This window comes from Boleophthalmus pectinirostris, unplaced genomic scaffold, assembly GCF_026225935.1.
Source record: "Boleophthalmus pectinirostris isolate CB_2022bp ecotype Guang Dong unplaced genomic scaffold, ASM2622593v1 HiC_scaffold_1, whole genome shotgun sequence".
Classification (NCBI taxonomy): domain Eukaryota; kingdom Metazoa; phylum Chordata; class Actinopteri; order Gobiiformes; family Gobiidae; genus Boleophthalmus; species Boleophthalmus pectinirostris.
In genome coordinates, this window is record NW_026570970.1 from 6,512,935 (window position 1) to 6,566,019 (window position 53,085).

General features: G+C 41.7%; 6 protein-coding genes and 1 pseudogene across 6 annotated transcripts; all 7 read left to right on the forward strand.

The window, feature by feature from the left end:
* Positions 1-8,804: 8,804 nt before the first annotated feature.
* Positions 8,805-10,647, forward strand: LOC129408112 (trace amine-associated receptor 13c-like). The gene is made up of 2 exons (XM_055150940.1): positions 8,805-9,046; positions 9,849-10,647. The coding sequence occupies exons 1-2, from the start codon at positions 8,805-8,807 to the stop codon at positions 10,645-10,647; spliced, it is 1,041 nt and encodes a 346-aa protein (XP_055006915.1).
* A 2,066-nt stretch (positions 10,648-12,713) lies between these two features.
* Positions 12,714-16,749, forward strand: LOC129408114 (trace amine-associated receptor 13c-like). The gene is made up of 2 exons (XM_055150950.1): positions 12,714-12,817; positions 15,951-16,749. The coding sequence occupies exons 1-2, from the start codon at positions 12,714-12,716 to the stop codon at positions 16,747-16,749; spliced, it is 903 nt and encodes a 300-aa protein (XP_055006925.1).
* A 3,281-nt stretch (positions 16,750-20,030) lies between these two features.
* Positions 20,031-21,622, forward strand: LOC129408115 (trace amine-associated receptor 13c-like). Its single transcript, XM_055150959.1, has 2 exons — positions 20,031-20,200; positions 20,824-21,622. Exons 1-2 carry the CDS (start codon positions 20,031-20,033, stop codon positions 21,620-21,622), a joined length of 969 nt encoding a protein of 322 aa, XP_055006934.1.
* Positions 21,623-23,959: 2,337 nt separating this feature from the next.
* On the forward strand, positions 23,960-28,926 carry LOC110173809 (trace amine-associated receptor 9-like; annotated as a pseudogene).
* A 1,730-nt stretch (positions 28,927-30,656) lies between these two features.
* LOC129408117 (trace amine-associated receptor 9-like) lies at positions 30,657-32,236 on the forward strand. The gene is made up of 2 exons (XM_055150976.1): positions 30,657-30,898; positions 31,438-32,236. Exons 1-2 carry the CDS (start codon positions 30,657-30,659, stop codon positions 32,234-32,236), a joined length of 1,041 nt encoding a protein of 346 aa, XP_055006951.1.
* A 5,449-nt stretch (positions 32,237-37,685) lies between these two features.
* On the forward strand, positions 37,686-39,334 carry LOC129408118 (trace amine-associated receptor 9-like). The gene is made up of 2 exons (XM_055150979.1): positions 37,686-37,927; positions 38,536-39,334. The coding sequence occupies exons 1-2, from the start codon at positions 37,686-37,688 to the stop codon at positions 39,332-39,334; spliced, it is 1,041 nt and encodes a 346-aa protein (XP_055006954.1).
* Positions 39,335-44,425: 5,091 nt separating this feature from the next.
* Positions 44,426-45,711, forward strand: LOC110173810 (trace amine-associated receptor 13c-like). The gene is made up of 2 exons (XM_055152740.1): positions 44,426-44,598; positions 44,913-45,711. The coding sequence occupies exons 1-2, from the start codon at positions 44,426-44,428 to the stop codon at positions 45,709-45,711; spliced, it is 972 nt and encodes a 323-aa protein (XP_055008715.1).
* Positions 45,712-53,085: the final 7,374 nt, after the last annotated feature.

Consider the following 53,085-nt stretch of genomic DNA (forward strand, 5'->3'; position numbering starts at 1 on the left):
CGTAGCGGTTAGTCCCTTTCTGTGGGGTGACATAGCCTCCCGGAGGGCATCTTCACGAAACTGTGAGCGCAGCACATGCTAGGCTGGCCTCAATATGGCTTAGTCCTTTAACACCCGATGTTCCACACAGACGCCAAATCCTCCGTCTGAACACACTGATTTTGCTGCAAATTTTACAATCTGGTTCAGACGTTCTTGTCTTTCACAGATAATCATAAAAACCAACAGATAAAAGAAAAAGTCAGCAAACTTTCAATAAAAGAATGAAAAAATTACTTAAATATTAGACGATACATTAAAGAGCTGAGCTCCGCATCAAGTGAAGCCGCTGCTGTCCTCGTTGACGATGTGCTCAGTGTTCTTATCGAACCTTAAAGAGGAATCAAACACAGTTCCCAAGTACTTATAAGAGTCGACCATTTCTATGGCTTCTCCATGGATGGAACTGGCTATTGGGCTGTGGACTTTTTTCCGGAAGTCTACAACCATTTCTTTGGTTTTGGCTACATTTAGGTCCAGGTAGTTATTATCACACCATTCAGTGAAAAGCAGGTAAAGCTCGGCCATGGGTCAGAGTTTGCTCCCTGCAGGAGAGAGAGGAGGACAGTATCATCTGAAACCTTGATCATGTAGCTGCCCTCATTTGGGACCTACAACTGTCTGTATACAAAATAAAGAGCAGCGGAGACAAAACACAACCCTGGGGGACACCAATATTTGAAATGATGGAATTGGGCATTTCCCCATTTACCAGGACTCTCTGTGTGCGGCGGGTTAAGAAGTTTAAAAGTAGCAATAAAAGCTGATCAGGTAGACTAAAAAGAGAAGCTAATCTCTCAATTAAAATATCTGGCTGCATCTTGTTAAAAGCTGAGAGAAGTCTGCAAAAAGTATCCGTGCATGTGAGTTGGGCTTTTCAAGGTGTTTATAAATAGTGTCCAAAAGAAATATTTGGCATCCTCTACACCTTTCCCTGCTTGATAACAAAACTGCAATGGGTCTAGTTTACATTGATTAGAGAGAGGATATTCTCTTTTAGTATCTTCTCAAAGATTTTCATAACTAATGAGGTCAGAGCAATTGGTCTGAATTCACTTAGTTCCTTTGAATTATTCAATTTAGCAACAGGTATAATAGGGATGTTTTCCACATAGTAGGTATTTGGCCAGAATTTGCACACATCTGAAAAAGTGTAGTAAATACACCACTGAGGCTGATGGGCACAGGACTCTGGGAGTGTGTCCACAGATTGCCATCCGGGCCTGCAGCTTTACTTATGTTTACCTTTTAAGTAATTTGGTAACGCTTTCTTGGGAGATCAACAAATTGTTATTGGGAACAAGGGACATTCGAGTTTTATCAATCACATCTCCAAAAAGTGGCCTCTCAAACCTGCTAAAGAAGGAGTTAAAAACATTTTGGTAATTGGGTATCATCAACACCATTTACAACTAACATTTTGCCTTGTTACACCAAACGATTGGTTCACTGATGCCATTTTCTTAATCCCTCTCCATGCTGCTCTGAGATCTCCTCCTGAATAGAGATTTTCTATTTTATCCTTATAGATCCTTCTACTATGTCTTATTTCATTTTTAACTTCTCTGTGGCTTCTTTCTTTTTCCTGTTTCATCTCCTAAATAATGAATTCTTTTTCTTTTTGTTTATAACAGACTTAAGCTCCTTTGTTACCCATGGCTTGTTGTTAGGGTATATAACCACTTCTTTAGTAGGAATTGTACAGTCGACACAGAAAGTTATATAAGATGAGACAACATCAACAAGTTCACTTGTATTCTCACATGCATCTGTAAAACAATCCCAGTCAGTACATTCTAAAGATGCTTGGAGAGAACTTATGCTCATTTCATTCCACACTTTAACAGTTTTCCGTGTCGGTGACAAGCGTCTAAAAAACAGGTCTATATACTGGCAGCAAGAACACGCTGTTGTGGTAAGAAGCCCAGAAAGGGGGGAGCGACACAGATTTGTAAGCGCCATTCACTGAGCCATAGCAAAGATCCAATCGCGTATTCCTCTGTGTTGTCGGGCACGTCACATATTGCTCATAAGTTTTAAGTGTTTTCTCCAGTTTACAGTGGTTAAAATATCCAGAATGAATTTAGGAGCATCCGGACAAATAGAGTCGATCTTAAAGGTTACATCAGCAAATCAGCTGAGCAGCAGTTGTAGCGTTAGCTTTCGGATGGATGTACACTAACGTAAAAAACAGCTGTTGGAAGTCACGGGGGAGACAGAACGGTCTGAGTGATACTGTCAGTAGCTCCAAGTCTGGGGTACATATTTTCTCCCTGACAATGACTGTATTGCAGTAACTTTGATTCACGTAGAAACAGAGTCCTCCGCCGCGATTCTTCCCTGTAATTTCCGCGGATCTATCCATGCGCAGCGGGCCTCCGAAACCCGTCAAATTCAGATCAGTGTCTATGTCTGATTCTCCAAGCCAAGTCTCCGTAAAAGCGAGCAGGCAAGGGTTTTTCACCTCGTATTTCAGTTTAACGCACGCCTCCAGCTCATCAATCTTGTTTCTGATGGACCTCACGTTAGAAAGAAGGATAGATGGGAGAGGTGGAAGTTTGCGGCGACTGTTTACCTGGAGATTCTTGAGTCTCCTGCGCACGCCTCCCCGTCTTCCTCTTTTGTGGTGTTTGGTGTTCCCGAGTCCCGACTTCCAGAGCTCATCAGGGATACTCTGTATTGGTCGTGAAATCATAGTCGAGGCGCGCATGGACAGAAGAAATTCTCGGCCGTAGATTAGCCTGCCATTGACGCCGTGTCCCTCCACGCCAAAACCGGTGGAGACGCCCATCAGCAACACGAGTATGCAAAATAGTGCAAAAGTCTTTAAACGTAGGTCCATGATCGTTCCCTGGTGCACTCACGGTTCAATTCCACACTTGTTAGTTAACATGGACGAGTGTTTGTTAACAAAGACGGGTTAAAAAAAACATTAAAACGAGTTAAAAACAGTAAAACACGAGACCAGAGACTGCCGGGTCGCACGCTGTAAGTCTGGGGGACTCCACCTCGTCATCCGTCCCTCTTCTTCATGGAGTCCCCCAGGGTTCAATCCTGGGGCCTATGCTTTTTGCACTTTACCTGCTCCCACTTGGAGAAATTTTTAAAAGACATGGCCTCTCTTATCATTTTTATGTGGATGACTGACAGATTTACTTACCCATTGGAAAAAGGATCCCTGCCCCCTGACACCCCTGCTCGACTGTCTATCTGATGTCAAGGCTTGGTTGGCCCAAAACTTTTTAAAACTGAATAAAGATAAGACTGAAGTGATACTGTTTGGGGCCAGCAGTACCCTCATAGCTGTGGGACCCCTCAAAAATTATGTTTGTCCCACAGTCACCAACCTTGGCGTCACCTTAGACAGTGATTTTAAATATAACAGATCAACAATGTTTTAAAATCAAGTTTTTATCATTTGCGGCTTTTATCTAAAGTTTCAGAAACATTTCAGAAAACGCACTTTACGAACTACAGTGAGTCCAAAACTCTGCAGCACGACTTTTAACAGGAACAAAAAGAAGAGAGCACATAACCCCAAACCTTTTGTCTTTGCACTGGCTTCCTGTGAATTTTAGAATTGATTTTAAGATTTTATTGTTTGTTTTTAAAGCTTTGAATGGACTGGCCCACAGCACGTCTCAGACCTCATCCATATTTATACCCCTGCACTCTGTCTGAGGTCTGAGGGCCAGCTCCAACTCAGGGTGCCTAAGACAAGACTTAAAACCAGGGGGGACAGGACCTTCTCTGTGGTCGGCCCTAAGCTTTGGAACATTCTGCCCCTCCATGTTCGAACAGCCCCCACAGTGGAGAGTTTTAAAACCACTTACCATCCACCCGCCGGCGGGCGATTTTCCAATAAAAAATGTTCACTCTGTATATTCACCTTCATTATTGTTTTCACTACTGGCATGCCATACATCATTTGAAAGCTTATTTTATCAATAAAACAACCATATCATTCATTTTATGCCATACAACGAGCCCAAAACGCTATAACTTAAAAATTCACATCATAAACAAAGAATAAGGTACGCATTTCTTACATTTGAGCCGGTTCTGTCGGTCCAAAACGCGTTCAATCCATGAAAAGTTGTACTCAATAAGTCCGTAATAATCCACAGAAAAAGAATATCAAGTTGTTTTTTCCATAAAATAATTCCATGTGGGTAAATAATCCAGAAAATCCTTGTCCGTATGAGTGGATGAATCCGTGAATGAAAATATTATGTTGCCTTTCCGAGCCTTCTCCCTCTCTGAGTTCCCTTCCTCTTGGCGTTTTTGGGTACGCTTGTTTTCCTCACCCTCTTAGCTTCAAAATGAGACCCTCCCCGCTGTTGTCGGTGGCGGGGTTTAGGTGGGGGCAAGCCACTGAAGAAGCTAACGCACCCACGTACTTCCTGGCTTTACGCACGCGTCATCAGATTGTTTACGGGAAATCTCTTCAGTCATTGGATCTTCCAGAAAGTGATTGACATATTGTTTTAGCCTATCACCAGAGCTTTCAAATGGTGGGTGGGACATACAGATACCTTTGAAACGGACCCTGTGTTTATAAGCGTAAGAGAGAGGGAGACAGGGAGCAGTGCGGGAGGGGCCATAGTTGGCAGATCTTCCACTTGGAGGACAATTTTGGCTACTTTTAGTTTTTTTTCTTGAGAAAACATGCCTAAAGCTCAGAAGAATTAGTATTATAATAATAACAATTATTATTATTATTATTATATTATTATTATTATTTTGGCACAAATTTGGCAATCTTGTGCCGAATTGTCATTTTGTATACACAAAGGCTCACAGCATCAAAACCCTTTGTCCTAGAGATCTGAAATTCTACACAGTTGTTGCCAACAACTTGAACAATGAGTGTAGTGAGTCACAAATGCCTAGCATGAAGTATGCCCAAGCTAAGGCCTTTATTGTTTTCAATTTTTTTTTCGAAGCAAAAAAATAAAATTTTTAATTGACTGTACTGTAGGTTAGGCAGCACTCACAGTCTTCATGTACATATCTACAGAAACTAGAAGGCCTAAGCTTTAAAATGGTGCCTCACACAAGCATGTGGGTTCGAAGGTTTTCTTTTAATAAGCTATGGCATTTGGGTATGTAGTGCTATTGTGCACACACCAAAATTAGGTGGATGGTAACAGGATAAGTCTCGTCTTAAGACCCACTTTTATTCTCTGGCTTTTAGCACCGCGTGAGTTGTGTGCTAAGCCCCTATGATGAGTGTACCAGCAAGGCCAGTTACGTCGCCCGGATTGGCGTCACCGGGCCTCTCACCCTGGAGCCAGGCCTGGGGTGGGTGCTCGCCAGCGAGCGCCTGGTGGCCGAGCCTCCCCCCACGGGGCTCGGCCGGGCTCAGCCCGAAGGAGCGACGTGGGGCCGTCCTCACGTGGGCCCACCACCCGCAGGAGGATCCATATGGGGCCGGTGCAGAGAGATCTGGGCAGCAGTCGACGGTGGGGGCCTCGGCGACCAGATCTCCGGACATGGAGACTAGCTCTGGGGACATGGAATGTCACCTCGCTGGGGGGGAAGGAGCCTGAGCTTGTGCGGGAGGTTGAGCATTACCGACTAGATATAGTCGGCCTCACCTCCACGCACAGTTTGGGCTCTGGAACCCAACTCCTTGAGAGGGGCTGGACTCTCCATTTCTCTGGCGTTGGCCGGCTGGTGTGGGCCTGCTCATTGCCCCACAGCTCAGTCGCTGTGTGTTGGAGTTCACCCCGGTGAACGAGAGGGTCGCATCCCTGCGCCTTCAGGTCGGGGACAGGTCTCTCACTGTGGTGTCAGCCTACGGGCCGAACAGCAGTGCTGAGTACCCGGCCTTCTTGGAGTCCTTGGGAGGGGTACTAGACAGTGCACCGACCGGGGACTCCGTTGTTCTCCTGGGGGACTTCAACGCCCACGTGGGCAACGACAGTGACACTTGGAGAGGGGTGATTGGGAGGAACGGCCTCCCCGATCTGAACCCAAGTGGTGTCTTGTTATTGGACTTCTGTGCTAGTCACAGTTTGTCCATAACGAACACCATGTTCGAGCACAAGGGTGTCCATAAGTGCACGTGGCACCAGGACACCCTAGGCCGGAGGTCGATGATCGACTTTGTAGTCGTGTCATCTGATCTCCGGCCGCGTGTCTTGGACACTCGGGTGAAGAGAGGGGCTGAGCTGTCAACTGATCACCACCTGGTTGTGAGTTGGGTTCGCTGGCGGAGGAGGAAGCCGGAAAGACCTGGCAGGCCCAAGCGTGTAGTGAGGGTCTGTTGGGAATGTCTGGCGGAGCCTCTGTCAGAGGGACCTTCAACTCGCACCTCCGGGAGGACTTCTCCCGGATTCCGGGGGAGGCCGGAGATATGGAGTCCGAGTGGGCTTCATTCTCGGCCTCTACTGTCAATGCGGCTGCTCGGAGCTGTGGGCGTAAGGTCTGTGGTGCCTGTCGCAGCGGCAACCCCAGAACCCGGTGGTGGACACCGGAAGTAAGGGATGCTGTCAAGCTGAAGAAGGAGTCCTATCGGGCCTTGCTGGCTCGGGGGACTCCTGAGGCAGCTGACGGGTACCGGCGGGCCAAGCATGCTGCAGCCCGTGTGGTCGCGGAGGCAAAAACTCGGAGCTGGGAGGAGTTCGGGGAGGCCATGGAATAGGACTATCGGACGGCCTCAAAGAGATTCTGGCAAACCGTCCGGCGCCTCAGGAAGGGAAAGCAGTTCTTCACCAACACTGTTTACAGTGCGGGGGGAGAGCTGCTGACCTCGACTGGGGACGTTGTCCGGCGGTGGAAGGAATACTTTGAGGATCTCCTCAATCCCACCGTCACGTCCTCCGAGGAGGAGGCCGAGGCTGGGGACTCGGAGGCGGACTCATCCATCACCCTGGCCGAAGTCACTGAGGTGGTTGGCAAGCTCCTTGGTGGCAAGGCTCCGGGTTTGGATGAGATCCGTCCTGAGTACCTGAAGTCTCTGGATGTTGTGGGGCTGTCTTGGCTGACACGCCTCTTCAACATCGCGTGGCGGTCAAGGACAGTACCTCTGGACTGGCAAACCGGGGTGGTGGTCCCTCTGTATAAGAAGGGGGACCGGAGGGTGTGTTCCAACTATAGGGGGATCACACTTCTCAGCCTTCCCGGTAAGGTCTATGCCAGGGTACTGGAGAGGAGAATCCGGCCGATAGTCGAACCTCGGATTCAGGAGGAGCAGTGTGGTTTTCGTCCTGGCCGTGGAACACTGGACCAGCTCTACACTCTCCATAGGGTGCTCGAGGGTTCATGGGAGTTTGCCCAACCAGTCCACATGTGTTTTGTGGATCTGGAGAAGGCATTCGACCGTGTCCCTCGTGGTGTCCTGTGGGGGGGTGCTCTGGGAGTATGGGGTCCGGGGCCCTTTGCTAAGGGCTGTCCGGTCCCTGTATGACCGGAGCAGGAGCTGTGTTCGCATTGCCGGCAGTAAGTCAGACCTGTTCTCAGTGCATGTTGGACTCCGCCAGGGCTACCCTTTGTCACCGGTTCTGTTCATTGTATTTATGGATAGAATTTCTAGGCGCAGTCAGGGGCCGGAGGGGGTCCGGTTTGGGGACCACAGGATCTCATCTCTGCTGTTTGCGGACGATGTTGTCCTGTTGGCTTCATCGAGCCAGGACTTGCAATGTGCACTGGGGCGGTTTGCAGCCGAGTGTGAAGCGGCTGGGATGAAGATCAGCTCTTCCAAGTCCGAGGCCATGGTTCTCGACCGGAAAAAGGTGGCTTGCCCTCTCCGGGTGGGTGAGGAGTCTTTGCCTCAAGTGGAGGAGTTCAAGTATCTCGGGGTCTTGTTCACGAGTGAGGGAAGGACGGAACGGGAGATTGACAGGCGGATCGGTGCAGCTTCGGCAGTGATGCGGTCGCTGTATCGGACCGTTGTGGTGAAGAGGGAGCTGAGTCGAAAGGCGAAGCTCTCGATTTACCGGTCAGTCTTCGTTCCTACTCTCACCTATGGTCATGAGCTCTGGGTAGTGACCGAAAGGACGAGATCGCGGATACAAGCACTCGAAATGAGTTTCCTCCGCAGGGTGGCTGGGCGCTCCCTTAGAGACAGGGTGAGGAGCTCAGTCACACGGGAGGAGCTCGGAGTAGAGCCGCTGCTCCTCCACTTCGAGAGGAGCCAGTTGAGGTGGCTCGGGCATCTGTTCCGGATGCCTCCTGGGCGCCTCCCTCGGGAGGTGTTCCGGGCATGTCCCGCCGGGAGGAGGCCCCGGGGAAGACCCAGGACACGCTGGAGGGACTATGTCTCTCGGCTGGCCTGGGAACGCCTCGGGGTCCCCCCGGAGGAGCTGGAGGACGTGTCTGGGGTGAAGGAAGTCTGGGAGTCCCTGCTTAGGCTGCTCCCCCCGCGACCCGGCCCCGGATAAGCGGACGAAAATGGATGGATGGATGGATGGATGGAGTTGTGTGCTCCTCTGTGTTTTTTATTTATTTTTATGTGTTTTTATTGGTTTTATTGATTTTATTTATTTATTGGTTTATTATTTTGTTCTTATTTTATTTTACTGGTTTTATTATTTTAAGACTAGTATTATTTTAGTAGTTTATTTTATCATTTTATTATTGTTATTATTATGTATTTGTGCAGCACTTTGGAAACTGTTTGTTTGTGAAATGTGCTATAGAAATAACATAGATTGGATTGGATGGCAGTGAACTGTTCATTTGCTGTTGTGCACAGAGCAAATTGGAGTTGTGGTCTTTACTTGTCATCATGTAATTCTTATGGAGAAGACCTTTGAGATATGCCACGGCTGGTCTATGGAGGACATCAGGAGATATATCAGAGAAGATCCACCCTCTTTCTCTCTCAGAGGATGGACACAGACAAGGCAGAACTGTGCTTTCCCCACCTCCACAACAGCTCGTGTAGGAAGAGTAAGATCGACCCAACTGAAAATCAGATAACCAGTGTGTTGCTTGGTTTTGTGTCAATACTCACTAGTGTACTCAACCTTCTGGTTATCATTGCCATTACACATTTCAGGTAATTATTATTTTTCAGAGATAAAGACAAAGATATGTTGGTTCTGTACATGACTGGATGATTATTGTAATCCGTTATGTTCATTGTTAGAATGCTGTGACTCAAGAAATGTTGAATAATACTGGTTTAGATTATTGATCCAGGTTTCGTTCAGATTTTTTAAAGTCAGCTTATGTTAACTTTGTTACTTATTTATTTGATTTAGTGGTTAATATGAACTGGACTGTGTGTGTTTTTAGAAGATAATGATGAAGTTGAAACTTGATATTTATGGGGATTAATCGTAAAGGATTTTGCCTGTTTAAATGTTTAATGATGAATTGAATAGTGGTTATTTTAAAGAAACATTACTATTGATGAAAAGTCTTCTGTACCTGCATAAGGACGGCAGGTGGAAACCAGTTTGTAATTGAATCCGGAGCAGAGCATCTTTTCTCTTTGAGAGCAACATATTCTGTTCACTGCCCTTTTTAAAAATAAACAAATAAAGTAAAAAGATAAAATAGATTGGATTCCATTTGTAGATATTAGTGTTGACAAGAATAACATTTGATACTGCAAAATAGCATGGATACTCAATACTGATTCTGAAACCAAAATTAAAAACACGTTTTATTTAGACAATAGAATGTCATTAACAATATCAAATTGTAGTACTTTCTTTTATATTACTAAGTGGTGTTATATCTGCAATACTTGTCTGATATATTGCAATTGTTCAGGCCTATTTTATACAGAATTATTTCAGAAAATGTAAAATTCTCAATTATAATTTATTTATATTGTTTCTTTCTCTTTGCAGACAGCTCCACACCTCGACAAACCTCGCGCTCCTTTCTTTGGCAGTGTCCGATTTCCTTGTTGGTCTTGTGATCATACCAGTTGACGGTATTAAATGGAAAATTTGCTGGACTGTGGGCGACCTCGTGTGTTTGGTGTATTACACACTTTCTCTTACACTATTTATCTCTTCTGTTGGAAACATCATCCTTATTTCAGTGGATCGCTATGTGGCCATCTGTCAACCTCTGCTCTACCAAAGCAAAATGACTGGAAAAGTGGTCACCATCAGTATATGTGTGTGCTGGTTGTACGCTTTTGGGTACTCAATTTTATTTCTTCTTGACAATTTTATGTATCTTGGGAAATATAAATCTTGTGAAGGAGAATGTGTGATTTTCTACTCCAAAGAAGTTGATTTAATAATGAGTTGTATCATTCCATTTGGCATTATTATTTTCCTTTACACTAGAGTTGTGATAGTCGCTGTTTCTCAGGCTCGAGCCATGCGTTCTCAAGTTACAGCTGTGACCTCCAAGACGAGTAAAAAATCTGAGATTAAAGCTGTACGAAGCCTGGGGATTGTTGTGGTTGTGTACATTGCTTGTTACTTCCCATTCTTTTTTGTAGTGTATTCTGAAACCCACATCACAATACTAGGTACTCCTTTAGTTGTCATTACACTGTCAATATGTTTACTAAACTCTCTCATGAATCCTCTAATGTACACAGTGCTGTTTCCCTGGTTTAGAAAAGCCATTAAACTCATAGTCACACTTCAGATACTGAAACCCAGTTCTTCAGATGTCAATATATTTTAGCTACAATAAATAAAATCAAGGATTAGTCTACCAGTTAGTTGGACTGTTGTGTTATCATATACAATGTCTATTACATCTCTGTATATTTTATCTGACATGTCATATGTCAAAGTTATTTAACTAATAAAATGAATTTCAAAACAAACTCACTAGATTATATTAGATTATACTATATTATATTATATTATATTATATTATACTAGATTAGTAAAAACACATCACTTTATGAGGGCATCAGAGCCTTGCTTTGTGTTTCAATCAAACCCCTTTGTAAACAAACTGCACAGCATGAGGTCCTCCCCAAACCTGAGGACCAGGATCTGAACATCAAGGCTACACTTAAATGTTAACCAAATCTTCTTGCTACACATGATATGTACCATTTCTTTGGCCAGTGGTACCACAGTGTTTGGCCAACGTGTGGTTTGCATTGTGAAGGCCGGAGCATTGTGAGGCTTCTTGTGCTTTAACTACAAGTCTCATAACAAACTGAACTGTTGTCTTAGACTGTTGTAATCCCTCTCATTTTCTGATCAAATAATCCACTGTTTTAACTTGTAAAGCTGAATGCTTGGTGTCTTCTGAGATGAGATGGTTTCAGTGAGTCGTTACAAAATACCTCTCCCTGTACCACACATTGAGGTCTGGGTTTATCTTTAGTCCATTGCCAAGAAAATCCAAATTTAATGTAACTTGGATCATATGTTCTTGCTACTTGTTGATCTCCGAGATCTACTTGACCTTCTGCTTCGTTGGTTGACATTGTCACCACATTTAAACCAAGAGTCCAAAGACAATGACTCTTGACCTTTACCATTCAGCCAGTTCGCCACAACTGCCTATTCTGATACCATGATAGCCAACTAGCCTGCAAGCTAGAAGAAAATACCTTTAAGGCAATATTTTATACAATTTTTTAATTCTGAAAAAAAAAATACAGATATATGAAAGGGACTATATTATGGTATTTTCAGATTTATGTTATAATGTTGTTTAAGCCCTGTAATTGCCTCTCTCTACATGGAGTTAATATGATTAACTGAGATTCAGGAGCTGGACCACACCTCAACCTCCTCTACAGCCAATCATAGCTTACCTCAACCACACCTTCAATTACCCAGAAGCCCTAGTTATACAGCCGATCCCAGCAACACCATCTGCATCAGCTCTCTCAACCTGGAGCCGCTAACAACCCGTCAGATTCAAAAACAAACCTGTTACACATTTCCTAGCTCCTTCTAGATCGCAAATTCCTCAAGACGCGACGAATCCCACAAGGATCCCACTGAGGGATCTGCAAGCCAGAACCTCTTCCAATGCATGCTCCACCCTGCCAGCTGGTGTTTCAGCCCACGGCTGCCCCAGGCTCACGCTCCACAGTGGACCTCTGCCTCCAAGGCACGCCGCATGTCCTTAGTCAATACCTCTGTAGCTGGCAGTATACATGGGGTATTCATGTTGTCCTCTTAGTCCACCTCCCCCTCCTCATTTACCTGGCAGGTGCTCGGAGCAGCCCCGCCCCGGCAACCACGGCAATCGGCGAAGCCTTCAGCGACTATGGCTTTCAGCACCGCTCAGCACCCGACGTGTCCCTCCAGGCTGACGACACATCAAGACATGATTGATATCAAAGCTGGTCACTCAGAAGAGGAAAGACACCCATGTGCGCTGGTTCATCTACAACCGTTACAAAGTAACACTGGTGCGCTGAAACGAGATGAATGACGTTCCTCCTGCTGGGGGCCTAATAGTATCACAACCAGTGGCTGGTAAGTATCTTCTGTCTACTGAATAGTCTTCTCTGAATCCCTTTGCATCCATCTCAGCTTGCTTCCATAACCCCCCCTAGTGGAGAGCACAGTGTCTCTCTCCCTGTGCCTGCTCCCACTGTGTCAGACCTCGATCAGGTCGCCTCTTTATCCCTGTCTTGCAGGCTGCACACACATCTGTATTCCTCAATCCAACCCTTGTTGCATGATTCAAATATTCGAACTGTGCTTCCTTCACCTGCAGGTTCCCATGCTTGCCACCGGCACCCATGCTGAAGCACACATATCAGCGTGATCATGGTCACCTCCAACAATGATCCATGCCAGCACGTACAATCTCAACATCTCCACTTCAGTGAAGGTCCAGCTCCGCCATCAGGGGAGATGACCCATACATCACGGTCTCTCTACATCACTCCTGACTCATTCTTCTCCATCACATGTTCACAATGCAGCTGCAGCTCCAGTTCTCCAGTGTTTAATCTCTGGCAGTAGTTGGCTTCTGCGTTACTTCAAGAGCCCTCAAGTTGTACAATTAGTCTTCAGCTTCATTGCCCTCTGCCCTACCATTCCACCATTCTTGGGGGTCTGAACAATCCAGAAGGGTCATTACCATTCATTCTTACAATATTAGATCAGCACCTTCTACAATGGAATATTTTCCTCCAGCAGTTGCAATCCTGCAACCTACTTTAATCTACTCCAACAGTCCGTCTCCAACTGGGTCAATGAAATCCTATTGCCTTCTACCACCCACTCTACAAGATTCTTGATATCAAACTAACTTCCATCTCATTCTGCTCCTGCAGTTCAGCTCCAACACTCACTCAGTATAATCAATTATCTAAGTGAATTATTTAATAAACAATTGTTCTGATTATTTGTAAATTCTTGTACATATCAGTGACCCATATATGGAAATAACATCACTATTCACAAAAGCAAACTGTGATTATGAATATTTACTGACCAAGTAAAACAGACTTCAGATATGAAATATGGAAATGAATGTCAGCTACTCTAGACTGGTGTCTCAAGACTGGAGATTGGGTTCAACTGTAAGAGTTATTTCTGTTATGTTAAGTGTTGAGTCTAAATTGATCAGTTAAGCAAAACTGTGATATGTGTGTATACACTCATGAGAGTGGAGATGTTAGTCACGGTGTGGTCCAGAGGGACATTGGTTTGGAGGTCTGAAGTCCTCAGGCTGTCAGGTCTGAACAATCAAATGAGCAGAGATGGACTGAGACCACATGATCTAAACAATAACTCTAGGCTCAGGCAGGGTCAGGCTGAAAGAACACTGTATTCTCTGATTAAAGAAGAGCAGAAGAAACCCTCATAGTGTCCCTGAGGTCTAAAGAGTAGCACTGTTCACCGATTAAGGCCAATTAAATCAAAAGCTATTGATGACATAAATGCAAATATTTAAAAATGTGAAAGCTTCACTTTTGGTCAGATCAGTTACAATAATTTGGATAAAAACATAGAAAAAGATGGGCCCAAATTTAGAAGCGAGAGCTGGACGTTTTAACTTCTCAGATGTTGTCCCTCTGGAATATTCTTTGTCCAGCAGAGAAGATCAAGAGGTGCTCTATGTCTCCCTGTGTCTCTGTCCTCTGGTTGAAGGTCTGAGATGAACTCTTGCTGAGCTGTTGGGGTCTGGTCTAGTGATACTTAAGTTTGAGTAGGGGAAGGCTAAACCGATAAGGTGAAGCCATGAGTGTGACTTGGCGAAAGCTGAGTGGGAGTTTTGGAGGCTGTTCTGTGAAATTCCTCTCACATTAGCATTATGAACCATTAACAGTTTTACACAATTAAAAGATATTCACATGACATTTACAGATCAACATTCAAACAGTACTGACAATATTCACAGCATGAACAGTTTATACCACTCCTCTTCTTTCTGTGGAGAAAGTCAATTAGCTGAGATTGTTTAATCAAACAGTGGTGTCTTTTTTGTGTGGATATGGCCAGTTTATCTGACTTTACTGAAGACAATTGCTTTCTTTGTTTGAGACACATTGTAGCTCTTGTGACTCTTTTGGACAGTCTTTATGGAGAAGTTAAAGATTGTCTCTGCTTGTACACAAGTCTCTATCGATCTCATCTTATCAATCAGCTCCAGAGTCCAGAGAGCTGAAGGGAAGCAGGGGATGGTTATTCATCCACAGTCATAGAAGAAATTACTTGGCCAATTACTTGGTTTGGTGAAAATTTCTTTTTTGAAATTCCGATACTATTTTCATTTCATGGTTGAAAATAGGGACAATAGATGTGATACCTACTCTTGAATTTTAGTGCAGGTCTGTGTGAACCTCATAAAGAAATACTTGAACAGGAAGTAGTGACGCTAACAGTAAACTGTTCATTTGCCGTTGTGCACAGAGCCAATTGGAGTTGTATGTAATCATGTAATCTGTCATCATGTAATTCTTATGGAGAAGACCTTTGAGATATGCCAAGGCTGGTCTATGGGGGACATCAGGAGATATATCAGAGAAGATCCACCCTCTTTCTCTCTCAGAGGATGGACACGGATAAGACAGAACTGTGCTTTCCCCACCTCCACAACAGCTCCTGTAGGAAGAGTAAGATCGACCCAACTGAAAATCTGATAACCAGTGTGTTGCTTGGTTTTGTGTCAATACTCACTAGTGTACTCAACCTTCTGGTTATCATTGCCATTGCACATTTCAGGTAATTATTATTTTGAAGAAAAAAAGACAAAGATCTGTACATGATTGGATGATTATTGTAATGTGTTATGTTCATTGTTAGAATTCTGTAGCTCAAGAAATGTTGAATAACACTGGTTTAGATAATTGATCCAGGTTTCATCCAGATTTTTTAAAGTTAACTTATGTTAAATTTGTTACTTGTTTAATTGATTTAATGTTACCAGAATTAATCAGGTCAATTTTTCATCTGTAGTGCCTGGACAGATGTTTATGAAAGGGACTGTGTGTGGTTTTAGAAAATGATGAAGTTGAGACTTGATATTTATGTGAATTAGTCTTAAAGAATTTTGCCTGTTTAAATGTTTAATGATGAATTGAATAGTGATTATTTTAAAGAAACAGTACTACTGACGAAAAGTCTTCTGTACCTGCACAAAGACGGCAGGTGGAAACCAGTTTGTAACTAAATCTGGAGCAGAGCATCTTTTCTCTTTAAGATCAACATATTCTGTTCACTGCCCTTTTTAAAAATAAATAAATAAATGAAGTAAAAAGATAAAATGAGTTTGATTCCATTTGTAGATATTAGTGTTGACAAGAATAACATTTCATAATGAGGAATAGCCTGGATACTCAATACTGATTCTGAAACCAAATTTAAAAACATGTTTTATGTAGACAATAGACAACATCAAATTGTAGTACTTTCTTTTATATTACTAAGTGGTGTTATATCTGCAATACTTGTCTGATATTTTGTAATTGTTCAGGTCTATTTTATACAGAATTATTTCAGAAAATGTAAAATTCTCAATTATAACTTATTTATATTGTTTCTTTCTCTTTGCAGACAGCTCCACACCTCGACAAACCTCGCGCTCCTTTCTTTGGCAGTGTCCGATTTCCTTGTTGGTCTTGTGATCATACCAGTTGACGGTATTAAATGGAAAATTTGCTGGACTTTGGGCGACCTTGTGTGTTTGGTGTATTACACACTTTCTGTTACACTATTTACCTCTTCTGTTGGAAACATCATCCTTATTTCAGTGGATCGCTATGTGGCCATCTGTCAACCTCTGCTCTACCAAAGCAAAATGACTGGAAAAGTGGTCACCATCAGTATATGTGTGTGCTGGTTGTACGCTTTTGTATACTCCATTTTATTTCTTCTTGACAATTTTATGTATCTTGGGAAATATAAATCTTGTGAAGGAGAATGTTGGATTTACTTTTCCAAAGAAGTTGATTTAATAATGAGTTGTGTCATTCCATTTAGCATTATTATTTTCCTTTACGCTAGAGTTGTGATAGTCGCTGTTTCTCAGGCTCGAGCCATGCGTTCTCAAGTTACAGCTGTGACCTCCAAGACGAGCAAAAGATCAGAGATTAAAGCTGTACGAAGCCTGGGGATTGTTGTGGTTGTGTACATTGCTTGTTACTTCCCATTCTATTTTGTAGTGTATTCTGAAACCCACATCACAATACTAGGTACTCCTATAATTGTCATTTCACTGTCAATATATTTACTAAACTCTCTCATGAATCCTCTAATATACACAATGGTGTTTCCCTGGTTTAGAAAAGCCATTAAACTCATAGTCACACTTCAGATACTGAAACCTGGTTCTTCAGATGTCAATATATTTTAGCTACAATAAATAAAATCAAGGATTAGTCTACCAATTAGTTGGACTGTTGTGTTATCATATACAATGTCTATTACATCTCTGTATATTTTATCTGACATGTCATATGTCAAAGTTATTTAACTAATAAAATGAATTTCAAAACAAACGCACTATATTATATTAAATTATATTATATTATATTATAATATAGTATAGTATAGTAGAGTAGAGTAGAGTAAAAACACATCACTTTACGAGGGCATCAGAGCCTTGCTTTGTGTTTCAATCAAACCCCTTTGTAAACAAACTGCACAGCATGAGGTCCTCCCCAAACCTGAGGACCAGGATCTGAACATCAAGGCTACACTTAAATGTTAAGCAAATCTTCTTGCTACACATTTCTTTGGCCAGTGGTACCACAGTGTTTGGCCAACGTGTGGTTTACCGGCTTTTGCATTGTGAAGGCCGGAGCATTGTGAGGCTTCTTGTGCTTTAACTACAAGTCTCAAAATAAATTGAACTGTTGTCTTAGACTGTTGTAATCCCTCTCATTTTCTGATCAAATAATCCACTGTTTTAACTTGTAAAGCTGAATGCTTGGTGTCTTTCGAGATGAGATGGATTCAATGAGTCATTACAAAATACCTCTCCCTGTACCACACATTGAGGTCTGGGTTTATCTTTAATCCCTTGCCAAGAAAATCCAAATTTAATGTAACTTGGATCATATGTTCTTGCAGCTACTTGTTGGAGATCTCTGAGATCTACTTGACCTTCTGCTTCGTTGGTTGACATTGTCGCCACATTTGAGACAAGAGTCCAAAGACAATGACTCTTGACCTTTACCATTCAGCCAGTTCACCTGAACTGCCTATTCTGATACCATGATAGCCAACTAGCCTGCAAGCTAGAAGAAAATAACTTTCAGGCAATGTTTTATGCATTTTATGCCATTTTTTTATTTCTGAAAAAAACATACAGATATATGAAAGGGACTATATTATGGTATTTTCAGATTTTTCTGATTTCTACATGGAGTTAATATGATTAACTGAGATTCAGGAGCTGGACCACACCTCAACCTCCTCTACAGCCAATCACAGCTTACCTCAACCACGCCTTCAATTACCCAGAAGCCCTAGTTATACAGCCGATCCCAGCAACACCATCTGCATCAGCTCTCTCAACCTGGAGCCGCTAACAACCCGTCAGATTCAAAAACAAACCTGTTACACATTTCCTAGCTCCTTCTAGATCGCAAATTCCTCAAGACGTGACAAATCCCACAAGGATCCCACTGAGGGATCTGCAAGCCAGAACCTCTTCCAATGCATGCTCCACCCTGCCAGCTGGTGTTTCAGCCCACGGCTGCCCCAGGCTCACGCTCCACAGTGGACCTCTGCCTCCAAGGCGTGCTGCGTGTCCTTAGTCAATACCTCTATAGCTGGCAGTATACCATGGGATGTCCACATTGTCCTCCTAGCTCACCTCTCCCTCCTCGTTTACCCGGCAGGTGCTCGGCGCAGCCCCGCCCCAGCAACTACGGGCCTCCAGCGACTACAATGCAGCCCAGTCTTGGCCTTCACAGCATTCAGTGCAGCTCCACCTCCAGTAACTATGGCTTTTAGCATCACTCGGCACCCGACGTGTCCCTCCAGGCCGAAAACACATCAAGACAGGACTGGTATCAAAGCTGGCCACTCAGAAGAGGAAAGATGCCCATGTGCGCTGGTTCGTCTACAACCGTTTGGGTCAAGAAAGTAACACTGGTGCTCTGAAAAGAGATGAACGACGTTCCTCCTGCTGCAGGCCAAATAGTATCACCACCAGTGGCCGGTAAATATCTTCTGTCTACTGAATAGTTTTCTTTGAATCCCTTTGCATCCATCTCAGCTTGCTTCCATAACCCCCCCTAGTGAAGGGCACAGTGTCTCTCTCCCTGTGCCTGCTCCCACTGTGTCAGACCTCGATCAGGTCGCCTCTTTATCCCTGTCTTACAGGCTGCACACACATCTGTTCCCGACCCTCATCCGTCAATCCGACCCTTGTTGCATAATTCAACTGTTCCAGTTGTGCTTCCTTCACCTGCAGGTTCCCATGCTTGCCACCGGCACCCATGCTGAAGCACACATATCAGCGTGATCATGGTCACCTCCAACAATGATCCATGCACTTACAACCCCAACCCCAACTTCCGTGTGCTTCCAGAGCCCTCGAGTTGTACAATTAGTCTTCAGCTTCATAGGAACTCTGCCCTACCCTTCCACTATTCCTTGGGGTCCGAACAATCCAGGAGGGGCTTTACCATTCATTCTTAAGGGCCGTTCACACCAAAGTGTCAAAAAACGCCTTGACGCCTCTTTTTGGACGCCTTTGCATTTGAGTTTAGACGCCCCCGACGTGCATCTTTGACGCCATGGACGAATGGGAGAAAAATACTTGACCCGCGTCCGTTGCCCTGGAAACAAGAGCCCGGTCCCGCTCTTTTCCCGAAACAATGTCAGACCAGACTGATAGAGTGTTTTATGACATAAAACATCAGCGGAGGAGATCGGGTTGACAACTGAGGCGGATATATATTTATAGTCTGCTAATGACACTTGATCAGTCCTGGTTTAGTCTCGGTCTAGTCCCGGACTAGTCCTGGTCTAGTCCCGGCCTAATCACGGTCTAGTCCCGGTCTAGTCCTGGTTTAGTCCCAGTCTATTCCCGGTCTAGTCCTTGTTTAGTCCCGGTCTAGTCTCGATCTAGTCCTTGTTTAGTCCTGGTCTAGTCCTGGTTTAGTCCTGGTCCGGTCCTGGTGTAGTCCTCGCGATCGGCTCAGTGATTGTGGCGTGTATATTCATGCTCCGCTCATGTTTGTGGCTCTTGCTCTGGTTCTTGGGTCGTTCTTCCTGATAATGTCGCTCAGTCACTGGATAAGGGAAGCAGGTTATTCATCCAGAGTCATAGAAGAAATTACTTGACCAATTATTTGGTTTGGTGAAAATTTCTTTTTTGAAATTCTGATACTATTTTCATTTCATGGTTGAAAATAGGGGCACTACATATGATACCTACTCTTGAATTTTAGTGCAGGTCTGCGTGAACCTCATAAAGAAATACTTGAACAGGAAGTAGTGACGTGAGCAGTGAATTGCTCATTTGCCGTTGTGCACAGAGCCAATTGGAGTTGTATGTAATCATGTAATCTGTCATCATGTAATTCTTATGGAGAAGACCTTTGAGATATGCCAAGGCTGGTCTATGGAGGACATCAGGAGATATATCAGAGAAGATCCACCCTCTTTCTTTCTCAGAGGATGGACACGGACAAGACAGAACTGTGTTTTCCCCACCTCCACAACAGCTCCTGTAGGAAGAGTAAGATCGACCCAACTGAAAATCTGATAACCAGTGTGTTGCTTGGTTTGGTGTCAATACTCACTAGTGTACTCAACCTTCTGGTTATCATTGCCATTGCACATTTCAGGTAATTATTATTTTGAAGAAAAAAAGACAAAAAATCTGTACATGGTTGAATGATTATTGCAATGTGAAATGTTCATTGTTAGAATGTATGTGACTCAAGAAATATTGAATAACACTGGTTTAGACGACTGATCCAGGTTTCATCCAGATGTTTTTAAGTTAACTTATGTTAAATTTGTTATTTATTGCTTTGGTTTATTTCAGCCAACATTTCTGTAAATGTTACCAGAATTAGCCAGGTCCATTTTTCATCTGTAGTAGCTGAACAGATGTTTATGAACTGGACTGTGTGTGTTTTTAGAAGATAATGATGAAGTTGAGACTTGATATTTATGGGAATTAGTCTTAAAGGATTTTGACTGTTTTAAATGTTTAATGATGAAATGAATAGTGGTTATTTTAAAGAGACTGAAACCAAAGTCAAAACATGTTTTATTTAGACAGTAGAATGTCATTAAAAACATCAAATTGTAGTACTTTCTTATATATTACCAAGTGGCGTTATATCTGCAATACTTACAGTGAAATATTGCACGTGTTTAAATACTGCATATTTTGTATACAGGATTGTTTTAGAAAGTGTAAAATTCTCAATTTATTTATATTGTTTCTTTCTCTTTGCAGACAGCTCCACACCTCGACAAACCTCGCGCTCCTTTCTTTGGCAGTGTCCGATTTCCTTGTTGGTCTCGTGATCATTCCAGCTGATGGAATTAAATGGAAAATTTGCTGGACTTTGGGCGACCTGATGTGTTTGATGTATTACACACTAACCCTCACAATATTTGTCTCTTCAGTTGGAAACATCATCCTTATTTCAGTGGATCGCTATGTGGCCATCTGTCAACCTCTGCTCTACCAAAGCAAAATGACTGGAAAAGTGGTCACCATCAGTATATGTGTGTGCTGGTTGTACGCTTTTGTGTACTCATTTCTATTTCTTTCTGAGAGTTTTATGTATCCTGGGAAATATAAATCTTGTGAAGGAGAATGTGTGATTTACTACTCCAAAGAAGCAGATTTAATAATGAGTTGTATCATTCCATTTTGTATTATTATTTTCCTTTACACTAGAGTTGTGATAGTCGCTGTTTCTCAGGCTCGAGCCATGCGTTCTCAAGTTACAGCTGTGACCTCCAAGACGAGCAAAAGGTCAGAGATTAAAGCTGTACGAAATCTGGGGATCGTTGTGGTTGTGTACCTTGCTTGTTACTGCCCATACTTTTTTGTAGTGTATTCTGAAACCCACATCACAATACTAGGTACTCCTTTAATTGTTATTACAGTATCAATATATTTACTAAACTCTCTCATGAATCCTCTAATGTACACAATGCTGTTTCCCTGGTTTAGAAAAGCCATTAAACTCATAGTCACACTTCAGATACTGAAACCTGGTTCTTCAGATCTCAATATTTTTTAGCTACAGTAAATGAATTAAATAATTAGTCTATCAATTAGTTGGACTGTTAGGTTATCATATACAATGTGTATTACATCTCTATATTTTTATATGTCAAGGTTAATTAACTAATAAAATGATTTTCAAACAAACTCACTAGATTACATGATAATCAAATTTTCTGCATTTCTGTGCCATGTGTTCTGAGTCTTGATTTGCCATGAACAGTTCATAAGCACCAGGTCTTTAAGTTTGTCTACATAGAACTTGTGCACCCTTACTGAATTGCATTTAACATTACTATGAAATAATGTGTGCATGTGCACTAAAGAAAGCAGTTATCTAAACTTAAGGTACAATATTTAGTAAAAACACATCACTTTACGAGGGCATCAGAGCCTTGCTTTGTGTTTCAATCAAACCCCTTTGTAAACAAACTGCACAGCATGAGGTCCTCTCCAAACCCGAGGACCAGGATCTGAACATCAAGGCCACAATTAGGTGTTGACCAAGTCTTCTTGCTACACATGATAAGTACCATTTCTTTGGCCAGTGGTACCACAGTGTTTGGCCAACGTGTGGTTTACCGGCTTTTGCATTGTGAAGGCCGGAGCATTGTGAGACTTCTTGTGCTTTAACTACAAGTCTCATAACAAATTGAACTGTTGCCTTAGACTGTTGTAATCCCTCTCATTTTCTGATCAAATAATCCACTGGTTTAATTTGTAAAGCTGAATGCTTGGTGTCTTCTGAGATGAGATGGTTTCAATGAGTAGTAACAAAATACCTCTCCCTGTACCACGCATTGAGGTCTGGGTTTATCTTTAGTCTTTTGCCAAGAAAATCCAAATTTAATGTAACTTGGATCATACTTTCTTGCAGCAACTTGTTGTGATGTTCGAGATCTACTTAGCCTTGACATTTTACCAAGACTCCAAAGACGATGACTCTTGACCTTTACCATTCAGCCAGTTCGTCACAATTGCCTATTCTGATAATATGATGGGTAACTAGCCTGGAAGCTAGAAGAAAACTATCAGGCAATATTTTATGCATTTAATGACATTATTTATGAAAAATATATAGACAAACATATGAAAGGGCCTATATTATTCTATTTTCAGATTTATGTTATTATGTTGTAATTGCCTCTCTCTACTGAACGTAAAGCGCAAGGTAGTTGTTAACATGATAACCAAAATCTTGAATACCACTACATGACTACTTGTTTTAAAATTAAAGACCTGCAGAAAACCTGAAGTGAGGGCCACAAGAATCCTGGGTGTCACTGTGGTTGTCTATCTGATATGTTACTGCCCTTTATGTATCTTACTTTTATATTCTAGCCCGGACTTCACAATAATCTCCATTTTCTGTGTTTGCAATTGTGATTATTTATTTTAACTTCTGCCTCAAGCCCCTGATATATTCTATGATTTATCCCTGGTTTAGAAAAGGGGTTAAAATAATAATTATCATATTCAGGATAGCGAAATCTAGGTCTTGTGATTACAGAATAATGTAACTAGGTTTGGGACAATTCTCAAACAAAGATCAAATCTTTTCAATCCCGTGTTGCGTTTGATTCTCAAGTGTCCCTCCATGTGCACTTTGTTGTCATTTTGTGAAGCCTGGGGTCCTTACGCAGATGCATAAAGTAAAAAGCTCTACTATATGCGAAAACACGGTGTCATCATGTCTGGTAGGCAAAAAGCGTCCGTATCAACAAGACAACATCCATTTCGTCAGCAGTTATCGGCGAGTTTTAACTTTTCAAAGTTAACGTTTTTGATCCTCAACATTCGGTGACTTAGAGTAAGATGATGAAGTCATGTCAAAACAATTAAATGCAAAACCTACTTCAAAATAAGGGTGCTTTCACACCGACAGTAATTGGTGCGCACCAAATGGTCCATTCGAACCAAAAGTGGTTAGTTCGGTTCGTTTTCGTTGGTGTGAAAGCGTCGATCGGACTCGGACCCGAACCAAATCAAGCGGACCGAGACCCGAGACCTTGGTCAACTATTTGGTTTGGTGACAATTTCTGATAACATAGCAATGGTGAAGCGAGTGCTTCTTACAGTTTCATGGTTGAAAATAGGGATACTACATGTGATACCTACTCTTGAATTTCAGTGCAGTTCTGCATAAACCCCTAAAGAAGTACTCGAACAGGAAGTAGTGACGCTAACAGTGAATTGCTCATTTGCCGTTGTGCACAGAGCCAATTGGAGTTCTGATCTTTACTTGTAATCATGTAATCCTTATGGAGAAGACCTATGAGATATGCCACGGCTGGTCTATGGGGGACATCAGGAGATATATCAGAGAAGATCCACCCTCTTTCTCTCTCAGAGGATGGACACAGACAAGACAGAACTGTGTTTTCCCCACCTCCACAACAGCTCCTGTAGGAAGAGTAAGATCGACCCAACTGAAAATCTGATAACCAGTGTGTTGCTTGGTTTTGTGTCAATACTCACTAGTGTACTCAACCTTCTGGTTATCATTGCCATTGCACATTTCAGGTAATTATTATTTTGAAGAAATAAAGACAAAGATATGTGTTACGTTCATTGTTAGAATGCTGTGACTCAAGAAATGTTGAATAACCCTGGTTTAGATGATTGATCCAGGTTTCATACAGATTTTTAAAAGTTAACTTATGTTCAATTTGTTATTTATTTATTTGATTACTTGATTTTTAAAATTAAGGACAGTGTACATTAATCAACATTTCTGTAAATGTTACCAGAATTAACCAGGTCCATTTTTCATCTGTAGTGCCTGGACAGATGTTTATGAAAGGGACTGTGTGTGTCTTTAGAAGATAATGATGAAATTGAAACTTGATATTTATGGGAATTAGTCTTAAAGGATTTTGACTGTTTAAAATGTTTAATGATGAATTGAATAGTGGTTATTTTAAAGAAACATTACTATTGATGAAATGTCTTCTGTACCTGCACAAGGACGGCAGGTGGAAACCAGTTTGTAACTAAATCTGGAGCAGAGCATCTTTTCTCTTTAAGATGAACATATTCTGTTCACTGCCCTTTTAAAAAAATAAACAAATAAAGTAAAAAGATATAATAGGTTGGATTCCATTTGTAGATATTAGTGTTGACAAGAATAACATTTGATACTGTGGAATAGACTGGATACTCAATACTGATTCTGAAACCAAAATTTAAAACACATATTATTTAGACAATTGAATGTCATTAACAACATTAAATTGTTAACTACTTCCTTTTATATTACCATGTTGTGTTATATCTGCAATACTTGTCTGAAATATTGTAATTGTTCAGGCCTATTTTATACAGAATTATTTCAGAAAATGTAAAATTCTCAATTTTCATTTATTTATATTGTTTCTTTCTCTTTGCAGACAGCTCCACACCTCAACAAACCTCGCGCTCCTTTCTTTGGCAGTGTCTGATTTCCTTGTTGGTCTTGTGATCATACCAGTCGAAGGCATTCAAACATAAAATTTGCTGGACTGTGGGCGACCTCATGTGTTTGGTGTATTTCATACTTTCCCTCACAATATTTGTCTCTTCAGTTGGAAACATCATCCTTATTTCAGTGGATCGCTATGTGGCCATCTGTCAACCTCTGCTCTACCAAAGCAGAATGACTGGAAAAGTGGTCACCATCAGTATATGTGTGTGCTGGTTGTACGCTTTTGTATACTCCATTTTATTTCTTCTTGAGAATTTTAGGTATCCTGGGAAATATAACTCTTGTGAAGGAGAATGTGCGGATTTACTACTTCCAAAGAAGTTGATATAATAATGGGTTTTGTTATTCCATTTAGCATTATTATTTTCCTTTACACTAGAGTTGTGATAGTCGCTGTTTCTCAGGCTCGAGCCATGCGTTCTCAAGTTACAGGTGTGACCTCCAAGACGAGCAAAAGATCAGAGATTAAAGCCGTACGAAGCCTGGGGGTCATTTTGGTTGTGTACCTTGCTTGTTATTTCCCATATTGTTTTATAGTGTATTCTGAAACCTACATCACAATACTAGGTACTCCTTTAATTGTCATTACAATATCACTAGTTTATCTAAACTCTCTCATGAATCCTCTCATGTACACATTGTTGTTTCCCTGGTTTAGAAATGCCATTAAACTCATAATCACACTTCAGATACTGAAACCTGGTTCTTCTGATCTAAATATTTTTTAGCTAAAAAAAATAAAAAAAAGAAAAAAGAAATGGATCTGTCTACCAATTAGTTTCACTGTTGTCATTGACAATGTGGTATTGCAGCTGTGTATATTTTATCTAACATAGCATGTCAAGGTTAATAACAAAACAAAATTTTAAGATAAAATATATATTTTTAGAGTGTGACTTGGTTTACCATGGACAGTGTCTGGGAAAAATGTGGTCCTCATGTAGGTCTTAACCAAACACTGAATAGGTTATGCTCTGTTATAAGTTATGTTGCATAATTCTTTAACATACTTTATTATACTGAAGTTACAGTTATTAGCCATAGCAGATTTCTGAGGCCAGGTTCTGAGTTTAACACCTGCATACTAATGTCCCATAGATGTATTCATCACGCAAGCCAACCAGCTGTGCCCGAGAAGAGCAGCAGTTATCAAGTGTCCCACTGATAAAAGGAAAGACGTATATGGGAGAGATTATGGTTTTGGGTACAAGAGCAGAAAGACAAAAGAACCAGGGTACTTTCTTTTAGGGCTTTTTGGGAGGGCTATTTTGGGGTCTATGTCTGCTCTCTGTCCGCTCTTTGTCCAGCCTACTTCTTCCTCTTAGTTTTCTTAGGCTTTGTTGTTCATCAAACTTGCACAATCAATAAATGCATTCTTATTCTGCAATTAGAACTGCCTCCAGTTGTTTATTTTTAATGTCTGAAAAAGATTTCAGTTTAGATAAACAGAAAGCAAACCAAGAGTTTGAGCAGCCTTCAGTAGAGCTCCGGACCCCATGTGACTCACGGTGGGCGGGCCACCATTTTGGCAGTAAAAATGGATAGCGCCACCGCCGAAACTTTCAAGCCATCGGAGCACTCAGCTCACTTTAATTCACAAGACATTGAGCTTTATATCACAAAATTAATTCGATTAAACATTACTGACCCGTATAATGCCCCCGGGGTGCTTTTAAAAAATATTTCCGCTGAAGAAGACGTCCGAGATCTGCAGTACACCGGCAAATGAACCAAAATTGGTCCGACTGACGTGCCTCTGTTTCCCGGGAGAACAGCGATACCTCCAATTACCAATACCGATGTTCCCTGTTAAGACCACAGGCCGTCCTCATCTCAAGTGTCATCATGAACTCATAAAACAGCAGCATGTAGAACTTTGTACAAACTCACCACACATCAGCCTGGAACAGAAGCTCTGAGCTCGGGTAACAGCAGCAGCACTCACCACAGCTCAGACCCTCAGGACGGGTCTGGGGTCTGGTCCTTGGTCTGGTCTTCCGAGCGCGTTGGTCAGATGGTCCGGACACTCCGTCCTCCATGTGCTGGTTTCAGACAGGGGTGAGTAAGACCAGTGCTTGATGGACTGGGTCCAAGCGGTTCCGTGTCATCGTCTGCGCACTGGTTCCATGCGGGAAAAGTGAGAATGCGCTGTGGACTACAGGTCCGGACGGGCTGCTCCGGTCCTCCACGCTCAAAAACCGTGGCTGGTTCCGAGGTGGTGCAGCATCCGGACAGTAGCGTGAGTCTAGTCTGGTTGCTCCGTGCTTTTGGTTCTTCCCGGGAAAAGTTCTTCTCAGGCCTAACATCACTCCCCGCTCCAGGTCTTCTGAGCCCGGCCTAAACCAGAGCTGCTCTCGCTGGGTCAGGACTCTGGTTTGGCTCTAGTCCGACTGTATTTCTCACACTAGGCTAAAAGCAGGGCATTTTTAAAGTTGTATCAATTGAATAGGCTCTTGCCTATTGCCATAAAATTACCTGGTTAACTAAAGCCTAAAATAACAAATGCTGGTTGCTACATGAACACGGGGACCTCTCTGTGCGTACAGGTCCTGAACAGACGTACACACCCCCAATTTTGATTCACTCTGGAGCCACATGTTCGCATATTGGTTCTTGCTCTGGTCTTCGTGTGTTACATTCTCTATATTGGCCATTGTTGGCAAAATTATTTGGAAATTAATCACTGCATCTGGAGAACAATCTGTTATTGCGACGAGCCGGTGTGACGTCTGCTCCCGGAGCTCTACAGGCAGACCACGGCCCAACTTTAGGACTTTAGTAAACCAAAATCTCCTTGTGAGAACACTACTGCTGCATCGCTGATTGTGTCTTGGAACCTTGGGGAAGCGAAAAGCCCTTTACCAGTTATGTTATTGATGTTTACAGTGCAGTTCTGCTGCTGTATTGTTTTAATCTGCTTTACACAATTTGAGATTTTCCAACAAATTCAGTAGTAACTGAAAAGGAAATACCATAAGCTTTTGAAAAATGAAGTTTTTAGTTAGATGTTGTAGGATTTATAATTGTTGATCAGTTGTTGAATTTAACATTGTATTTTGGCAAATAAAACATTGTCTGCTGGCAGCTTTTTGTGGACCCCAGGTTTCCAATGTGGAAATATTTTGGCCCTTAGTGAAATTTAATTGGAGACCCCTGGTTTAAAGCATAAAACTCTGCATACTTATGATAACCAGGGTAAATGTTTACCTCTGACTCTGATCACTGTCAAAGGTGCATGTTTGTTAATAACATTTAACAGCTCAGTGGAAAAATAATCCCAAGCTTCATTTATAAATGGTATTAAATTAAGTCTATCCCAATTAATATTTAGCACATCATCAATAAAGTTATCAATATTAAATAATTTAGTTTGACGGACTTTGATTAATTTTGGAGGACGATGAGGAGTTTTAATTTTCCAGATACAATATATGATGCAGTGATCACTAAAGCAATCTGATAGAACACCGGATTCAGAAAATCTATCCGGATGAGTCACTAAACTCCAGTCAATATGAGATTTTGAATTACAACTGATTCTCCTGCAATCCAGCACTGAAGTCAGGGTATATGTGAACTTGAGTTCCATTGAAGATGAGTTCATTTTTGTCTCGGGAGAGACGGAGGACTTTTAGCTTATCTTGGAAATGCAAGAACTTCACAAGGATTTGTCTCGGATATTCATTCGGATTCATGAGGGGCTGGTGCACAGACAGCAGTTGAAGGTGGGGGCCTCGATGACTGGATCTCTGGACGTAGAAACTGGCTCTGGGGACATGAAATGTAACTTCGCTGGGGGCCTGCTCATTGCCCCACATCTCAGGCGCCACGTGTTGGACTTACCCCCGGTGAACTAGAGGACTGCTTCCCTGAGCGAATGTTCTGTTACTGGACTTCTGTGCCAGTCACGGTTTGTCCATAACGAACACCATGTTTGAGCACTAGAGTGTCCATCAGTGCATGTCGCACCAGGACACCCTAGGCAAAGGTTGATGAATGACTTTGTCATCGTGTCATCTAACCTCCAGTCGCATGTTCTGGACACTCAGGTGAAGAGAGGGGCAGAGCTGTCAACCTATTACCAGCAGGCCCAGGCCTATCGTGAGGGTTTATTGGGAATGTCTGGCAGAGCCCTCTGTTCGGGGACCTTCAACTCACACCTCTGGGAGAACTTCTCTCAGATCCTCGGTGAAGCTGGAGACATGGAGTCCTCACATGATCCTGCTAGGATTTTCCACACCTTGTCTGGTAGTGGTGTGTGAAAATGCTTATAATATCTCTATTTTTAGGGGGGAAAAAAACAAAAAAACTTTGGGGGTTATGGGGAAACAGAAAGTTGTACTCATTGGAAGAAATCAAGTTTTGTGTAAGGGCATTGTCTAAGATATTTTTAAGGTCACAATGTATCTGTGTCGAGGGGTTGGATGAGAGGAAGGAGTAGTAAGCAGTATTACTAAGCTATTTGTTTACCTCCAAAATGTACTGGGTCTTACCCCAAATCACTGTAGCTCCTCTTTTACCTGCCTGTCTGATTATTAGGTCGTCATTGTTTTGTAGCCATTTAATAGTCTCGCTCTAGTCTGGTGAGGTTGTAGGCAATCTGTCTGGGGATGTGGAAAAGTTTGTCCACATCAAAACCACTATACTTCTACTATCTATTCCTGGTTTAGAATAAATTAAAATAATTATCACATTCCAGATAGAGAGACCTGGGTAAAAAAACAAAAAAACAATCACATATGAACAAATGAACAGTTCTCAGTGTAATGATGAGTTCATTATGGTGACAGGTTTGGGGAAGAAGCTGTCCCTGAGTCTATTTTGTCCTGGCTGGAATGGATCTGAAGCACCTGCCAGAAGGCAACAGGTTGAAGAGGTGGAATCCTGTGTGTATTGTCTTTAATTATTTTCCTCGCTCTGCTGAGACAGCGGGAGTTGTGTATCGTAGTTTTGGAAGGCAGAGGGCAGCCAATAATATCCTGTGCAGTGTTGGTCACCCTCTGTAGACGCTTCCTGTCAGCCTCTGTGCAGCTAGAGTGACAAAGCAGAGGTCAGCAGCTCTCAATGGTGGAACGATAGAAGGTCACCAGCAGCTTGTTGAGTTGCTCCTTCCTGAGCACCCTCAGGAAGTGTAGCTGCTGCTGGGCCTTTCTGACAAGTGCTGAGGTGTTGACTGACCAGGAGAGATCCGCAGGGATATGAACCCCAAGGAATTTGAAGGACTCCACACCTTGGCCGTTAATGTACAGGGGGCAGAGGTGGCTCTGTTCTGCTGAAAATCCAGGATGAGTTCCTTAGTCTTGGTAATGTTCAGTGCCAAATTGTTAGATGCACACCACTCGCTGGATTTCAGGACTTCATCTCTGTAGAGCGCTTCATTCCCCTCTGTTATCATCCCCACCACCATCGTGTCATCATCATTATTATTATTACAATTATTACTACTTATTTTTAACACCTATTCTTTAATTTTAGTGCATAAACCCCACAGAGACACTGCTCATACGTCATTCACAGAGCAAACTGGAGTTGTACTTGTGGTTTTTACTTGTAATCATGTAATCCTGATGTAGAAGACCTTTGAGATATGCCACGGCTGGTCTATGGGGGACATCAGGAGATATATCAGAGAAGATCCACCCTCTTTCTCTGTCAGAGGATGGACACGGACAAGACAGAACTGTGCTTTCCCCACCTCCACAACAGCTCCTGTAGGAAGAGTAAGATCGACCCAACTGAAAATCTGATAACCAGTGTGTTGCTTGGTTTTGTGTCAATACTCACTAGTGTACTCAACCTTCTGGTTATCATTGCCATTGCACATTTCAGGTAATTATCTTTAAGAGATAAAGACAAAGATATGTTGGTTCTCTATATGACTGAATGATTATTGTAATACGTTATGTTCATTGTTAGAATGCTGTGACTCAAGAAATGTTGAATAACACTGGTTGAGATGATTGATCCAGATTTCATTCAGATTTTTAAAAGTTAATTTATATTACGTTTGTTTTTTATTTATTTATTTGGTTTATTTAATAGGGACAGTTCATATGAATCAAAATTTCTGTAAATGTTACCAGAATTAGCCCGGTCCATTTTTTATCTGTAGTGCCTGGACAGATGTTTATGAACTGGACTGTGTGTATTTTTTGAAGATAATGATGAATTTGAAACTTTATATTTTTGGGAATTAGTCTTAAAGGTAAATTGTCTGTAAAGCGTAAAGCTTAATTGTAGTACTTTCTTTTATATTAGAAAGTGGCGTTATATCTGCAATACTTGTCTGATATATTGCAATCGAATTATTTCAGAAAATGTAAAATTCTCAATTATAATTTATTTATATTGTTTCTTTCTCTTTGCAGACAGCTCCACACCTCAACAAACCTCGCGCTCCTTTCTTTGGCAGTGTCCGATTTCCTTGTTGGTCTTGTGATCATACCAGTTGAAGGCATTAAAAAGAAAATTTGCTGGACTTTGGGGGACCTGATGTGTTTAGTGTATTTTGTACTTTCCCTTACAATATTTGTCTCGTCAATCGGAAACATCATCCTTATTTCAGTGGATCGCTATGTGGCCATCTGTCAACCTCTGCTCTACCAAAGCAAAATGACTAGAAAAGTGGTCACCATCAGTATATGTGTGTGCTGGTTGTACGCTTTTGTGTACTCCATTTTATTTCTTCTTGAGAATTTTAGGTATCCTGGGAAATATAAATCTTGTGAAGGAGAATGTGTGATTTACTACTCCAAAGAAGTTGATATAATAATGGGTTTTGTTATTCCATTTAGCATTATTATTTTCCTTTACGCTAGAGTTGTGATAGTCGCTGTTTCTCAGGCTCGAGCCATGCGTTCTCAAGTTACAGCTGTGACCTCCAAGACGAGTAAAAGATCAGAGATTAAAGCTGTACGAAGCCTGGGGATCGTTGTGGTTGTGTACATTGCTTGTTATTTCCCATATTGTTTTATAGTGTATTCTGAAACCTACATTACAATATTAGGTATTCCTTTAATTGTCATTACAATATCACTAGTTAATCTAAACTCTCTAATGAATCCTCTCATGTACACAATGCTGTTTCCCTGGTTTAGAAATGCCATTAAACTCATAATCACATTTCAGATACTGAAAACTGGTTCTTCTGATCTAAATATTTTTTAGCTAATTGAAAAAAAACAACAACATCTGTTTACCAATTAGTTTCACTGTTGTCATCGACATGGCATATGTCAAGGTTAATATAATATAATATAATTACATTTTATATAAAATATAATTTTTTTGAGTGGAGCTTGGTTTACCATTGGAAATGTTTGGGAAAAATTCTCATGTAGGTCCTAACCAAATGCTAAAATTAAGTTGCATAATTACTTAACACATTTCATTATACTGAAGTTAAAGTTATTAGATATAGCAGATTCATGAGGCCAGGGACAGAGTTTAACACCTGCATACTCGTGTCCCACAGATGTATTCATCACACAAGCACTGGGCTCTCTGCCAACCAGCTGTGCCCGAGAAGACCAGCAGATACAGTTATCAAGTGTCCCTCTGATTAAAGAAAATACGTATATGGGAGAGACTATGGTTTTGGGTACAAGAGCAGAAAGACAAAAGAACCAGGGTACTTTCTTTTGGGGCCTTTTGGGAGGGCTATTTTGGGGTCTATGTCTGCTCTCTGTCGGGTCTTTGTCCAGCCTACTTCTGCCTTTTAGTTTTCTTAGGCTTTGTTGTTCATCAAACTTGCACCATCAATAAATGCATTCTTATTCTGCAATTAGAACTGCCTCCAGTGGTTTATTTTTAATGTCTGAAAAAGATGTCAGTATAGATAAACAAAAAGCAAACCAAGAGTATGAGCAGCCTGGGTTTTTAATAGGCAGACCACGGCCCAACTCCGGACCTCAAGGGCATCTGGACCCCTACCCCAATGTGAATGGGACAATTCAGATATATAAACTACTAACTTAAGATCAGGACTAATTCCCTCATCAGCTCTAGATGCAATACCTAACACTGTCCACGAGTTAATATGAGCATATATTATACCCTTCTCTTGGCATACAGTCCTCAGTCAGGATTGCACATTTTGTTAAACCAAACCTTCCTTTAAGCAAGTAAACGGGGAGAAAGTGGAAATTTTATGTATATTAAATTGTTTGTCTATTTAAAACACATTTAAAACAAATACATACACACCATACAAGTAATAAATGCCGTACAAGCAAATGGCAACCTCGAAGAGGCAACAAGGAAAGCGGCTACGGCCAAATACCTGCAAAGAGTGAGGCAAGTCCTAAGAAACCAGCTCAATGGCAAGAACAAGGTGCAGGCAATCAACAGCTACACCCTGCCAGTGATCAGATACCCTGCAGGAATCATAAACTGGCCAAAGGAGGAGATACAGACTAGAGCCCGACCGATGTATCGGTTGGCCGATATTATCGGCCGATATGGGCGCCTGGAGGCATATCGGCTATCGGCTGATATGGGCCGATATTTCCCGTGGGCATGTTATATGTTGTTATAAAGCTTAGACTCTCTACATTATGTTCATTTAATCCAATTTACAGACAGATAAATGTCCTAATATGTGGCTCCGCATCAGTATTTATCTGCGGAGTCATTTGTCTGTGTGTGTGTCTGTACTGTCCTTGAACACACCACAGAGTCGCGTCACTCACGTGTGTTTGTTTACAGCCGCAGACACAGATCCAAACACTGAGATTATTTTCTTTTTAGGGACAATCGGTTTGAGTCTGGATTAAAAGGACATTTATTAGTGCAGACTTGTGATGTGAGGAGGAGCCTGTGTGAGCGGTGAGTGCTGAAAATATGCTGACTTTGAAGCTGGTTTTGGTTCTTTCTCATTGTTAGCGATTAGCTGCTGTAGCTCCCGCACATAAACAGACTGTTTTCTCTTCTATTGGTCTATTGTAAAGTGACTGTATTGGCCGTATATAAATTACCGAACCAGCATTGATATGTAAATGAGCTGTGAATAGAGGTGTGAACAATGAAATTTGCACATATAATTAATTTCCGCGGCGCGCGAAGCGGCTCTTAGAGCCGGCTCTTTGAAGCAAACGACGGGAGCCTGCTCCTTATTGGGAGCCGTTTTTTCTCTTTCTCTCACTTTTTTCTCTTCACGCCACGTGCAGACTCGTGGTAGTTTGACAGCGGCAGCAGCTCAAAACGAAACTTTCAGAAATCTGTGTGTGCATAGGAGAGAAAAAACGTGCATATTTGGATGTAGTTCAGCATAAAATAAATAAACCAGGACTAATCTTGGGCTCGAGAGAGGGAGAGAGATAGAGACTGAGTCCCGACACTCAGTCCTGGTTCAGTTCTGGTTTAGTCCTGTTTTACACATGGTTTAGATCCGGTTTAGTCCTGGTTTAGTCCTTTTTCAGTCCTGGTTCAGTTCTGGTTTAGTCCTGCTTGCAACAAAACAATCTGAAGAGTCGCTTGGGACCCAAAAGAGCCAACTGCTTTTAGTGAACCGAGCCAAAAGAGCCGGTTCTCTAAAAAGAACTGGAAATACCCATCACTAGTAGCTAGAATGTGATGCAAAAATGCCATTAGTCTGACCTACTGTCTCTAAATATGACATAAAGAGTCAGAATAACAATAAATGTTGCTTAAATAAACCCAATTTAGAATCCACTAGAGCCAAACCTAAGTTTTTTAAACAATTCTAGATTTACAGTGAATTTTTACATCACTAAATATATATCGGTGATTATATCGGCTATCGGCAGCTCCAACTCCCATTATATTGGTTTCATATCGGCCACAACAAAATCCATATCGGTCGGGCTCTAATACAGACCACAGATGTTAAGACACGAAAGCTCCTGACCATACATGGAGGGTTCCATCCCAAATCCAGCACCCTGAGACTGTACACAAGCCGGAAGGAAGGAGGCCGAGGACTAGTGAGTGTGGGAACCACTGTCCAGGATGAAACATCCAAGCTCCTTGAGTACATCAAGGACAAGGCCCCGACAGACGAGGTGCTCAGAGAATGTCTCAGACAGTGGGGTTCAGAGGAAGAGGTGCTGGAGGGACCATCATGGCAGGACAAACCCCTACATGGGGCGTACCACCGGAGCATAACTGAAGTGGCTGATATCAAGAAATCCTACCAATGGCTTGAGAGGGCTGGTCTGAAGGACAGCACAGAGGCACTGATCCTGGCTCCTCAGGAGCAGGCCCTGGGCACTCGAGCAATAGAGGCCCAGATCTACCACACCAGACAAGACCCACGGTGTAGACTGTGCAAAGAGGCTCCTGAGACAGTCCAGCACATAACTGCAGGGTGTAAGATGCTGGCAGGGAAAGCAAACATGGAGCGACATAATCAAGTGGCGGGCATAGTGTACAGAAACATCTGTGCAGAGTACGAGCTGGAGACCCCAGGATCAAGGTGGGAAACACCTCCAAAGGTTGTGGAGAATGACCGAGCCAAAATCCTGTGGGACTTCCAGATACAGACTGACAGAATGGTGATGGTGAACCAACCAGACATAGTGGTGGTGGATAAGAAACAGAACAGAGCCGTGGTGGTGGACATCGCAATACCAAGCGATGGTAATATCAGGAAAAAGGAACACGAGAAGCTAGAGAAATACCAGGGGCTCAAGGAAGAGCTGGAGAGAGCCTGGAAAGTAAAGGCATCAGTGGTGCCTGTGGTGATCGGACACTCGGGGCTGTAACCCCCAAACTGGAAGAGACACAACAGATACCAGGAAAAACAACAGACATCTCAGTCCAGAAAAGTGCAGTACTGGGAACAGCAAAGATACTGCGCTGAACTCTCAGGCTCCCAGGCCTCTGGTAGAGGACCCGAGCTGAATGAGGGTGAGAGACCAACCACTGTCGAAGGTGAGAAACACACACACACACATACAAACATATATATATATATATATATATATATATATATGAAACTAGCGTGAACCTTGGGGTCATCACTGATGTTGCCTGTCTCATATGTTACTGCCCTTTAATTCTTTATACTGTTGTTTCCTAGCCCAGACTTCGCCATAATTGGTTCTCCATTTTCTGTTTGTATTTGCAGTGACTTATTTTATCTTCTGCCTCAACCCCATGATATATTCTATGATCTATTCCTGGTTTAGAAAAAATATTAAAATAATTAGCAGAGAGACCTGGGTCTTCTGATTATAGAATAATGTAACATTAATATTATTAATCAAGGTTCCATAAGTATGTTGGTACAGAAAAGGTCCACTGTAAAACACTCTGCAGTTTGTAGCAATTAATAACCCATAGAAGTGTAATGGCTAAACTTCAATGTCAAAGCCTGATCTCATCAGACCTCAGAAGCTAAGCAAGGCCGGGCCTGGTTAGTACTTGGATGGGAGAACTCTGGGAAAATCAGGTTCCACACTGGGGCACCAGTGGCAAAAACTGTTGTTGTGTCCTTAGGCAAGACACTTGTGAGTGTGTGAGTCTTGGTGGTGGGCGGAGGCACAGACTGCACAGAATGGTTGCCTCACTTCTTGCAGTCTGTCTCAGGGCAGCTGTGGTTGTTGTAGTAGTTTACCACCACCTGGTATGGTGTGAATGAATCATGCACCGGTACATTACACCGGTTTTAAAGTCACTGCATTGGCTCCCTGTGAGTTTCAGGATTGATTTTAAAGTTCTTTTACTGGTTTTTAAATGTCTTAAGGGTCTTGGGCCTTCTTATCTTTCAGAACTGATTTTACCCTATGAACCCTCACGGACCCTGCGCTCCTCCGGCAGCAGGCTCCTGCTCATTCCCAAAGTCAGGACACACACTCACGGAGAGGCGTCTTTTCAGTACTATGGCCCCCGTCTATGGAACTGCCTGCCGGAGGAGCTCAAGGCTGTTTCTATTGTACACATTTTATTATATTTATTTATTTTAGGCATATTTTTTATGATTTCCAGTGTTTCCTCTGTAGGAGCCTCTGCATCAGGAGGGAGGTCGGCTGTGGCTGCCGGGGTCTGTCCTGTGGGCTCCTGGTGGAGGGTTGGTGCTTGGGCTTCATCTCTCCCCTGGGCCCTGTGGTGGTTCCTGGTGGTGGTGGACGTCTCTCTGCTCCTGATGTAGACGGCTCCTCTGATGGTGCTTTCTCAACTGGTTCGCCTGTATTCAGCCTCACATTTTACTATAGGTGATTTTATGTATCTTACCATCTTAGGGCGTGTGTGTCGTGTGTGTTTGTGTGTGTTTGTGTGTGTTGTGTGTGTGTGTGTCTGGGTTGTTTGGTTGTGTGGAGTCGGGCAGGTGTGGGGGTTGGGTAAGTGGATGGAAATGTGGGATTGTTTTTAATCATTGTAAAGCACTTCGTGTTACTTTTTTGTATGTAAAGCGCTTTATAAATAAAGTTTGATTGATTAATGCACCAAACTGTAAAGCGACTTTGAGCATCTGGAAAAGCATCATATAAGACTAATGCATCATCATCATCATCATTATCATTATCATTATCATTATCATTATTATTATTATTATTATTATTACATTTTTAACACCCATTCTTTAATTTTAGCACAACTCTGCATAAACCCCACAGAGAAATCATGTAATCCTGATGTAGAAGACCTTTGAGATATGCCACGGCTGGTCTATGGAGGACATCAGGAGATATATCAGAGAAGATCCACCCTCTTTCTCTGTCAGAGGATGGACACGGACAAGACAGAACTGTGCTTTCCCCACCTCCACAACAGCTCCTGCAGGAAGAGTAAGATCGACCCAACTGAAAATCTGATAACCAATGTGTTGCTTGGCTTTGCATCACTGCTCACTAGTGTACTCAACCTTCTGGTTATCATTGCCATTACACATTTCAGGTAATTATTATTTTAAAGAAATAAACAAAAATATGCTGGCGTGGTTGGATGATTATTTTACTCTATCATGTTCATTGTTGATTGATCCCGATTTCATTCAAATTTTCAAAGTTTCTGTAGTGCCTGGACAGATGGTCAAAATGGTCGCCCTAAAACACAATTTTAAGAGTTATGCAAAACAGCGCAATTGATGTTATTGTTGTGTGTAATTTAACTGTATTCAGGAGTGGTTCCATATTGGTCTTTTTCAACAGAACGTAAAACCAGTGAAGTACATGCTACAAGAGCATGTGGTTAACTGTATTTTTGACCTATTGTTATCCAATATAAACTGTATTCCATTTGCAGATATTAATGTTTTCAAACTCATAATTGATACTAAGGAATAGGCTGTATGCTTAATACTGATTATGAAACCACAAGTAAAACCACTTTTTATTTACAATGTCATTTTCAACATCAAATCATAGTACTTTTATATTACCATGTGGTCTTATATTTACAATGCTTGTCTGAAATATTGCAATCGTTTAGGCCTATTTTGTATACAGAATTATTTAAGAAAATGTAAAATTCTCAATTTATTAATATTATTTCTCTCTTTGCAGACAGCTCCACACCTCGACTAACTTACTGCTCCTTTCATTGGCAGTGTCCGATTTCTTTGTTGGTCTCGTGGTCATACCAACTGACGGCATTAAATGGAAAATTTGTTGGACTTTGGGCGACCTCATGTGTTTGATGTATTCCATACTTTCTCTTACAATATTTGTCTCGTCAATCGGAAATATCATCCTTATTTCAGTGGATCGCTATGTGGCCATCTGTCAACCTCTGCTCTACCAAAGCAAAATGACTGGAAAAGTGGTCACCATCAGTATATGTGTGTGCTGGTTGTACGCTTTTGGATACACAGTTTTATTTCTTTCTGAGGGTTTTATGTATCTGGGGGAAAATAAATCTTGTGAAGGAGAATGTATGGTTTACTACTCCAAAGAAGTTGATTTAATAATGAGTTGTGTCATTCCATTTGGCGTTATTATTTTTCTTTACACTAAAGTTGTGATAGTCGCTGTTTCTCAAGCCCGAGCCATGCGTTCTCAAGTTACAGCTGTGACCTCCAAGACGAGTAAAAGATCAGAGATTAAAGCTGTACGAAATCTGGGGATCATTGTGGTTGTGTACATTGCTTGTTACTTGCCATACCTTATTGCTGCATATTCTGAAACCAACTTCACAATACTAGGTACTCCTTTAATTGTCATTGGAATATCAATAGTTTGTCTTAATTCATGTCTGAATCCTCTAATGTACACAATGCTGTTTCCCTGGTTTAGAAAAGTCATTAAACTCATAGTTACACTTGAGATACTGAAACCCGGTTCTTCAGAAATATTTTTTAGCTAAAAAAAAGGTCTACCAATTAGTTTGACTGTTGGGTTATCCTAGACTATGTGTATTACATCTCTGTATATTTTATCTGACATATCATATGTCAAGGTCAATAATGAAATAAATGTATTTAAAATAATGTTACTGAGATATTACTTGGTAGTATAATTCTTTTTCAATTTTGCATCATATGTTCTGAGTGTGTCTTGGTTTGCCATGGACAGTTCATATGAGCCATACCCTAAAGTTTGTCTAAGCAGAACTTGTGTCCCCTTGCGGCCTTGCATTTAAAAGTCCTCTATTACACAAAATTGACTGTTTTGAGCATCTAGCCATGTTAAAATGTGGTTACCTCAATCAAAATTATTCTGAATCAAAATTATACTCAAACACAACTTGAGGTATGTTTTTGATAAGGAAACAACATTACTAACAAACAAAATAGTGCAGAAAATGCATAATATGGGCCCTTATACAATATGTATAAAATAATAAATACAGGTTTAGGTTACTAAAAAGCATCAGCTATCAGCTAAACTCATTATATAATATTTAATTAAAACACACACATCATTTTACAGGGGCATCAGAGCCTTGCTTTGTGTTTTATTTCAGTCAAGTCCCTTTTTAAACAGATTGCACATTATGAGTTTTCTCTCTAAACCTGAGGGCCAAGATCTGAACACCAAGTTCTGCATAAATTGCAGAATTGCAGAAATTCTCTGACTCTGCAGTGGTCGGGTGTATCAGAGATGATGAAGAGCTGGAGTACAAGACAGTGATTTTGTGGAGTGGAGTCAATCACCAGTTCCTTGGTTGACAAGACCAAGGAACTGGTGATTGACTTTAGGAGGAAGAGAACAGCAGTGGAGCCTGTCACCATTCAAGGCCATGACGTGGAAATAGTGGACAAGTACCTTGGCGTCCATGTGAACAACAGACTGGACTGAAGGGACAACAGTAATGCTGTGTACAAGAAGGACATAAGTAGATTTTACTTCCTGGGCAAGCTCAGGTGTTTCAAGGTGTGCAGCAAGTTACTGGAAATATTCTACCAATCTGTGGTGGCCAGCACCCTGTACTTCACTGTGGTCTGCTGGGGCAGCAGCACCAGTAAAAGGAACATGGACGGATTGACAAACTGATCGGCTGTGAGCTGGAGACATTTGTCACAGTGAGGGACAAGAGGACACTGGACACTCCTGCTCACCCACTGCACCAGACTATAGAGGGACAGAGGAGCTCATTCTCCAACAGGCTCCTACAGCTCCATTCAGAGATACAAGACTACATTCATACTATAATACTCCCTACAACTGAACAACTACTCACCCTTATGTAACAGATAATACTCTCTACAACTGTACAACAACTCACCCTCATGTAACAGATAATACTCCCTACAACTGTACAACAACTCATCCTTATGTAACAGATAACCGCATGTCCTGTCAATCTTCATATAAATTTTACACTGTTTTGCTTATGACCTCTTGTATAACCTCTTGTAAGCTGAGATTTTTTATTATTTATTTTTCTATTTTATTTTGACTTGTACATATATATTTATATAATTATGTGTTATTTGACACAAGTCTCTTGTGATATTTTGAGATACTTATTTAGAATTTATTATTACCATTTATATTTTTTACTCGTTGTTATTATAATATATTGGGATGTGTGAGCTGCTGAGTCCAAGTAATTTCCCTTGTGGATCAACAAAGTTTGTCTAAGTCTAAGCCCCTGGACCAAGCACACGTGTATCTAGCTCAAAATCTTTCTGGGGCCCTAACAGATTCAGCTTCAGGTCTTCAGTGGTAGATTCCTCCCACTTCAAATCCAAAAATTGATGATGCATCAAAATTTCTAATACTGCAGTGTGATTTAGCATGTGGTTAAGCACAATAAGAAGACTAGTGTGGTACCTTGGTGAGCCTGTTGGAGATACTGGAGGGCATCACACTGGGGAACCTTTTGGGTATTTTCTATTTTGCCAAGTGAAATAAACAACAAAAATGTTACAAGCAGCAAACGCTCTGGTAGTTTGAATATGGTACACATTTCGTAATGAGACAGTGTTGGTTGTGGCTTGGTGGAGGGACCCTTCTGCATCATCAGCAGGTACCTCAGGATCCCAAGCAGGATTTGAATGCTTCACCAGAGTGGAGCAAAAACGGTTTCCAACTCCAATCTTTTGTCAGCTACAACCATCTTGAACTTTAGTCGGTTACAAGAGCAATCTCCCCCTAGACCTTTGCCATCTACTTGAGTTCTTAGACGATTCTCTGGAGAAAATGACACACAGATGATCAAGGAAACCTGGGTCAGCCCACATCGATGGGAAACAGCAGGGCTGCGTTCCACCCTATAAAAAGGGCTTCATCTGTGAGGTCCTGGGACTTGGACTACTTCAACTCATGGATTACAATCTTTCCTCCGACAGAATGGTAACGAATCATTTAGACCAACTCCGCCACTTCAAATGCAATGTCTGTTATGGTCTACTGGAAACAAGGTAATGAAAGGCTCCATATTGATACCTTAAAGTCTCATTGAAAACGGACTGTTCTGTGTGGTTATAAACAACTGGTGCAAAATCATTCATACCACTGTGGCATCTGTCAAAAATAGACTCCTATGTATTTTTGCCTCAGAGCTGCAGATCGGAGACAAGGCACAGTTGAGTAAACCGTCTCATTTAATTGGAACACATTCTAATTGTACGGGGGATGTGACAGAGTTGGTGTAAATAACGCGTAAGCTTTGTTACCACGGTTGATTTTGTGCTTTTTGACAGGTGGATCATGTCAGGATGGAGAAGGGTAACCGCCCCATTGCTTGAGAAAACTAGCTTCTTTTTATGGTCCACCTGCATCTCTCAATCAGTTTGTTGATGCAAAATGAGGGCAAGGTGTTATTTAAGGTTTTCTACTTGTTGGCAAGTAAATCCAACCAAGGCGATGGGTTAGAGACAGTGATTGCCTAAAACAGAGATCGACTAGAGATGTGACTTATCAGAAGCGGCGATCAGGTGAATAATCGCTGAACAGACATGAGGAAATAAACAGCATACAAGAGGATTTTATGGACATACGTGTTTATTTAGCGACTCTTTTGTGATGTGGACATGGACCAGAGAAAGCGAATAAGAGAACTGTGTCAGGAGACTAGGAAGAAAATTATAGACAAGCAGGATAAAGATAAAGACAATAAGACCATCTCCAAGCAGCTTGATGTTCCTGTGATTACTTTTGATTTCTTCTCGTCATTTACGCACTCACCTGCATTTAATGCTGTAATAGCCCAGATAGCAACTTTAGCGATTATTAGGGAAACAGAGTAGAGCTGAGCCGATTTTCAGTGCAGACCTAAAGTGCATTTATTCTACCATCACAAGAAAAATTGAAAAATATTTACAAAAGATACAAAAGTTAAAACCAGCATAGTAGACCTGCACACACACACACACACACACACACAGCACCTCAACCTCAACAAATGTGAGACTGGCTCCTTTTATAGGCCACCTTCCTTAATTGAGTGATCTTATTCCAAAATAGAGGTAAGTACAGGTAAGTGAATGCAATGTTTAAATAGTTGACAATATGAAAACAGGGCTGACAAATATTCAATTAAATCTGGTACAAAAAGATATATCTTAATTAATTTAGCAGTGTTTTAATAATGTCAAAATACTGAATAGAAAAGAGCTAAAATCTCTGCGCACCCCTCCTCCTAACAACATGGTTGCCTGCCCCGGAAATTTCTAAAGGTGCTCTGGCTCACCAGGGACTCTTTTAGCCGGAACACCTGAGGCAGACCACAAAAGAGGGTAAGTACAATTCATTTCACTCACAATTACCATATTTTCCAGGCTATTAGTTGCGCTCTTACGCCTCTAACCGCATCAAAAAAGGACCGCGCGCCAAGCAATCCAGAGCACCCTATACACGAATCCAATCGGGTGTCCCAGTACGACTTCAGTAAACTATAAAGCCGCACCACCCGCAGCTCATGCAAACACGCACGGAGCAGACAGCGACCGCGAAGCGAAACACACCCGCAGCCACACTCATCACTCCACGCCGACGAGGAACGGAACGAAGGAATGAACCGAAAAAGCCAGTCCAATGTGCCGCTTCTAGGCACAACTGAACAACTGAGTCACTGCGAACACGCCGACAATCCAGCGGTCCCAGACAGCACCTCCCTACACGCCACAACTGAACAAAGCCCAGAGTCACCGTGAACGCCACAAACAAACAAAACCACTCACCCATCCAACTGTTGTGTTTCATTTAAAGTCCAGTGCGGTTTATTTGTGAAAAAAGTTCGAAAATAGACCATTTAATGACAAATCCAGAGCGCCTAATAGCCCGGAAAATACAGTACTCCATTAATATGGGTCATGAAGACATATCCAATGGTGTAGTAGGGATTTTTTAAGTGGGGGTATGCAATTTGTGACTTCATTGATAATTTTTACTAAAAATTATGCAGAATCATTTTATTAACATTAACATACCTACAGCACATATATCATAGACTACAACACATGTGCCCAGGACTGAACCAGGACTAAAACAGGACTAAACCAGGACAGGTGATGGCTGCTTTAGCTCCATGGGGCGTGGAGCTCTGAGCTGGTCCTTTCACGGTCACCTGACAGTCTATGTGGACACACCTCCGGGCCCATCCCAACACTCAGTCCTGGTTCAGTCCTGGTTTAGTCCTGGTTTAGACCTGGTTTAGTCCTGTTTTAGTCCTGTTTTAGTCCTGGTACAGTCCTGGTTCAGTCCTGGTCCCCTTATGTCGCAGGTCACTATAGGACAGTACTGCAGATATCATGAGCCTATGCAGGTTGTTTTCACCATTGTCAATAGCTCCGGTTTGACATTTAAGTTGTAGTTATTTTATATTTGTTATTTTTTTATATCTCACGTCGGGAGAAGTGGGTGGACAGCGCTTACTACGTCCACTACACCTCTGGACACATTCCACCCCCCTGTCATCCATCTGAAATGATGTAATCCAACAGTACGCAAACACATGAAAGCAGGAAGGGTCAGGGTATATAACTGTGCTTGCCAGATCATTCTTCTGATGATGGAGGTTGAGGAGTCAGAACTGTGCTTTCCACACCTCCACAACAGCTCGTGCAGAAAACCTCCGAGCCACACCTCTGAGGCTCACATCACTCTGGTGCTGCTGGTCTTCATGTCCATCACCACTACTCTGCTCAACCTGCTGGTCATCATCTCTATTGCACATTTCAGGTACATCTATAATGCTTCATATTTCTGACCAGAATACCTTTCTTTGCTTTCCTTCTTAATCAATACTAAAACTAGCATCATAACTAGATATTCGGTTGAACAAGTTATTTTTTCCTAAATAGTTTTTCAATATATCTATATCAGGACTAGTAAACAACCACTTGGTAATATTAAAGAAATGTTCAAATTACAGTCTATAAAGGTTCTTATGGTGCTTTCTTTTTGGTATCAATTGAGTTTGAAACTTGACAGTTGTAACACAATGTCGATGTAATTTAATAACCTAGTTATTGCTGTGCTTTGTTTCTTTTCAGACAGCTGCATTCTTCTACTAACCTCATCCTCCTCTCCCTGGCTGTGTCGGATTTCTTGGTTGGTCTCGTGGTGACGCCAGTTTTCACCTATATTACGACCTCCTGTTGGTATTTCGGGGACATACTATGTGTTTTATTTTATGTTGTAACTGTTATTGCATGCACTGCTTCTATAGGTTCAGTAGTTCTTATTTCCATTGACCGATATTTGGCCATCAGTGACCCTCTGCGCTACTCTATTAAAATGAATAGGAAAGTAATTAGCGTAAGTATTTCTGTTTGTTGGATAAATGCATTTCTTCACACCCTTATTGTTACATTTGAGAACTGGCTCAATCTCGGGGCGTATAAATCCTGCCAAGGAGAATGTACAGTATTTTTTTGGATAGAATTTGACCTCATGTGGGCTTTTGTCATACCAATCAGCATCATTATCATCCTGTATGCCAGAGTTTTTGTTATAGCTGTGTCCCAGGCCAGAGCCATGCGTTCTCATGTTGCAGCTGAAAAGGGCAAAATCTCCAAGAAATCCGAGACTAAAGCGGCCAAGAATCTAGGCATTGTTGTGCTAGTCTATCTTCTCTGTTATTGTCCATACTACAGTGTGGCCTACGTAGATACTGTGTTGATCTCTCTAAATTCTCCAGTTCAAACCTTTTTGTGTTGTTTAGTCTTTATGAACTCTGGCCTAAACCCTCTCATCTACACCATGATCTACCCCTGGTTCAGAAAATCAATTAAGCTCATTGTCACTCTGCAGATTTTGAAGTCTGGATCACGGGACTATTTGGTTTTGTAGTCATTTCTTGTTGTTTTATTTATATTTAATCAGCTTCTACCATATAAATGTATTTATCAACATAATAACAATAATAATGCATTTTATTTAATGACATGTTTTAGGAATCTCAAAGTTACCTTAAAATAAAAAAAAAAAAAAAACTAACCAAAAAAAAAAAGTAAATTCACAAAAGTACAACATAAAAACAGTAAAAGATACAGAGTACACACTTGCACTTCTATTATAAAAATGTCATAATGTTTGAATTCTAAAGTACTTATGGATATGGAAATCAAGCAAAAGCAACAGAGTTTTCTTTTTGTTTGAGGAGCAACCAACATTTAACCATGATAATCTCTATATATTTTTTCATGTATGCTGTGATTAATTCATTATTAATGAATCATTGCTTTTATATAACACCTTTCAAGACACGCAAAGAGCTTTACAGAAGGGAGGCTGCCAATCTGTGCCATCGGCCCCTCCGACTACCACCAACACTCCACTTTCATACTAGGCAATGTGGGTGAAGTGTCTTGCCTAAGAACACAATGAGTTTTTGCCATTGGTGCCCCCCTGTGGCACCTGATTTTCCCAGTGGTCTCTCATCCAAATACAACTCAGACCCAGCCCTGCTTAACTTCTGAGATCTGCCGGTGATGACTTGTGCACAGGGAAATAAATATATGTATTCAGAGTTGAACGTGTCCTTGTATGTTTTTAACTGATGCTCAAATAAATAACATGGTTTGAAACTCTGTTATCATTGGGAGGTTTGTTCAGTAAGATTCAAACTGTATTCTGAAGGTTGATGTCTTGAAAATTATGATGACTGTCATTTATGTTGACAATTGGCAAGACATGTAGGTCTTTTGTACTAGGTTGGTGTCATGTAGCATTACATGCATCTTGACAGATGATATGCAGCCCACGTCATCATCAAATGTAAATGCCTCAGATTCTTCCCCTAAGACTTTCCTTGCTGCTTCTGTGTTTAATATTGGAGGTCTCACAGGTGGATCCCACGACACTGGTCTTTTCTCTGCCTGCTCTGTGTGACTTGGTTGTTGAGACTTAAAACTCTGTTCTATATTTGTCTTCTTTCGACAGTTAATTTCCTTTGGTCTGATGAATAAACTGTCTTGACTGGTTCGAGGTGTCCAATAACTTAAAAATTTTAACCCCTTAGTTGCCAGTTTGAAAACTTTCACATGTAGTGAAAAAATTACAACTAAAATATAGGTATTTTTCAGGAAGCACAAGTCAGGGTATAATGCGGTACATTTTTATATGTTTCCTAGGAAGCGTTAACTTTGTCTAAAATCTGAAGTTTGAGGCGTTTTTTTGTTTTTGTGTAGGATCAGATAAGAAAAACTTCACAATCACCATAAGGACATAAGTGTCCACTCACTAAAACAGCTGTAAAATCATCATAGATTAATAATTCAAACTTTTTTTCAACTAAATCAAAAGATCTATGCCTGCTCTAATCAAAAATATCAACTGTAATCCATCTGAAATTATGTAATCCTCTAGAGCACAAACACATGAAAGCAGGAAGGGTCAGGGTATATAACTGTGCTTGCCAGATCATTCTTCTGATGATGGAGGTCGAGGAGTCAGAACTGTGCTTTCCACATCTCCACAACAGCTCGTGCAGAAAACCTCCGAGCCACACCTCTGAGGCTCACATCACTCTGGTGCTGCTGGTCCTCGTGTCCGTCATCGTGACTCTGCTCAACCTGCTGGTCATCATCTCTTTTTTTTTTTTATGTATGATTTATTTATGCTTTTTCAAAATATAAAAGACAAATTATATAAAGATGTATAATATCAAGGCTGGTATACAATGTAAATACTTCACAATTTACACACCTTTAAAAAAAAAAAAAAAAAAAAAAACAAAACAAAAAACAGAAAAAGGCCTACAAAAAAACAAAAAAAAACAACAACAAAAACAAACAGAATATGTGCTACTATAACATTTAATCTTAGATTATATCAATCACTCGATACCCATGGATACATGCTATAGGGCAACACAGCTCATGGGGTCACCTCCAATGTCAGAGACATTACATGATCAATAAAAGGTAACCAGGCTTCAGTAAATTTAGAGCCAGAGCCTTTGAGAGAGTGTCTTATTTTTTCCAGTTTCATAAATGAAAGGGCATCTTTTATCCACTGGGAGTGAGTGGGTGGGTGAGGGTCTTTCCAGCGCATTAGGATAGCCCTCCTGGCCAACAGTGTAAGAAAAGCCCACCAGGTCAACAAAACAGGGTGACAAGGAGTGACCGGCTGGAAGAATCCCAAAGAGAGCAGTCAGTGGGGACTGGCAGACCCTAGCATTGCAAACAACTGATAGAGACTCAAAAATAGTATTCCAATATGTTTGATAATGTAGGACAGGTTAGAAACATATGAGTTAGATTAGCTGGGCCCGATTTGCATTTTACACAGTTAGGATCAGTGCCTGGGAAGATTCGGGCAAGCTTACTCTTTGACCAGTGCACTCTATGGACCACTTTACATTGAATGATACAATGTCGGGCGCAGATTGAAGAAGAGTGGACGTGCCTGAGGACGGACCTCCACTGTTCCTCATCAATCTCCACACCAAGTTCCTCAGACCAGGCCACACGAAGATGATCAGATGTTACTTTGAGAGCGGAAAACAATAGGCTATATATTTTGGAAATTGCACCTTTCAGAGAGGGCCTGATCTCCATGATAGATCCATGATGGTACCATCAGGAATGCCAGGAGCACTAGGGAAGTGTCTACCAATGAAATTTCGGGCCTGTAGAAACCTAAAGAAGTGGGAGTTGGGTAGATTAAAGTTTAAGGCTAATTTGGGCAAAAGAAGCCAAAACCCCCTCTATGTAGAAATTTTTTTACAGAAACCAGTCCATGGCTCCTCCATACAGCAAATGTCCCATCAGTTAATGATGGGGGAAACAAAGGGTTACAGTGGAAAGGGGACAGAAAGAGGTATTCCCTGAAATCCAAAATGTTCTTTAAACCTGGGTCCAAATTTTAAGACAGTTCTTAACTATAATGTTATTAGAGTATGATGTGGGTGATGATTTAAGGGGTAGACACAAAAAGGGATAGTAGAGAAGCAGCAGAGTCACATGAGATCTCCTCTATTGGCAGCCAAACTGGCATGACATCATTAGTATGGCACCAAAAACAACATTGTACGGATGTTAGCAGCCCAGTAATAGAATAAAAAATTTGGTAAGGCAAGGCCTCCATTTTCTTTATCTCTTTGCAGTATAATCTTTCGTATTCTGGGAGGTTTCTTGTTCCACAAAAACTGTGCAATAGTGCTGTCAAGTGACTGAAAAAAAACGTTTAGGAATAAACACTGGTATACACTGAAAAAGATAAAGTAATTTAGGTAGTATGTTCATTTTGATGCAACTAATTCTACCCGCCAGAGAGAGAGGCAGCATGGACCAACGGTTGCAGGTCTAGAGTTAACTGGTCGAGTAATGGATTAAAGTTGGTCTTGAAAAGATCTGAAAATTCCCTGGTTACATGAATACCCAAATATTTAATACTATGTGCAGATGTTTTAAAAGGTAAGCTGGAAAAGAGGGTATGTAATGGCAGCAGGGTTAACAGGAAGGAGTTCACTTTTATTAAGGTTTAATTTATACCCTGAAATCTGTCCAAACTCCTTTAGCAGAGTCAGAACCGGGGGCATGGAGATACCTGGATCCGAAACAAACAGTAACAGGTCATCAGCGTATAAGGCTACTTTATGTACTGAGCCACCCCTCAAAATGCCATGCATAGAGCTGGATCTGATGGCTGCTGCAAGTGGCTCTATGGCTATTGCAAACAGGAGGGGGACAGGGGGCAACCCTGCCGAGTTCCACGGCCCAAGGAGAAATATTCAGAGTAATTATTATTAGTGCGCACTCGTGCCATGGGCCGAGCATATAACAATTTGATCCACGATATGAACTTATCACCAAAACCAAAGCGTTTCAGGGTGTAAAATAAATAGGGCCATTCTACCCGGTCAAAAGCCTTTTCAGCGTCCATGGAGATTACTATTTCGGGGGTGTCAGAGGTTGAAGGCGAGTATAAGATGTCCATAAAGCGCCTGATATTGTGATACGAATGTCTGGACTTAATAAAGCCTGTCTGGTCTGGATTAATTATTGTAGGCATTATTGACTCTATTCGCTTTGCTAGCATTTTAGCCAGAACTTTAATATCTGCACACAGCAATGAGATGGGACGGTAGTTGCTGCAGAAACGGGAATCTTTGTCTTTCTTTAAAATAAAGGAGATGGTAGCTTGTCGTAAAGTGACCGGGGAGGACACCCAAATCAGTGGATTCCCGCAGCATGTTGAAGCATCAGGGGGGGACAGTTTGTCAATAAAAACCTTATAAAATTCTGATGGAAAAACCATCAGGACCAGGACTTTTCCCACTCTGCATAGACATGACAGCATTCCTGAGTTCCTCAGCGGTGAAAGGCACATCCAGTTCAGCAGCTCTATCTGGTGCAACTGTAGGAATGGTAAAATGTAAAAAAAAAAGTTTCATAAAAGTTGTCATCTGGCAGACACTCAGCTGTGTATAGGGAGGAATAATAGTCTTTAAATGTATCGTTAATGGTTTGTGGGTTAATTGTAAGTACATCAGAGACATAGACTTCGGTAATATGCTGAGCTGCTGTTGACTGCCGGATCTGGTGGGAAAGTATCTTGTTAGGCTTATCCCCAAACTCATAGTAACTATAACGAGTCTTGGTCAGTGATTGCACAGCCTTATCTGTGGCCAATGAATCAAATTCAGCCTTTTTTATGAGCAGCTCCTTGATCAATTCTGTGTTAGGGGATTCTGCACACTTAGTTTGCAATTCAGATATAGAATTGTAAAGAGCATTGCTCTTCTGAGATGCAACCCTTCTTTGGTAAGCTGTAAAAGATATTATCTCACCCCGCAAAAAAGCCTTACATGCTTCCCATGTCGTGGCTGCAGAAATTTCTGGTGTGACATTAGTTGAAACAAAAAGGTCTATGCGCTCACCAATAACTTTAACAAATTCTAGGTCATTGAGTAATAATGGGTTGAGTCGCCATGGAGACCGCGACAGGGTGCTGCCTGGTAGCGAAATATCCAGAGTAACAGGTGCATGGTCCGATATTACTATGGGTGTGTATTCGCAGAGTTTCACTGTAGAAAGCAAACTATTGTCTACCAGGAAAAAATCTATTCGTGAAAATGTGCCATGCACTGGAGAAAAAAAAGAAAACTGCTGGGCAGAGGGGTTGAAATACCGCCATACATCTGATAATCTGTACTGTTGCATAAATAGTTCTATGACTTTAGAGGATTTAGACATGGGGTATAGTTTATTTTGAGGAACGGTCAAGTACCGGATTGAGACAACAGTTAAAGTCGCCACCAATGATAAGTTGACTCCCGTTCAAATCAGGAAGAGAAAAAAACAATTTCTTAAAAAAGTCCTCACAGTCATAATTTGGCCCATATACATTAACTAGAGCAAGATTGTTTCCACTGATTTTACCTAAAACTATAATATAGCGTCCATTGGGGTCTGATATCACCTCTGTCACTGAAAGCGGTACAGATTTATGAACAAGGATAGCAACACCCCGTGCTTTGCTGTTGAAGGAGGAGTGATATAATTGCCCCACCCACCCAAAACGAAGCTTAGGGTGATCTGCCATTTTCAAGTGTGTTTCTTGCAAGAAAGCGATTCTTGTGTTTAACTGTTTTAAATGATTAATTACTTTCTTCCTTTTTACTGGGGAATTCAGCCCTTTCACATTCCAGCTAACCAGTCTTAATGCACCACCTGGTGCCAAAGAGATGTTAGGACTAAACATACCTCATTATAAAGTAACACAGGCTTATATTGGGGTTCGGTGATTGAAGCTGATACAGAATTTGTAGCACATAACTGATAAAATAAAGTAGCAAAAAGACAACAAAAAGAGGACAAAAAAACAAAGAAAAAGAAAAGTTGTTACAAAAGGTAACAACCGAAACTCTGATAAACCAATCAGCATACTGTAAAACTTCCTAATTCCTAACTCTCTGCAACCGCATTAGTGAACAACAATAACAATTATTAATGTTATTTTAATAATGAAGAAAAAAAAAAACCTGATGATGAATATTAACCCCTTCAACCTCACTTAACCTATACCATAAAAGCGCTCGCTGCGTATATACAGTAGTGCGGTGTACAGTATACACGGACCAGACCGCGAGCTCAGCTCAAGTCTCCCCTCTATCAATGAAAACAGACAGATAAATTTATAACCCTCAAGAGCGGTAACAAACTAAACTGACACGTTAACAGTGAGTGTCATAGAGGAGTAACCACTATATAGTAGCAAAAGAATAGAGTGGTTACCACATTTGTTTAGGAGCCGTTGCCCAAGTCCTGAACAAACTTATCCGCTGCCGCTGCTGACAAGAGCCATTTCTTCTCCCCGCTCGGCGTCGTGATGCGCAGCTTGGCTGGGAACAGGAGCGCCGGGCGGTATCCTCGCTTGTACAGTTCGGCCATGGAAGAGCGGTATTCGTTGCGCTGCTTCAAAACCTCCGGGCTGTAGTCATCGTAAAAGCGAATCGGATGATCCTTATACGACAGGGTTCCTCTTCTACGAGCCTCCCGTATAATCAGGTCTTTCACCTGGAATCGGTGGAGACGGAGGATCACAGGGCGCGGTCTTGCTCCGGGTGCGGGTTTGTTGCCAGAGGTCCGATGCGCACGATCAATCTCCGGGGGAGTAGGGAGCACGCTGGGGCCAAACACTTCAGCCAGAAGTTGAGAGAGGAAAGCGGTTGGTCGGGGACCTTCTATGTTCTCAGGTAAGCCAACAATACGAATGTTTTGACGCCTACTGCGTCCCTCCAGGTCCACCACCTTCTCCCTGAGCCAGTCATTGTCTTTTTGCAAAGTGCGGCACTTGTCCTCCACGTATGTCAGGCGCTGATCGAGCGAGTCTGCATTGTCCTCCAATGATCTGATACGGGCCCCATGGTCCTTAATGGAAGCTTCTACAGAATCCAGTTTTGAGGTGAGAGACTGGAATGAGGACTTGAACTCTGAGGAAAGTGCCTCTCTATGTCCTTCTAAGAGCGATGAAATGTCCTCCAAAGTTAAGCTAGCGCTAGCGCTAGCCGTGCTAGCCACGTCTTTTTCGGCTTGTTTTCCTTTGGACTTGGACATGATGACTGCGTGAGAATATTCAGAGTAGCAAAAGAAACTATCGGGAATCAACAGATGCAAGATATGAGGAAGTTGCGAGGTCCAAAAGGTTTAAATAATAAAGCTAATGCGGGAGCAGGCAAACGTGAGTCTACTCCTCTCGCTCCATAACCGGAAGTCC

What these genes read in the sequence shown, in the direction of transcription:
- LOC129408112 (XM_055150940.1), top strand. Translation starts at nt 8,805, where the DNA reads ATGCCACGGCTGGTCTATGGAGGACATCAGGAGATATATCAGAGAAGA. An exon ending in ATTGCCATTACACATTTCAG is followed by an intron (nt 9,047 to 9,848) that starts GTAATTATTATT and finishes TTCTCTTTGCAG; the next exon opens with ACAGCTCCACACCTCGACAA.
- LOC129408114 (XM_055150950.1), top strand. Translation starts at nt 12,714, where the DNA reads ATGGTCACCTCCAACAATGATCCATGCCAGCACGTACAATCTCAACAT. An exon ending in GAGATGACCCATACATCACG is followed by an intron (nt 12,818 to 15,950) that starts GTCTCTCTACAT and finishes TTCTCTTTGCAG; the next exon opens with ACAGCTCCACACCTCGACAA.
- LOC129408115 (XM_055150959.1), top strand. Translation starts at nt 20,031, where the DNA reads ATGGACACGGACAAGACAGAACTGTGTTTTCCCCACCTCCACAACAGC. An exon ending in ATTGCCATTGCACATTTCAG is followed by an intron (nt 20,201 to 20,823) that starts GTAATTATTATT and finishes TTCTCTTTGCAG; the next exon opens with ACAGCTCCACACCTCGACAA.
- LOC129408117 (XM_055150976.1), top strand. Translation starts at nt 30,657, where the DNA reads ATGCCACGGCTGGTCTATGGGGGACATCAGGAGATATATCAGAGAAGA. An exon ending in ATTGCCATTGCACATTTCAG is followed by an intron (nt 30,899 to 31,437) that starts GTAATTATCTTT and finishes TTCTCTTTGCAG; the next exon opens with ACAGCTCCACACCTCAACAA.
- LOC129408118 (XM_055150979.1), top strand. Translation starts at nt 37,686, where the DNA reads ATGCCACGGCTGGTCTATGGAGGACATCAGGAGATATATCAGAGAAGA. An exon ending in ATTGCCATTACACATTTCAG is followed by an intron (nt 37,928 to 38,535) that starts GTAATTATTATT and finishes CTCTCTTTGCAG; the next exon opens with ACAGCTCCACACCTCGACTA.
- LOC110173810 (XM_055152740.1), top strand. Translation starts at nt 44,426, where the DNA reads ATGATGGAGGTTGAGGAGTCAGAACTGTGCTTTCCACACCTCCACAAC. An exon ending in ATCTCTATTGCACATTTCAG is followed by an intron (nt 44,599 to 44,912) that starts GTACATCTATAA and finishes GTTTCTTTTCAG; the next exon opens with ACAGCTGCATTCTTCTACTA.